This window comes from Trachypithecus francoisi, unplaced genomic scaffold, assembly GCF_009764315.1.
Source record: "Trachypithecus francoisi isolate TF-2019V2 unplaced genomic scaffold, Tfra_2.0 Lachesis_group8, whole genome shotgun sequence".
Classification (NCBI taxonomy): Eukaryota; Metazoa; Chordata; class Mammalia; order Primates; family Cercopithecidae; genus Trachypithecus; species Trachypithecus francoisi.
In genome coordinates, this window is record NW_022681473.1 from 61,735,666 (window position 1) to 61,804,244 (window position 68,579).

General features: G+C 40.8%; 4 protein-coding genes, 1 long non-coding RNA gene and 1 pseudogene across 5 annotated transcripts; 3 read left to right on the forward strand and 3 right to left on the reverse strand.

Moving 5' to 3' along the window:
• Positions 1-15,988: 15,988 nt before the first annotated feature.
• On the forward strand, positions 15,989-17,086 carry LOC117081062 (olfactory receptor 51I2-like). The gene is given in 2 exon segments (XM_033206658.1): positions 15,989-16,512; positions 16,515-17,086. Coding segments are annotated over 2 exon segments (960 nt in total). The 5' UTR covers positions 15,989-16,124.
• A 10,622-nt stretch (positions 17,087-27,708) lies between these two features.
• LOC117080646 (keratin, type I cytoskeletal 18-like) lies at positions 27,709-29,121 on the forward strand. Its single transcript, XM_033205862.1, has one exon. The coding sequence runs from the start codon at positions 27,756-27,758 to the stop codon at positions 29,046-29,048; it is 1,293 nt and encodes a 430-aa protein (XP_033061753.1). The 5' UTR covers positions 27,709-27,755; the 3' UTR covers positions 29,049-29,121.
• Positions 29,122-29,337: 216 nt separating this feature from the next.
• Positions 29,338-30,287, forward strand: LOC117080647 (annotated as a pseudogene).
• A 1,087-nt stretch (positions 30,288-31,374) lies between these two features.
• On the reverse strand, positions 31,375-32,326 carry LOC117080648. Its single transcript, XR_004435912.1, has 2 exons — positions 32,044-32,326; positions 31,375-31,485 (listed from the first exon to the last, which is right to left on the reverse strand). It is a non-coding gene; the product is annotated as an uncharacterized LOC117080648 (long non-coding RNA).
• A 5,094-nt stretch (positions 32,327-37,420) lies between these two features.
• LOC117080903 (olfactory receptor 51E1) lies at positions 37,421-47,134 on the reverse strand. Its single transcript, XM_033206312.1, has 2 exons — positions 47,036-47,134; positions 37,421-38,503 (listed from the first exon to the last, which is right to left on the reverse strand). The coding sequence occupies exon 2, from the start codon at positions 38,462-38,464 to the stop codon at positions 37,508-37,510; it is 957 nt and encodes a 318-aa protein (XP_033062203.1). The 5' UTR covers positions 38,465-38,503; positions 47,036-47,134; the 3' UTR covers positions 37,421-37,507.
• Positions 47,135-50,296: 3,162 nt separating this feature from the next.
• Positions 50,297-51,333, reverse strand: LOC117080902 (olfactory receptor 51D1). Its single transcript, XM_033206311.1, is given in 2 exon segments — positions 50,297-50,508; positions 50,511-51,333. Coding segments are annotated over 2 exon segments (1,014 nt in total). The 5' UTR covers positions 51,313-51,333.
• Between the last annotated feature and the right edge of the window lie 17,246 nt (positions 51,334-68,579).

Genomic DNA, 68,579 nt, shown 5'->3' on the forward strand with positions numbered 1-68,579 from the left:
TAGCAGTAACAAATCCCCCACCACCAGTATCAACAGAGACCAAATTTAAAAGAATAAAAGTTACACGCAATATGTTCATCAAATACAATGTAATCACAGAAAGATAACGTGGAAATTCCTAAATAATTAATGGATAACAAAAAGAAGTCTCAATGGAAATCAAAAATAATTTGACGTGAACAAAAATGAAAATAAAATATACCAAAATTTGTATAACACAGACAAAACAGTGCTGATAAGAGCATTTGTAGCTTAAATGAATATATTAAAAAGGAAGAAAAGTCTCATATCAATAATATAGGCTATGCCATCAAGAACCTAGGAAAAGAAGAGCAAAACAAAACCCAAAGCAAGTAGAAGGAAATGATAGGGATAAGAGAAGAAATCAATAAAATTAAAAACAGAAAAAAAATAAATAAAATCTTTGAAACAGAGCTGATTCTTTGGAGAGATCAATAAAATTAACAAGCTCCTAGCAAGACTAACGGAAAAAAAAAGAAAGAAGGCACGAATTAATAACAAGAATGAAACAGAGGTTATTATTACAGACTCTGTGTACATCAAAGTAATAATAAGGAAATACTACAAACAATTCTACACACATAAATATCAACCTAGAAAAGTGGACCACCTCCTAGTGAGACACAAACTACCATAACTCCCAAAATATGAATATATAATTTGTAACCCTGTAACTATTAACAATTGAATTTTTAATTTATAAAATCCCCAAAAAGAAATCCATAGGTCCAGATTGTTTCACTAGAAAATTCTAATAAACATTAAAAGAAGAATTCTACACTATCTCTTCCAATAAATGGAAAAGGAGAAAACATCTTCCGATATGTTTTGTGATGTTAGTATTACTCTGATAACAAAAACAGTTCAAAAATCACACACACACACACACACAAAAAACTACAGGTTAATATCTCTCAGATATAGACACAAACATTTTTCACAGTGTACGACACTCAGTATGGCTACTAGAATGTGGAGAAATTAGAATCCTTTAACACTGGTGATAGAAATGTAAAACAGTAAAATGTTGTCACAGTTCTTCAAAATATTAAAAATGGAATTACTGTATGTTCCAGTGATTCTACTTCTGGGTAATCTCAAAAGAATTGAAACCAGGATCTTGAAAGTATATTTGCACACTCATGTTCATAGCAGCATTATTCACAATAGTCAAAGGGTGGAGGCAGCCAAGTGTCAATGGACAGATGATGGACAAACAAATTTAGCATATACCCACAATGAAACATTAGCCTGAAAAAGGAAGAAAATGCTGACAGGTCTACAGCATGGACGGAGCTTGAGGACATTATTCTAAGTGAAATAAGAAAGTCACAAAAAGACAAATACTGTATGATGTCACTTACATGAGGTAGTCAAATTCTTAGAAACAGAAAGTGGAATGGTGGTAGCCAGGAGATGGGGAAGGGGCAAACGGGAAATTATTTGTTTAATGGGTATAGAATTTCAGTTTCACAAGATGAAAATGTTCTGGACGTTAGTTGTACAACAATGTGAATATGCTTAACACCACTGAATTGTACACTTAAAAATGGTTGGGCCGGGTGCTGTGACTCACGCCTGTAATCCCAGGACTTCAGGAGGCCAAGGTGGGTGGATCAAGAGATTAAGAGTTTGAGACCAGCCTGGCCAATATGGTGAAACCTCATCTCTACTAAAAATACAAAAAATTAGCCAGGCATAGTGTGGTGCGCGCCTGTCGTCTCAGCTACTCGGGAGGCTGAGGCAGGGGAATCGCTTGAACCCAGGAGGCGGAGGTTGCAGTGAATGGAGATCTCGCCATTACACTCCGGGTGACAGAGCAAGACTCCGTCTCTTAAAAAAAAAAAAAAGTTCAGGTGGTAAAGTTTATGTTATGTGTGCTTTTTTTTTTTTTGAGACAGAGTCTCGCTCTGTCGCCCAGGATGGAGGGCAGTGGCCGGATCTCAGCTCACTGCAAGCTCCGCCTCCCGGGTTCACACCATTCTCCTGCCTCAGCCTCCCGAGTAGCTGGGACTACAGGCACCCGCCACCTCGCCCGGCTAGTTTTTTGTATTTTTTAGTAGAGATGGGGTTTCATCTTGTTAGCCAGTATGGTCTCCATCTCCTGACCTCGTGAACCGCCCGTCTCGGCCTCCCAAAGTGCTGGGTTTACAGGCGTGAGCCACCGCGCCCAGCCTATGTGTGCTTTTTAAAATTATAACCAAGTGTGTTTTGTTTTCAGGAGGGCCAGGTGTGTTTAATATTCAAAAATCAAGTAATTTTAACAGCATTAAAAATAAATCTCACATGATATAAAATTGATACAGAAAATGCATTTGATAAAAATTCAACAAACATTTATGATGAAAACTCACAAAAATAAGAACAGAGGAGAAATTCCTCAACTTGAAAATGAGCATCTACAAAATCCTATAGTTAATATTATAAAGGTGAATGACTGAATGTCTTCCCTCTTAACGTGGGAACAAGGAAAAAATGTTGACTGTCATCATTCGCATCCAACATAGTCCATAGTCAATGCAATAAAGCAGGAAAAAAAGTAAAAGGCATACAGACAAAAATAAAGAAATAAAATATCCCCATTTGTACATTATATTATATACCTACTATTACATACATAGAAAAATATTCAAATAAACTATTTTTGAAAACCCCCTAAAGCTAAGTGAGTTCCACAAATTTATCATATTATACAAGAAAGAAATGATAAGTTAGACTTTATTAAAGTTAAAAATTTTGCTCTGTCAAAATTCCTGCTAAGAGAATGAAAAGAGGACCCAGAAAGTGGGAGAATGTATTCCCAAACCAAAGATACAACAAAGGACTAGTATCTAGAATATATAATGTCTGAAAATAACAAAATTATAGCGATATAGAACACATTTGTGGTTTTCAGGGATTAAGAAGGGGATGGCGAAGGAAGAAAGTGAGCATAAATACCAAAGGGCAACATGAGGAATCCTTGTGGTGGTGGAAATGTTCAATGCCTTGACTGTATGTATGAGTGTTAATATTCTTATTATTTTATTTTGCAAGTGACTATTTTTTCCAGATTTATTGAGGTATAATTGACAAATAAAAATTGTATATGTTTACAGCGTACAGTATGGTGTTTTTGTTTGTGTTTTTGTTTCAATTTTTATTTTAGATTCAGAGGGTACATGTGCAGGTTTATTACACGGGAAAAATGCATCTGGCTGGGTTTTGGTGTATGAATGATCCCATCACCCAGATAGTGAGCATAGTATCCAATAGGTATTTTCTCAGCCTACACCCCCTTCCCACCCTCCCTCCTCTAGTAGTCCCCAGTGTCTATTGTTGCCATCTTTATGTCCATGTTTACCCTAACAACATAATGTTTTGATATATGTATACACTGTGAAGTGATTACCACAATCAAGCAAATTTACATAACAATCACCTCACATAATTCCCTTTTGCGTCTGTGTGTGTTGAGAACTTTTAAGGTCTCTTAGCAAATTTAAAGTATACAATCAGATATAATTAATTGCAGTCACTGTGCTGTACATTAGATCAGATTTTATTCATCCCACATAACTGAAATTTTGTACCTTTTAAACACCTCCCTGTTTTTCCCACCCAGGAGCCCCAGCCATTGGAAACCATCGTTCTACTCTCTGCTTCCATGAGTCTGACTTTTTAAGATTCCACTTATAAGTGAGGTCATGTAGTATTTATCTTTCTGTACCTGACTTATTTTACTTAACATAATGTCCTCCAGGTTCATCCATGTTGTTGCAAATGACAGAGTTTCCTTCTTTTTTTTTTTTTTTTTTTTTTTTGAGACAGAGTCTTGCTCTGTCGCCCAGGCTGGAGGGCAGTGGCCAGATCTCAGCTCACTGCAAGCTCCGCCTCCCGGGTTTACGCCATTCTCCTGCCTCAGCCTCCCGAGTAGCTGGGACTATAGGCGCCGGCCACCTCGCCCGGCTAGTTTTTTGTATTTTTTAGTAGAGACGGGGTTTCACCATGTTAGCCAGGATGGTCTCGATTTCCTGACCTCGTGATCCACCCGTCTCGGCCTCCCAAAATGCTGGGATTAAAGGCTTGAGCCACTGCGCCCAGCCCAGAGTTTTCTTCTTTATTAAGGCTGAGTAGTGTGTGTGCATGTGTGTGTGTGTACATGTGTGCGTATCACCTTTACATTTTCCCTTTATCTGTTGATGGGAATTTGGGTTAATTCCATATCTTGGCTCTTGTGAATAATATTGCAAAGAACATGGGCATACAGATATCTTTTTGAGATGCTAATTTCATTTTTTGGGATATGTATCCAGAAAAGGGATTGCTGGATCATATGATAGTTCTAGTGTTCGTTTTTGGGGAACCTCCATATTATTTTCCATAATGAGCATATTGATTTACATTTTGACCAATAGTATACAAGGGTCCCCCTCTCCTTACCAACACTTACCATTTTTTTCATTTTTGATAATGACCATTCTAACAAGTACGAGCTGATAATGTGGTTTTTATTTGCATTTCACTAATGATTATTGGTGATAAACATCTTTTCAAATACCTTTTAGCCATTTGTGTGTCTTCTTTTGAGAAGAAACTATACAGGTTCCTTGCTTACTTTTTAATTGGATTATTTGGTTTTTGACACTAAATTGTATTTTCTATATGTTTTGGAGAGTAGCCCCTCACCTGATGTATGGTTTGCATTTTCTCCTATCACATGGGTTGTCCCTTCACTCAATTGATTGTTTCTGTGCATAAGCTTTTTAATTTTATGTAATCCCATTTGTCTATTTTTTACTTTTGTTGTCTATGTTCTGGGCTCATATCCAAAAATTTGTTATGCAGATCAACATCTAGAAACTTTTTCATTATATTTTCTTTTGGTAGTTTAGTTTCAGATCTCAAATTTAAGTCTTTAATCTATTTTGAGTTGATTTTGGTATATGGAGTAAAATAAGGGTCCAGTTTCATCTTTTGCATATGGATAGCCAGTTTTCCCAAAACCGTTTGTTGAAGAGACTCTCCTTGCTCCACTGTGTGTTCTTGTACCTTCGCTGAGTGTCAATTGGCCATAAATGTGTGGATTTATTTCTAGGCTTTCTACTCTGTTCCATTGGTTTATATATCGGTTTATACATTAGTTTTTATGCAAGAACTATGCTGTTTTAATTACCATAGTGTTGTGTCACGCCTCCCACCTTATTCTTTTTGCTCAAGATTGCTTTGGCTAGTAGGATTTTTGCTTTTTTTGTTTGATTGTTTTTGTTTTTAATGCCATAGGAATTTCAGGATTGTTCTATTTCTGTGAAGAATATCATTGAAATTTTGATAGAAATTTCACTGAGACTATAGATCACTTTGTATAGTATGTAAACTTTAACAACACCAATTCATTAATTCTTCTTTGAAACTGGATATTTTTCTATTTGTTTGTGCCATCTTTGATTTATTTTATCAATTTCTTTTTGTTTTTTTGGTTTTTTTTTTGAGTAACAGGTATTTCACTTCCATGGTTAAATTTATTTCTAAGTATTTTATTTTTTGTTGATGTTATTGTAAGTGCAATTGTTTTCTTTTTTGGGGTAGTTCATTCATAATGCATAGAGATGCAACCAATTTTTATGTTGATTTGGTGTCTCACAACTTTACTGATTTTGTTTATTAGTTCTAACAGTTTTTTAGTTGGGATCTTTATGGTTTTCTATATATTAAGTCATGTCATCTGCAAACAGATATAATTTTACTTCTTTCTTTTGGATTTGGATATCTTTTCTTTTTCTTACCTAATTGCTCTAAGACTTCTAGTATATATTCTGAACAGTATATATTGAATAAACGTGGTGAGAGTTCTTGTCTTATTCCTAATCTTAGAGGGAAATCTTTTAGCTTATTGTCATCGAGTATATTAGCCATGGGCTTTCCAAGTATGGTCCTTATAATATTGTTTTACGTTCCTTCTGTACCTTCAAAATCCTTATGTTGATATTGCACTGTTTTGTAAGCTGTCACCCCACTGGGGGACCTGGGTAAAATATACACAAAATTTCTCTGAATTATCTCTTAAAATTGCATGAGAATCCACAACCATCTTTAAAAGCTTTATATAAAAATAAAATAAAATAAAAAACGTTGAAGAGTCTTAGGTGTCATCCATGAAATGGCATTCAGAATTGTTTTTGCTATAAGTTATGGGCAGCCAGCAAAGAAGTAGTTAAAAGTGTGGAGAGGGAGTTAACGTGAAGCAACATGTTCCTTAGAATGGTCTCTCTGCACACCTGCAATCTCAGCACTTTGGGAGGCTGAGGCAGGTGAATAATTTGAGGTCAGGAGTTCAAGACCAGCCTGACCAATGTGGTAAAACTCTGTCTCTACCAAAAACACAAAAATTAGCCAGGCTTGGTGGCGCACACCTGTAACCCCAGCTACTTGGGAGGCTGAGGCACGAGAATCTCTTGAACCCAGGAAGCAGACATTGCAGTGAGCCGAGATCATGCCATTGCACTTCAACCTAGGCAACAGGATGAGACTCTGTCTCAAAACAAAAGAATTGTCTCTCTGGCAGAGTATGTATATAAAATGGAAACAGTTCAGATAGCAGATGCATTGGGCAGGAAGCTAAGGGAAGGCCCACTTGGTGGCTTCCATTTTCTGTGTGAAGTTAGGAGCAATACCAAATTAACTGATGAGAGGAGTGGTGGCAGTTTGGGTAAAGAGCTTGAGAAAAAATGTGACAATTTAAAAACAGAAAGAAAATAATTGTGAAGCAGTGCTAAGGTCTCAGCTCAGGTTAAAGGCCACAAATTTGTTTAGATATAAATTTTCAAGAGTCTGTGATTTCTTTCCTAAGTTTACTTATCACCTCAGGAGGAGAAAGGTAGAGACAGGCTGAGCCCAATTCAGCATGAGAGGGTGCAGGCAAAATCAAAGACAAGAAAGAGTCAAATGTGTCCATAGAAAGAAGTTGCAGGTGAATGACCATAGTCCAAATTGATTTAGGAAAGAGCTGAGGCCAGAGCTACTATGGAAACTCTCTCAGAAGTAAGAAAAGTTCAAGAGGGAGCCTCAAACCCAGGTCTGATGCCTCTGAAGTTCATGTTCTTGCCTCTGTCCAAGTTCTCCCCTTTTGAGTCTGCTTGATTCAGCAGGTCAGTCCCAGGTTAGGAATATGGGCAGAATCTGTACCACACCCCTAGCCTGGAGCTTCAAGCCCATAGTCCTGGCACCCTTCCAAGAATAAGAGCCGAGGGCTTCGGACAGGGTTTGGGGGCCTGTCAGAAGTCTCTTTTCTCTCCACTTCCTCCAGGAAGCCTTCCCTGACTCCCTCAGGCTGGGGTGGGCCACTGCTGGGCTCTCAACCACATCACTCCATATCCTGCCCCTCTACAAAGACTACGAGCTCCTGTAGGATGCATCCTGTGGCCTGGCCCAGAGGAGGCTTCAGCAGTATCATCCATCTTGGAAAGATTTCAAATTCAGATGAGCTGTGGAAGTTGATAGTTTCTGAGGATAATTTAAAGTTGGTGGGACATTGTAGAATCTATGATTCTGGTCTCTCTTTCCTTCTTATGGTTTAGTTTCTCCAAGCACCTGTCTGTTTCTGGTTCCAAAGCCAGCCCCAACTTTCCTATTCTCCAGGGACCTGAGTGGAGTGACTGATTCCTCTGTGACCCAAGCCTGGCCTTCCCTGGAGATAGGCACTTCTGCCAAGGTGTCTCTGTGTAAAACTTAGTTGCTCTGCCACAGGCATTCTGGGCTCCTGCAGGATATGAGTGGGAGGACAGCCTGGGACCACAGCTAGGGTGAGTAATCTGGGCCCCGACACATCCCCTTCTCTAATTCTCAGACGGGTGGCTTCCAGCACCTCAGCCTCAGATGGAGATACATCGGTGGGATGGAGTGGGACATAAAGCATAAAAAGAAGAAATAGTCTGGGACAATGAGAGACCGTAGTCCTATCCCCACTTGAAGAACACGGGCTGGAAGAGGCTGGTTTCCTAAGGTCCTGAAGTTTATATCTCTGAGATGAACTGGAATCCAAGACCATATTTCCAAGACTATGCTCCTTATAATTTCTTTAAAAAGGGAGCAGATGTGACAATGTATCCAGTTCTTTTCCTGTTTGGCATCCTGAGGTCATCTGAGCACTGTCTCAGTATCTCAGCTGTCCTTATCTGGACTGACATTTCTCCACAGGCTTTTCCTGCTGGGTGGACACCCAAGGTGACCATCAAGTGATGCAGAATAAGCCTGATTACCAGAACTCAGTGAATCAAGCAAGAAAAGGAGAGCTGGGCAGTCTTGCCATTCCTCATATCACTTGTTTTAAATACTGTCCAGTTTTCTTTTCTTTCAAGCATTTCTGGATCCAGAGCCTTGTTGGTAGAATGTTTTCAGAAAGTAATCTGACTTCTACCAGGGTGGAGGGGATCTCTGGGTCCAGGAGAGGGGATCTTCTTACAGCTGCTCCTCATAAACTCATCCTATTCTCAATTCCTCTCCTCACTCTTGCTTTTATCAGCTGTAACTCCCTAGTCATTTTGCAGTGGATCTGTGATGCAACCTTTCTATAAGAACTTAATCTTTTATTTCTATCAGTTTTCCACCACTCTTTCTGATTTACCCATAGACTTTAATATTTGCATCTCTTATATCCTATCCTGTGCTTTTGTCATTGTGAGTTAATAACTTCTTATTTTTACTGTCACTTAATGGGAATTTGGAGAGACTAGAGAGAGAAAGGTTTTGTATGATTTACCAAGTTTAACCAGAAAGCTATTTTCATTAATGTTGTCACTTGTTATAAAAGAAAACTATTTTCTTAATATTTTATTATAAAAAATCAAAAATACCCAAAATTAAAGGGAGAATAAGTGGATCTCTATATACTCATATGTAGCTACAACAATTATCAGCTCACATCCACATTTATTGCAATTCAGGATTACCCTGAAAAAATGTTTCTTTTTGTTAGTTTGCTCGTGTTTTACATTTGATTTGCTCAAAACAAGATACTAACAAGGTCGACGCATTTCTTTTGGTTGATAAAAGTCAAGTCGTGTGTGTGTGTGTGTGTGTAAAATAACAGTACATATTTTAGGAGTACATGCGATATTTTCATACATGTACACAATGTATAATGATCAAATCAGTGTAATGGTGTTATGCATCTTAAACATTTATCTTTTCTTTCTATTGGGAACATTTCAATTATTTTCCTCTAGTAACTGTGAAATACACAATAAATTATTGTTAATAGTAATTTAATAGTATTAATAGTCTCCCTATTGTACTATCAAATATTATAGCAGAACGTATTCAATTTACCTAACTGTATATTTGTACCCACTAACCAATCTCTCATGGCCTCCTTCCCCTTTGTACTTTCCAGCCTTTGGTAACCACCACTCTAACCCTCTGCCTTCATGAGAACCAATTTTTTTGTTCTCACATAGGAGTGAGAATATGTGATATTTTCCATTCTGTGCCTGCCTTATCACACTTAACATAATGGCCTCCATTTCCGTCCATGGTGTTGCAAATGACAGGATTTCATTCTTTTTAATGACTGAATAATACCACATTGTGTATATGTACCACATTTTCTTTATCCATTCATCCACTGATGGACACTTATGCTGACTCTGTATCTTGGCTATTGTGAATAAGGCTGCAACAAACATGGGAGTGCAGATATCTGTTTGACATACTAATAATGTTCTTTCTTCTGGGTATGTATCCAGCAGTCAGACTGCTGGATCATTGAGGAACCTCCATACTGTTTTCCATAGTGGCTGTACTAATTTATGTTCTCACCAACAGTGTAAGTACATTCCCCATTCTCCTCACCTTCTCCAGCATCTGTTACTTTGTTTTTTGTTTTTTAATAAAAGCCATTTTAACTGGGGTGAGGTGGCATCTCATTGTCAGTTGAGTGTCATTGCCCTAATGATTAGTGATGTTGAACCTTTTTTCATACATCTTCAGGTAATTTGTATATTGTCTTTTGTTAAATGCCTATTCAGGTCTTTTGCCCACTTTTTAATCAGATTTTTTTTTCACTATTGAATTGTTTGAGTTCCTTTTATATTCTGGTTATTAATACCTTGTGGGATAGTTTGCAAAAATTTTCTCCCATTATGTAGGTTGCCTCTTCGCTTTGTCAATTGTTTCCTTTACTGTATAAAAGCTTCTTAGCTTTATGTAATCCCATTTGTCTTATTTCTGCCTTTGTTGTACTTTTGATGTCTTACCCAAAAAAACTTTTGCTCAGGCCAGTGTTCTGTAGCATTTCCCCAATGTTTTCTCCTAGTCATTTCATAGTTTCAGGTCTTATGTTTATGCTTTTAATCTATCTTAAAATGATTTTTGTATATGGTAAAAAAAATAGGGATCTAGTTCCATTTTTCTGCATATGGATATCCAGTTTTTTCAGCACCATTTATTAAAGAGATTGTCCCTTTCACAAAGTATGTTACTGGCATCTTTGTGAAAAATAAGTTGGTTGTAAATGTGTGGATTTATTTCTGAGTTCTCTATTCTGTTCCATTGGTCTATGTGTCTGTTTTTATGATAGTACCATGTTGTTTTAGCTACTATAGCTTTGAGGTATAATTTGAAGTTAGATAGTGTCATGCCTCCAGTTTTGGTTTTGTTTTTTGTTTTGCTCAGGATTGCTTTAGCTATTCAGGGTTTATTGTGGGTCAATACAAATTTTAGAATTGTGTTTTACTATTTTTGTGAAGAATGTCATTGATATTTTGATAAGGGTTGCATTGCCTGTAGATTGCTTTGGGTAGTAAGACATTTTAACAATATTAATTATTCCAGTACACAAGCATAGGATATCTTTCCATTTGCGTGTGTGTGTTCTTCGATTTCTTTCATGGGTGTGTTATGGTTTTCCATATAGAGATCTTTCACTGTACAAATTTATCCTAAGGTATTTTATTTTTTGTAGCTATTATAAATGAAATTGCTTTCTTGATTTCTTTTTTAGATTAATTGCTGATAGCATATAGAAATGCTATTGATATTTGTATGTTGATTTTATGTCCTGCAACTTTATTGAATTCATTTATCTGTTCTTACATTTTTCTCTTCCTTTTTCTTTTCTTGGAATTTATTTATGGAATAAGCTAGAATGTTTTGTCAAGTTTGTTTATTTTAATATGAATATTTCTGACTTCCTTTCTTGGTATCTTAACATGCCTGCTTGACTTCTGTCTTGACTATTTTCTGTAAACTCAAGGTGGGATATGACCCAAATGTGTAATTTTGGTAAAATATACAGTGTTCTCTAATTTAGTGTGTTTTTTTTTCTTCAATTGTTAAGTTTTGTGGGTACATTGTAGGTGATACATTTATGGGGTACATGAGATTTTTTTTAAATATTTTAACTTTTAGGTCCAGGGATACATGTTTGTTATATAGGTAAACTCATGATTGGGGGGTTTGGTGTACGGATTGTTTCCTCATCCAGGTACTAAACATAGTACCCAACAATTGTTGTTGTTGTTGTTTAATTGTTCTGAACTTCTCTCTCCTCCCATCCTTTACTCTCAAGTAGGGCCCAGAGTCTGTATTTCCCATCTTCCAGTCCATGTGTCCTCATTGCTTAGCTCCCACTTGTAAATGAGAAAATGCAGTATCTGGTTTTCTGTTCTTGCAATGGTTTGCTAAGAATAATGGCCTCCAGGTCCATCCATGTTCCTGCAAAGAAATTATTTCATTCGTTTTTATGGCTGCATAGTATTTCATGCTATATATGTACCACATTTTCTTTATCCACTCTACTGTTGATGGACATTTAGGTTGATTCCATGTATTTGCTATTGTGATTAGTGCTGCAATGAACATATGCATACATGCGTCTTTATGGGAGAATGATTTATATTCCTTTGGGCATATACCCAGTAGTGGGATTGCTGGGTCAAATCGTAGTTGTTTTTTTAGTTCTTTTGAAGATTTGCTACACTGCTTTCCACAATGGTTTAACTAATTTACCCTTCCACCAACAGTGTATAAGTATTCCCTTTTCTCTGCAACCTCATCAGCATCTTTTATATTTTGACTTTTTATTAATAGTCATTCTGACTGGTATGAGATGGTATCTCATCGTGGTTTTGTTTTGCATTACTCCAATTATTAGTGATATTGCACTTTACTTCATACACTTGTTGGTCATATGTATGTCTTATTTTGAAAAGTGCTCATGTCCTTTGTTCACTTTTTAATGGGGTTGAGCTGGGAATGTTCTTTGTCTCACCTGAAGCCAGCATGTCTCAGAGTCTAACCCAAGGCCCATGACATACTACCTAGGTATTGCTGCTGGTTCTTCAGGGCCCAAGGGCCCAAGGGCTCCTTAGTCATCAGGTGATAAATCCTGCCAGGACAGGGCCATTCCCTGCAGGGCAGTAGGTCCCCTTCTGTCCCAGAGTGTGTCTAGAAATGTTGTTAAGGAGCTAGGGCCTGGACTGGGGGCCTCATGACTCCTTCTGGTACCCTATCCTACTGTGGCTGAGCTGGGCATCCAAGATGAAAGACAAAGTCCTCTTACTCTCCCTTATCCTCTTCTCAAGCAGAAGGAAGGAGTCACTTTTGTTGCTGTGAGCTGCACTGACTGGGATTGGGGGAGGAGTGGTAGCACAAGCATTCCTTAGCTGCCCCAGCTGGTATTTCACTAGGTCATGTTGCCACCCGCTTCCACTGCCTCTGAGCCCAGTACAACACTGGAACTTGCCTAGGAGCTGCCGTCCTTGTGAGCTAGACTTTCTTTCAAGTTTATTGAGGACCCCAGAGCACTTTGGCTCAGTGAGGCTTGCCAAAACTCAAGTTCTGACCGCTGGAATGTGTGATTCCTCTCTGACTAGGGCTAATCTAAATCCTCCCTCTATGGATGGGCAGTGGCTGAGTTCTGCCTGGTGTTGATTTCTACTACGACAGGGCAACTCCGAATTCAAACAGCCACCATGTTCTACATCCCCTAAATGCTCAGATTCGCTCTCCACACAATGTATCCACTGCCAGGGGATGGGGTATGGGTGGCGACAGCAATTCAAGACTGTCTTTCTACCCTGGTCAATGCCCCTTTTAGCAATATGACATTAAAACCAGGTACTGTGATTGCTCACCTGAATTTTGGTTCATATGAAGGTGCTTTTTTGTGTAAATAGTTGTCAGATTTGGTGTTCCTGCATGGACGATGACTACAGAAGCCTTATATTTGGTCATCTTACTCTGCTTCCTCTGGTATTTTGTGATACTTTCAGCCCTTGATGATTTTTCCATTATTTCACTAGGTAAAGAAAAGTTACTCTAATTCTATTATTTCCTGTTAGCTGTGATACCTTTTGCATTTTTTTGTTTGTTTTAATCATGCAAGAATTTGTAGAAGCAAAGCAGATTATGTGCAAGTTTTCAGAATACTGAGTGAGTTCCAATTAACAGCATCACTAACCAATGAGTTGTGAGTTTGTGTGTATGTATATGTACATCTCTTACACACACACACACACACACACACAATGTGTTTCCATCTTTTTCATCTACCATTCTTACTGATGTTGAATTGGCCCTATTTGGAAAGTGGGAGCCTCTTCAAGTTGACTACTTTGTCTTTTTTAAGTGATTCCTGTTGGCTTTGAATGATTCCTTGTCTTTTAGTACCAAAAGATGTCCAATATCACTAGGCATATTTCCAGCACAAGGTTTGAAATCAGCTATTTATCAAAAGATATGTGACTCATTTTAGGGGAAAATGTTACCTAAAAGCCACAGCTAAGTATTAGAGGTACTCCTTGTTACTGAGATGTTCTTGCTACTGAGTCATTTTCTGGGGATAAAGCTGAAAAATATATATTACTTAAAAGATAAATATTTCTTGAGCTTATTCTGATATTTCAAACTTAGCTCTATAATTACAACATTTTAATTAACTTGGTTGATTTTAAATATGTGTTCTTTTTCTCTTACCCTGAAAGTCTTGGCTCTCAAAGGCATTAATATAATCACTCAAAAAATGTATCCTACAATATTAGTCCATGTTATAAATAATAATAAAATTATTGACTTTAATGTATGTTATTTTTCTTTTCCACCTAGACAACATTCTAGATGCATTCAGAATGTTTATATTCCAGCTGGGCGTGGTGGCTCACGCCTGTAATCCCAACACTTCGGGAGGCCAAAGCAGACAGATCACTTGAGGTCGGGAGTTTGCGACCAGCCTGACCAACATGGTGAAACCAAGTCTCTATTAAAAATAAAATTAGCCAGGTGTGGTGGCAGATGCCTGTAATCACAGCTACTCGGGAGGCTAAGGCAGGAGAATCGCTTGAATCCGGGAGGCGGAGGTTGCTGTGAGCCGAGATCACACCATTGCATTCCAGCCTGGGCAGCAAGAGCAAAACTCTGTCTCAAAAAAAAAAAAAACATGTTTATATTCCATCCATTTTTTTACACATTTGGATGTAAAAAACGGATGTTTTTTACACATCCATTTTTTTCTGTACACACTAATCCCTTTTTTTGTGATCTATTGGTCTTAAGAGATTTCTGGGTTGCATCTGATACTTTTTCATTTTAAGATTTGTTGCCTCCATCAGGGTATTTATAGGATTTTTATCCTTGCAATGTAATAATTATACTTAAATATATCTATATTTGCCTAGTCATTAGTGTTTATTTTCTGGTAGATAAGCATGTTGATGCAAAGACTTGGATTTTTTATAATTTTTAGAAATATTTTATTATATATTTGAATATTTTTCTTTTTTTATTTTTATTTTACTCCTCTTCAGGAATACCTATTGTGTTTGAGATTACACTGTTTTATTCAGCTTATCAATTACATTTTCTCTAATGACTTTTATCATTGCTTTAATTTCATTTTGTTTGATTATTCTCAATTCTATTTTTCATATTGGTAAGTTTCTAAGCAGTATACCTTTTTCTAATAAGAATATTTTCAATTTTAGAGTAGCTTCTATTTTTTGCCCCAGGTTATTTTCTTTGGCCTATGATTTTTATTTTCTCTGTTATCAACTCATTTTCACACTCTAGTATTACAACATTTCATTTTGTTCATGTTTTCTTTAACTTTTTTAAGTATTTTTAAAAATTTATATAAAACTTTTTTCTCTTTCCTCTAGTAACTCTTTATTTCAAAGAGTATTTATTATATGTTTAACTTAGTTTATTCCTTTTAATTTTTACAAAATCTGTCTGCATAAATTCTATGTGGGAACTTCTCTGTTTTTTACTCATCTTTAAATGGAGTCAGTTCCATCAGGGCTTGATATTCACTCAAAAAGTAATGCATAACCAAGAAAGAATAGATAATAACTCAACTGACAACAACAGCAACTTTAATTTTCTATGTATTCTTTAAAATATTTCACAAAATATACACAATCTTCTGGCCAGTAGACACAATACTTCTTAACTCCCCTACCCTCCAGTTCCTGGTCATTTTTTACCTTCAGTGTGAGCTGATTACATTGACTAGATACAACTGGAGACTCAGCTATCATCATAAAATTTGCTTTAGCTCACAGAACTATTTTGGGTGGGTTTTTAAATCTCTGCTAAAGATATTTGGATGGCTGCTTTTCATCTCTTTTCTTGATCTACCTTTAAACTGTTTTCCTTTGTTTTCTTATTTGCTTGTTTGTTTGAGAATGTAGAAGCTGAATCCCAGAAAAGAAGAATAACAAGCCCATGCCTTCTACCCCTCAGGTTTCTACGGTAGATCTGCAATTTATTTCTACAGGATTACTGTTTCCTCTTTAAAATACAGCATTTTGTACTAAGTTCATCAGGATCACTTTATGTATTTTAAAAGAAAGTATCACTTTGTTAAATATAAAAAGAAACCAGTGTTACATGCTATCAACTGGAACTTTTGTCATCAATAAGCTTAATTTACAGTTATTTCCCCTTTTCATTTAGGTGGAAGTACATTTTAAAATATGATTCACATCTGTCATATTTGCTAGTGTGCATGAACCAATGGCACCTGGTATCAGAGGTGGTGTTCTTCCAATAATTTTGTATTTTCTCCTTATTTTCTACCCAGATTGAAGATCTCACATCTCTCCAGAGCCCTCGGCTGCCTCCCTAGGATGCTCCCTTCCCAGTCCTATGTCAACATCTCCTTCTTCCAACCACCTGCTTTTCTCATGATTGGCATCCCAGGGCTGGAGGCCATTCATGGCTGGCTCACCATCCCCTTCTCCTCCATGTACACTGTGGCCCTCACTGGGAACTGCCTGATTCTCCTGGCTGTGAAGAGGACCCCCAGCCTGCACCAGCCCATGTACTACTTCCTGTCCTTGCTGGCGCTCACCGATGTGGGCCTCACCTTGTCCACAATGCCCACCACCTTGGCTGTGCTCTGGTTTGACTATCGACTCATTGGCTTCAATGCCTGCCTGGTCCAGATATTCTTCCCGCACTCCTTCTCTGTGGTGGAGTCCTCAGTGCTCCTGGCCATGTCCTTTGACCACTTTGTGGCATCTCCACCCCTCTGCGCTATGCAGCTGTCCTCACAAATAATGTCATCATCAGGATTGGGCTGGCCATTGTGGTTTGAGCCACTGTGTCCCTCTTCCCCGTTCCCTTCTTGCTGAAGCGATTGAACTACTGTCCTGGAAAGATCCTCTTGTCTCATTCACTCTGTTTCCATGCAAATGTCATGAAACGGGCCTGTGCTGACATCACGGTCAACATCCTTTATGGGCTCTATGTGGTTCTGTCCACAGTGGGTGTAGACTCCTCGCTTATTGTCCTGTCCTATATACTTAATCTTTATACAGTGATGGGGCTGGCCTCTCCCAGGGAACGCATCCAGGCCCTCAACATCTGTGTGTCTCATATCTTAGCTGTCCTGGTTTTCTACATTCCAGTCATAGGTGTGTCTCTGATCCACCATTTCGGGAGGCACCTACCCCACATTGTGCATGCCCTGGTTGCCTATGTGTATCTCATAGTGCCTCCTGTGCTCAACCCCATCATCTACAGTATGAAATCCAAGCCCATCAGGGAGGCCATGCTCAAGGTACTGAGAAGGAAGGAGCAAGGCTGATGAAATAAGAAAATAACCTAAAAATCTGGAAGGAAAATATGGCCAAACAGTCATATCTTATGCCCAGAAAGCCCTTACTCAAATCTCTTGCCCAGACACATTATGAAGAGTATGACAAGCAATTGGATGCCCTCAGACTGATAGGTAAAGAACAGTCTTGATTCCTTTATACACTCACTAACCTCAGATATTTTCTTCGGTGTTTACTTGCGCAAGAATCTGTACTCATCACTAAAAATGTTAAAAGTGAACCATATCACCTTTGTCATTCACTGGGGGACAATAGTCCTTAAATGCACAATTATAGTAATGTGTAATGAGAATGTGACAGACACACACAAAGTGTTATGGGAACTCAGAAGAGAGTTTACTGGCCCTGCAAGAGGAAATAAGAAAGGATTCAGATGAGAAAGAAGCTGAAAGATAAATAGGGGGTTGTCAAACAGGGAGTGGGGAGCCAACTAATAAAGAAAAAAAATACTTTGTAAATGATTTAGAATAATTCGGTGTACTTGTGGAAAAGCAAGTAGTCAGATGTAATTCAGCATAATGTACATGCCTCTGTTGGAAGAACAACAGGAGATAAGCAATAAATGACTAGCAGTGGAGAGACCTCTTGGGACCTTTAAGACCTGATTGAGACATCTAACCTGCATTCTTTGCTTAAAAGTCTGCCATGGAAGACTATTGCACTGCAGAAGGTTGCACAGACTTAACTGCATTATGGATTAAGAAGGTGAAAGTAGAGTAGAAAAAGAAGGCTAGAAAATCACTTAGGAGGTTGTTATTACCGTCTAAGACAACAAGAATGGATGACAAATTTGTCATCCTAATGAAAAAAATATTAGTAGATGCATTTTAAATTGCATCTACTAGATTAATTAAATCTAGATTTCCAATCCCTGTCCACTGAAAGTGCCCATAGGCAATGACACTGGGAGCAGTGAGCAGAGCTAGCACCCACTCATTGATTTCTAATTATATTCCTCACTACAAATAACCTGAAATCCTTGAAGAAATGGCTAATTCCAAGCATAGAGCAGGGAAAACATTAGGTGATACTGGAATAGACTGTGCCTGAAACTAAAGAACACAAGGACAATAAGCTCATGTAACAGAAAAAAGAACCAGAAACCTATTTGAAAGAGTTACCAAATTGAATATTGGAATACTACATCACAGCACTATTCACATTACTAAAGACATGGAATCAACCTAAATGCCCAACAGAGTAGACTGGATAAAGAAAATGTAGTACATATGCACTAAGGAATACTGCACAGCCATAAAAAAGAACGAGATTATGATCTTTGTAGCAACATGGATGGAGCTGGAGGACATTATCCCAAGCAAAGTGACACAGGAACATTAAGCCAAATGTTGAATGTTCTCACTTGTAAGTGGAAGCTAAACATCGAGTATATATGGACACAAAGAAGAGAATAACAGACACTGGGGTGTACATGAGGATGGAGGGTGCGAGGAGGGTAAGGATTGGAGAACTACCTATCAGGTACTGTGCTTATTACTTGGGTGATGAAATAATCTGTACCCCAAACTCTTGTGACACACAATTTACCTAATTTACCTATATAACAAACCTGCACATGTACCCCTAAAATGGAAATAAAAGTTAAATAAAAATTAGAATACTAAAAAGTATTAATAATTTTGACAGCAATACACAGCAAACAAATTGGGGTTTTCTTTTATTTTTTATTTTTGTGTTTGAGACAGAGTCTCACTCTGTCACCCAGGCTGGAGTGCAATGGCACGATCTTGGCTCACTGCAACCTCCATCTCCCAGGTTCAAGCATTTCTCCTCCTCAGCCTCCCAAGTAGCTGGGACTATAGGTGCATGCCACCACGCCTGGCTAATTTTTTGTATTTTTAGTAGAGACGGGGTTTCATTGTATTAGCCAGGATGGTCTCGATCTCTCGTGATCCACCTGCCTCGGCTGACCAAAGTGCTGAAATTACAGGCATGAGACACCCAGCCTACAAATTGGTTTATTTAAATGTATGTGTCCATAGTGATACTCAAAACAGAGAGAGAGAAAAGAAAAAGAAAAACTCTTCTCTACAGAGGAATGTCATGTATAAATGCAAAAGTTTATAGATTTTGAAAAACGCCACTTGTAGTTTTTAACATAATTTAAGATAAATAAACAAGTGTTTAAAGGACGTTGGGAAACAGAATATTTGCATAATCTCAATGTATCACTGTACAGCTTAATTATAAATAAGAAAAATGAATGTACCTTTATAATAAATAAGATTGATAATTGTTACCCTAAGCACATGAGCAAAGTTAGCTTAATCGATGATGAGACATTGTGAAGTTACGTACCTTCTAATGTGAGCAATAAGAAAACAACATCACATATATGGAATTCCTACCAAAACTATTTTGCCTAAATCTAGCCATGAGGAAATCATCAGAAAAATCTAGAATATGGGAACATTACACATACACACACACAAACTGGCCTAGAATCTTTTTAAAATGCAGCGTTATAAAAAAGTTATCAGGCCTATAATCCCAGCACTTTGGGAGGCTGAGGAGGGTGGATCACGAGACCAGCCTGGCCAACATGGTGAAGCCCTGTCTCTACTAAAAATACAAAAATTAGCCAGGCATGGTGGCACATGCCTGTAATCCCAGCTACTCAGGAGGTTGAAGCAGGAGAATTGCTTGAACCCAGGAGATGGAGGCTGCAGTGAGCTAAGATCGTGCCACTGCACTCCAGCCTGGGCAACAGAGTGAGACTCCATCTGGGGTAGCGAGGGGGAAATATATATATATATATACACAAACATATATATATATACACACACACACATATATATACATATATATACACACATATATATTTAGAATCAATCTAAATTTTAAAAGATTAAAGGGACACGGCAACCAACTATTAACAGAAACCCATCATTATTAGAACAATTGTGACATTTTGAATATATATTATATATTGATTATATTATTAGCTTTAGTATAATTTGCTTAGTTTTGAAATATTATTGTGGTTATACAGGAGAATCTGTTATTAGAAGGTGCATATTAAATATTGATTGAGAAAGATTATAATGTCTAAAATTACATTCAAGTGAGAGAGTAAAAATAAAAACATACATGGATGTGGGCAGGTGTGTGTGTCTGTAGAGATGGAGGGAGAGAGAGAGACAAAAGGAGAAAAACTGTGAAAATATGTTATCAATCTAGTAATGAAAATACAAGTTTTTATTATGTTATTCTTTCAACTTTTTCATAGACTTGAAATGTATAAAGGCTGAAAGCTGTGAGTAGGGAAATACCTATGGGCATGTAGAAATACATGGGTGTGTATGTGTATATGTGTTTACTATAGATGTGCACTATATGTGTATATGTATGTAATTATATATCTATGTATGTGTGTATCTATATCCCTCATGCCAGAGTCCTCTATCATCCTATATTTCAAGAAAGGTGAGACAGTCTCTCAGATAATTACTAGATAAGCACCGAATGCTGGGGGAAGTCTCAAGACAAACAGGATAAGCTGATTGGCAGGTGTTAAGAATGCAGAATTAGAATGCAGAGGAAGCAAAATAATTATGTTTCTTCCTAACTAGCATGTGATTTCCATTGAGACTGGAACAGGGGGTTTGCCAAGTCAGGGGGTTTAACTGTGACCCCTGAACACCCTGTGCTTCCCTCATGCACTTAACACACTATATTGTAATTATAAATAATTGCACCATAAGACTGTGAAATCCTTGAGGCCAGGGACTATATTTTAGTTATACCTGTATGCCTAATGCTTAACTTAGGCATGGCACATAAAAGGTCACCACAAATAAAGTTTCAACAGATGAATGATAACAGAGAAAGAATGGCGTGTAGGGTCTACGGAACTGCTCCGAAATGAGTCTCTCTCTGTGCAGGGTCTAGCACTCCTCCCCCAATTGCATCCAAAGATAGGCAGCAGAGGCATGGACTCATCAATAACCCTACAGCCCTCAATACCCATCAATAACCCTACAGCCCTCAGGAGTGGGTATGTCAGTTTTTCTTACTGCTTTAGGACTCCACTACTTTCTCCATCTATCTAGAAGACCCTTGTCCTCCCAGGAGGAGATAAAAGGTTCTGTCCCCTCTTTCCTGTTCCTTGCTCTTCTCTGCTCTACATGCTTTGCAGCTTGTACACACCTCTAGTAGAGAGCTTGTCAAGTGCTATTCACACTATACTTTGCTTTGACCTCATATTCTAATTGCTCAAGGGCAGCACTGAAGCCTGACTCACAATGAATGCCTTCATTATTGGGCAGAGGGATTGTCCACAAGAGGGCTTCAGGAATGTATTCATTCATTTATTTAACACCTTCTTACTAAGTGCACACCACATACCAAGCAATTCTCTGCCAGGAGCCATATTCCAAAAGTAGCACTACACTGGGGGAGAACCAATGGGCAACCCTCGATCCAAAAAGGCACTTCCTTGCTCAGGAATGGCCTTCCTCTGGCCTCTCACTACTGCCTGAGTGTATAATATTAGGGAATTTACTTTTAATTACACATCATTCTTCTCTGCCAGGTTCTGTGGGATAGCAACAACTTTATTACACAGTCCTCCCAAAGAGACTGCTCAGGCAGGCACTTTCCTAACTGGCAGGAGCACTGGCAGAAATCTGGGAAGTGAGGAAGTTGAAACAGGATTCAGAAACCAATGTATGAAAATATAAATGTTCACTTAATTAGTTTCTGCAGTTCAGCCCCTGAGGCCTCTTCATGTTTTCAATTTAGGTCACATTATAGGAATGAAGGCAGGCCTGTAGGGATATGCAAGACAGCAAGGAAAAATTCTTAGGTTGAATGACTCTCTGCCTCTCTAAAGATAAAAAACAGAGAGCTAGAGAGCTCCCAATAAACATACCTGGTGGCTACATTCATCTCTCCCTGTTTCAGGGCCCTTTTCTCCCCATCTAGCCCCTCAGATTGCCTGATTCATATCTGCTGTTGAAGAAAATGGAGCTCCCACAGTGCCCATGAGGAGCAGACACAGGAAGTGGGGCTGCTTCACCTGGATGTCCATCCCTGGGGGCTAAGATGGAGTGGAGGGAAGACACCACTGACCCTGACGACCTAAAAGGCCATCACTGAGAGAGGCTGCAAAGTGGTCTCTGTGACTCCAAATGGAAAAGCCGATGTCACTGAGGAGCACAGTAAAGCAAGTGAATGAAGTGCCCAGTGAAGCTTCCTGCAGGTGTGGCAGAGTGGAAATGCTATACCTTGAGCACAGAGACAGACATGATGATTCTAGCTCTCTCCTCTGCTCCACAGCTCAGTTGCTCAAATGTAACTCTCCTTCCCAACACACACACCCCAGTCATTTTCTATTGCCCAAGAACAAGTTAGCGGAGAATCTCCTGGGTGGCCTGGGCCCCAGGGATCCCTGGGGAACAGCACCTCACCAGGGCATCTAGCCAAGGGTACAAAGATGGGATGTCAGCTTCAGAGCCTTTCTGGGCTCCTTCAGGATGTGGAGAGGTGAAGAAGGCTTTGACAACAAGCAGGGTGAGTAACACAGGGCCTGGACACAATGCCTTCTGCACTATTTAGAAGGGAAGGGGCCTGCTCAATGAGTCTGAGATCCCCATTCTGTTAGCTACCACCAAAAGGAGGAACCAGTGGGATGAGGGATGAGCAGGTGTCAGAAGCAGGAAAGGAATGAGGAGGCCTGGACTTCCATAGATGGCAGGAACATGCCCCTAGATGAGGGAGAGTAAGGAAGGAGGCAATGTTTCTGAACGCAGAGATTTCTCAATTCAGATCATTATTCAGAAACCTAGACTCTGTGACCAAGGGGATTGATACCCTTTGGTTTCTCTAAGTAGGGTAACTCTGTGAGGGTATCTTAAGATCCCATCTCAGGTAGCATCCTGGGGATGATCTGAATGTTTGCTTGAGACGTCACCTTTCGCCATGAGATTGTTTTTCATATTCTCCTGGATAAGAAGAGCCTTTAAGGAAAGCACTTGACTTTGAGGTAGAGGAAATAAAACATGTTGAGTCACTCCTTTTGACTCTCACAGACACGTACAGTCATGAAAGATTCTTAGAGTATTAAAATAAACGTAAGTTAAAAATCATACACATTTTTCCTCCTTCTTCGGGGAAGAGTTATGATTTTTAAATAGGTTTGACTCTTTTTTGTCCTGGATATAATAGCAGGAAACCAAACCTGGTCTAATTTCCAGAATTGAGAGATTTAACTTTAAACTCTCTGAGTCCATGGGAACTAAGAAACATGGTAATCCAAGCTGGCTACTAGAATGGGTATTCATAGAAAAGAAAGAAAACAAAAGCAAAAATTTTCATTTCAATACACAGAATTCCTCCCTTGTGTCAGGCCTCTCATATCACTGTAATATTTATAATACATGAAAGTTGATGAAAAGACCATTATCTAGAGATAAGAGAGAACTTAGTTTGATTATACAAAGTGCCACAAATTTTTGGCAACTTGTTCTAAGAGGTACTGTACAGTTATATCTTTAAGTGCTCAGCTTCTTGTACTATTGAATCAAACTTAGCATTTTGATCCTTCTACCACATCCAGGAGAAATAGATCAAATATCCAGAGTTACAGAGGACCTGCATGTCAACTAGGAGACAACAGAGAGTTCTAGGATAACGCATTTGTGAGTCACTGGAGAACAGATAAATCAATGCAGGTTAGAAGAAAGGGAAATGTCACATTAACTTCAGGAAGATTTATCCTTAGATTCCCAAAAGTTAAATGCAGAGTCTAGAATTTACCCTGTATTCTGATTTATGTTACCAACAACAAAAAAGACTATTTTCTGGATTGACCTTATGTAACTCTTAATAAGACTGACTGAAAATAACAATTAATTTAATTAATCTGAAGGAGTCATTGATCTTTTCTACAAGCAAACTATACAGTAAAAGTTGTGAACATGGGCGCTAGAGGAGGCTTTATCAAGGCTTGGGGTAAAGAAGAAAGGGATTATATAAATAAAGAAATCATTATTCAATAATGTATTCAGTTGCTCATTCATTGATTGTCCCTGAAAAAAAAAAAAAAAGAGCAAAGATTTGGAAATCACCAAAATCAGGACATTAGGATTGAATGAGGTTTCTGAAGAAATATAACTTGAATTAATAAAAAGAAAATAAAAAAATGGAGAGGCAATTAGCACAATAAAAGGCAAATAGTATGAAGAACCAAAAGGGTTATACTGAGTAAAGAGAGTTTTAAAGAAGTAGGAAAACACTGCATCTACAGAGCCCTAAATCATGTCACCATGAAATATTAGAAGAAAATAGGGACTTCCAGCTAATCTGCTCCAAGCAGCCCACATTTTACCAATCTCTAGCATCTAGTATAATGCAGACAGTTTGAGACTGCTGAAAGGTTTAACTGAAGTAGACCTGAATTTGAATTTGTACTGTCACATCTAGACTGGCCTGGAGGAACTCAAACTCTCTCTCTAGTTTCATTTGTTTTAAAATAATAATATTATTATTGTTATTGTTATTGTTATTGCCATCTTTTTAAGAAGATGATAATATCTACCTTGCATGATTGTTTTATAAGCAGAGATGTATTTTTTACAATCAAAAATGTAAAGAGTCTAATATCTGGAACATAAGAGATACTGAATGATTGATACATTAGTAAATGTATTTGCCCAGCATCAGACAATAACATTAGCAGTATTAGTAGAACAGACTCCACAGAACATTGAAACTAGCCTAAATTTATATCTTTGATTCATGTTTTTTGTTTTTTTGTGTTTTTTTATTATACTTTAAGTTCTAGGGTACATGTGCACAACGTGCAGGTTTGTTACATATGTATACATGTGCCATGTTGGTGTGCTGCACCCATTAACTCGTCATTTACATTAGGTATATCTCCTAATGCTATCCCTCCCACCTCCCCACAACAGAACAGAACCCTCAGAATTAATACCACACATCTACAGCCATCTGATCTTTAACAAACCTGACAAAAACAAGAAATGGGGAAAGGATTCACCATTTAATAAATGGTGCTGGGAAAATTGGCTAGCCATAACTAGAAATCTGAAACTGGATCCTTTCCTTACTCCTTATGCGAAAATTAATTCAAGATGGATTAAAGACTTAAATGTTAGACCTAAAACCATAAAAACCCTAGAAGAAAACCTAGGTAATACCATTCAGGACATAGGCATGATTCATGTTTTAACAGGTGTCTTTGGAAATTCTAACTTTAGGGGAGAACCTGAGGATCCTTAGGCCTGCAGCTTTGGCCCTCCCAGTTAGGAAAGACAATAGTGTTAAGTGATTTAGGGGGAGGCACATTCGAGGACAAAAGACATCAGGAAGGGTGTGCTTAGGGACTGAAGTAAATATTTGTCTGACATTCCTAAATTCTGGGAAATGTTGAGTCAATGGGGTGAAGAAATGATTCTTGTAATTTGTAGCCTGAATTGCAAGGGCATCCAGTGACCCAGTCATTATTCTCTGGGCAAGACACAGAAAGACCCCATATCTTTGACAGTTCTTAGTGAACCAGTAAGAATCAAATCATCACTTCATTTACCAAAACGTTCCTACTACCTATTTTCATTCTTACCCTGAAACTTTCTCATTGATGGGACTTGATTACTAGAGAATGTCAGGATTTTGCACTCAAATCTTATACACACACACACACACACACACACACACACACACCACAGGAGGTTTTTTTATTTGTGGTTTTTTTGAGACAGAGTTTCACTCTCATTGCCCCTATTGGCGTACAGTGGCACAATCTCGGCTCACCACTGTCATGCGCGCACGAAAATGTCATGTGCGTCCCTGTGAAGAGACCACCAAACAGGCTTTGTGTGAGCAACATGGCTGTTTATTTCACGTGGGTGCAGGCGGGCTGAGTCTGAAAAGAGAGTCAGTGAAGGGAGATAAGGGTGGGGCTGTTTTATAGGATTTGGGTAGGTAAAGGAAAATTACAGTCAAAGGGGGGTTGTTCTCTGGTGGGCAGGAGTGGGGGTCACAAGGTGCTCAGTGGGGGAGCTTTTTGAGCCAGGATGAGCCAGGAAAAGGAATTTCACAAGATATTATCATCGCTTAGGCAAGGACCGGCCATTTTCACTTCTTTTGTGGTGGAATGTCATCAGTTAAGGCAAGGCGAGGCAGGGCATTTGCACTTCTTTTGTGATTCTTCAGTTACTTCAGGCCATCTGGGCGTATATGTGCAAGTCAAGGGGATGCGATGGCTTGGTTTGGACTCAGAGGCCTGACAACCACAACCTCCACCTTCCAGATTTAAGTGATTCTCCTGCCTCAGCCTCCCAAGTAGCTGGGATTACAGGCACGCGCCACCATGCCCAGCTAATTTTGCATTTTTAGTAGAGACGGGGTTTCTCCATGTTGGTCAGGCTAGTCTTGAACTCCTGACCTCAGGTGATCCACCCGTCTGGGCCTCCCAAAGTGCTGGGATTATAGGTGTGAGCCACCATGCCTGGCCACGATGGAGTTTTAATAGCTGTTTTATGTGGAAGGCTGCGGTTTTAATCTTTCTTTGATAGATTTAAGCATTTCTTTCCACTCACGTTAGTAAAAAGGTTTTCCTTCTTTGTATACCTGGCAAAGTAATGGTGAGACACCAATGATGTAATTACTGTGAAAGCACTTAGAATACTGCAAAACATGTATTTTCAGTGGAATAACAATAAGGACCAGGACAAAAGCAACAATGATGTGATGATGATAATTATGAGCATTGACAGTGTGCTTTACATCTTAAATAAAATTAGCAAACACTTTCATTTAGTGAAGACACTGTGTGTTAAAGTGAAAGTAGTATAAACTGTATAGTTAACAACAACTAAATTCTATAATACAATATATCATCTTTTATTCTTGAAAATGCTAAGGCCAGGTATGGTGGCTCATACCTGTAATGCCAGCACTTTCAGAGGCTGGGGTGGGAGAACTGCTCAATCCCAGGAGTTCAAGACCAGACTGGACAACACTGTGATATCCTGTCTCTACAAAAATAAATAAATAATTAGCTAGGCATGGGGGCACAGACCTGTAGTCCCATCTACTCAGGAGTCTGAGGCAGGAGTATTGCTTGACCCCAGGAGTTTGAGGCTGCAGTGAGCTATGATCTTGGCACTGCACTCACTCTAGCCTGAGCAACAAAGTAAGACCCTATCTCAAAAAAGAAGGAAGAAAAGAAAAGAAAGAGAGAGAGAAAGAGAGAAAGAGAGAAAGAGGAAGAGAGGAAGGAGAGGAAAGAGATGGAGGAAGGCAGGGAGGGAGGAAGGGAAGGAGATAAAGAAAATGCTAAGACAGTGAATTTTAACTGATCTTCACCACAAAAATCATAAATGTATGAGGTAATGCTTGTGCTAAATAGCTAGATTTCACCATTCCATAGTGTACATATACTGGAAAACTTCATGTTGTACAGGATAAATACACACATTTTCATGTCAATTTAAAAAAATAAATAAACATGAGTGAAAAAAACTAAATTCTTTATCTACCATTATCATTCATGTTTTGCTAACTAGGGAAGAGTGACACTATCCCTTAAGACTTGAATTTCGGTCGGCAAAGCCTGAGTCCTGTCGTCTCGCCTTCCTCCCATACAGCATGAGCTTCACCACTCGCTCCACCTTCTCTACCAACTACCGGTCCCTGGGCTCTGTCCAGGCGCCCAGCTACGGCGCCCGGCCGGTCAGCAGCGAGGCCAGTGTCTATGCAGGCGCCGGGGGCTCTGGTTCCCGGATCTCCGTGTCCCGCTCCACCAGCTTCCGGGGCGGCATGGGGTCCGGGGGCCTGGCCTCAGGAACGGCTGGGGGTCTGGCAGGAATGGGAGGCATCCAGAACGAGAAGGAGACCATGCAAAGCCTGAACGACCGCCTGGCCTCTTACCTGGACAGAGTGAGGAGCCTGGAGACCGAGAACCGGAGGCTGGAGAGCAAAATCTGGGAGCACTTGGAGAAGAAGGGACCCCAGGTCAGAGACTGGAGCCATTACTTCAAGATCATCGAGGACCTGAGGGCTCAGATCTTCGCAAATACTGTGGACAATGCCCGCATCGTTCTGCAGATTGACAATGCCCGTCTTGCTGCTGATGACTTTAGAGTCAAGTATGAGACAGAGCTGGCCATGCGCCAGTCTGTGGAGAATGACATCCATGGGCTCCGCAAGGTCATTGATGACACCAATGTCACTCGACTGCAGCTGGAGACAGAGATCGAGGCTCTCAAGGAGGAGCTGCTCTTCATGAAGAAGAACCACGAAGAGGAAGTAAAAGGCCTACAAGCCCAGATTGCCAGCTCTGGGTTGACCGTGGAGGTAGATGCCCCCAAATCTCAGGACCTCGCCAAGATCATGGCAGACATTCGGGCCCAATATGACGAGCTGGCTCGGAAGAACCGAGAGGAGTTAGACAAGTACTGGTCTCAGCAGATTGAGGAGAGCACCACAGTGGTCACCACACAGTCCGCCGAGGTTGGAGCTGCTGAGACGACGCTCACAGAGCTGAGACGTACAGTCCAGTCCTTGGAGATCAACCTGGACTCCATGAGAAATCTGAAGGCCAGCTTGGAGAACAGCCTGAGGGAGGTGGAGGCCCGCTACGCCCTACAGATGGAGCAGCTCAATGGGATCCTGCTGCACCTGGAGTCAGAGCTGGCACAGACCCGGGCAGAGGGACAGCGACAGGCCCAGGAGTATGAGGCCCTGCTGAACATCAAGGTCAAGCTGGAAGCTGAGAGTGCCACCTACCGCCGCCTGCTGGAAGATGGCGAGGAATTCAATCTTGGTGATGCCTTGGACAGCAGCAACTCCATGCAAACCATCCAAAAGACCACCACCCGCCGGATAGTGGATGGCAAAGTGGTGTCTGAGACCAACGACACCAAAGTTCTGAGGCATTAAGCCAGCAAAAGCAGGGTACCCTTTGGGGAGCGGGAGGCCAATAAAAAGTTCAGAGTTCAAAAAAAAAAAAAAAGACTTGAATTTCATTTGAGGGCATATTAGTTAATGTCTGCATATTACTGGAAAAGTTAATAATACAGACCAAGGGCTAAGAACAATGGAAAGCAATGAAAAAGCCTACACAGCACAAATAAGTGTCTTTCTACCGACAGGTGTCCTGTCAATGTCCTTCTATCTGCTCAGATTGAAGATCTCACATCTCTCCAGAGCCCTCGGCTGCCTCCCTAGGATGCTCCCTTCCCAGTCCTATGTCAACATCTCCTTCTTCCAACCACCTGCTTTTCTCATGATTGGCATCCCAGGGCTGGAGGCCATTCATGGCTGGCTCACCATCCCCTTCTCCTCCATGTACACTGTGGCCCCCCTGGGAACTGCCTGATTCTCCTGGCTGTGAAGAGGACCCCCAGGCTGCACCAGCCCATGTACTACTTCCTGTCCATGCTGGTGCTCACTGATGTGGCCACATCTTGTCCACAATGCCCACCACCTTGGCTGTGCTCTGGTTTGACTACTGGCTCATTGGTTTCAATGCCTGCCTGGTCCAGATGCTCTTCCTGTGCTCCTTCTCTGTGGTGGAGTCCTCAGTGCTCCTGGCCATGTCCTTTGACTGCTCTGTGGTCATCTCCACCCCTCTGCGCTATGCAGCTGTCCTCACAAATAATGTCCTCATCAAGATTTGGCTGGCCATTGTGGCTCGAGCTACCTTATGCCTCTTCCCTGTGCCATTTCTGGTTAAGCGTCTAAATTTCTGCCCTGGTGGTAACATCCTACCCCACTTGTTCTGTTTCCACCCTGATGTAATGAGGTGGGCCTGTACTGACATCAGGATCAATATATGCTATGAGCTCTATGTGGTTGTATCTATAGGGGGCATAGACTCCCTGCTCATCATCCTGTCCTATACCTTCATCCTGCGCACAGTCATGGGTCTGGCCGCTCCCAGGGAGCGCATCAGGGCCCTCAGCACCTGTGTTTCCCACATTCTGGCTGTCTTTGTCTTCTTATTCCAGGTATCACCATGTCCATGATCCACCATTTTGGGAGGCACCTGCCCCACATTGTACATGCTCTTGTTGCCTATGTGTACCTAGGTTGCTCAATCCCATCATTTACAGTATGAAGCCCAAGCCCATCAGGGAGGCCATGCTCAGGGTGCTGAGGGGGAGAAGCCAAGGCTGATGAAATTACAAAATATTATAGGGCCTGGATAACATTAAAGAGACTGCTACAGCCTTACAGAAACCTGTTAGACCTAGCAAGCACTGAAAATCCCTAATCTGTGCTAAGACTGTGGGAAATCCGTAAGGTTTGTTTATGTTACAAATTTGTGTTCAGCATTTACTCTGTAAGAAAGTAGTGATGAGGATGAAAGACTGATAAATAAATGAAATGTGTTCCCTTGTCTCCGAAAGCTCACAACCTTGTGCCAGGAAAAAGGCAAGTAAAGACACAACCAGAGTATAAACCAATAAGAGCCATAATAAAGTTCCTTTCAAAAGATTACTAGAGATTACAAATTGGTCATTGACAGAACATGCCTGGGAAGGTGTGGCAAGCTTCCACAAAGAAGATAATAATTTGTATTTCACCTTGAAAAATTTAGAATTTTTCTGTGCAAAGTAGGAATTAAATAAGGAAGAGAAAAATCTAGAAAAAAAAGAGCAACATGAAAAGGACTCCACGTTTTGAACAAAGAAAAGTGTTTGTGAAAAGGTTTGCATTCCTGTACTTCTTTATGTCTCTACCGCTTATGTCTTTACAGCCATGGCTGTGGCACAGGGTAAGAAAAGGGAGTGGTGGGGGATGAAGAAGTAGGTGACCAAATTATATAGGACTGTGCGTATTATGCTAAGTTGTTTGGTTTGTATCTAGTACCTAAAAATCATTATTTTTTTACTATAAGTTAGTAGTATAAATTGCAGATTAGAAGTGCTTTGGACATATGGACAAAACTGGAGCCAGAAGACTCATCAGTTTAACCTCTTATCTGACCTCAGAGATTTCCCAGATACCTTTTATGCTGCCTGGAACATTCTCATTCCCCCCATGCCTGCATCTCATTTCAAATAAAGTATAAACCTAATTTCTCAGAAAATCCTGTCTTATTAATTCTCCTTTCCAGATTATTCAAGGTATTGTGTTTGCTTCCTGCATGTATACAATAGTCTGTCATTCAACTAGATGGTAAGCCCCAAGGGGGCCAACATATACTCAGTGCCTAGTGCTGTTGGTGGAACAGCAGATGTTCAATAATTATTTTGAATAATTATCTTGAAGATTTAATGATAAATTATTTTGGACAGGAGATAAAGCAATGGGTTGTTTAATTTAAGATGTAATCTGGAGATGTCTTCCTCTAAGGAGCTTTTGGTCCTTCCTAGAAAAGAATACATAAAAATAACTGTAAACATCGTGAGAAGGTTTTCAGCTATGTTGGGTAGATGAACTGAAGGTATGAGAGACGCAATACTACTGACTGGCTAAATTAAGTATTCTCTCTTAGTAAAGAAAAGTTCCCTAATTTCTCACCCTAGGGGGTTTCCCGGGCCTTTTTGCTGGAAGTGATGACCTTCACACCTCAGTGATATAAGTACTTTGACTCCATAAAGGGTTCTTGTTGAAAAAACGAAATGAAAAAGGGCTTTAGAGGATACAATACTAAGATTTGTTTATGTGTGTCTGCTGGAATGCACCTTCTTACAAGGTGAAGTTGTAAGGACATGTGTGTCTTTCTCTTCACCTATGCCACTACCCCTCCTACTGCTGAAGAAGGAATTCATGAATTTTACAAGTACAAATACAGCCAAGAAATTTTTACGTTTTCCTTCAAAAGCTAAGTGCAGTGTAGCCCCCGCCCCTCCCGTAGTCTAAGTTAGAGAAGAACACTAACTTCCTGTTTTTCCTTCTGTGCTCAGCAAGCCTTATCTGTACTCACCAGTTTCACTTTCCTCGAGGCTCAGCGAGTTCCTGCTTCACCTCCTCAGCGCAGCTGCAAAGTTACAAGGTTGACACAGAAACGTGGTTTCCCAAGGATGTAGAACATGTACTATAGACAAATGTAAAAAACTGATCAACTGGCTTTGTTCTCGCTTCTGTAAATATGCTTCCGGCATCAGGTAGCTCCCAGCCACTGACTGCTTAGAAGGTGGCTGCTTTCTTTGTCCAGGGCTCAGACTTTCCTGGACACTAGTCCTACTGAGCCAGGTGATCAGTAGGTATTTAATAAATACCTTTCCTGAACTCACTCTGTTCAGTCTCTCCTATCTCTGATTGTCCCACAACACTATGTGTGAGGTCGATTTCACAAGATCTCAGTATGTAGTGTCTGCATTGGGTAAGTAGGATTTTATGTTACAGTGTTTAAGAACACGAGCTTAAGAGTCAGGAAAACAAAACTTACTCAAACTCTGTCACAACTGTCTCATTCATATCAGCAATCTGACTTGGAGCATTTTATTCTTCATGTATTAACAAATAGTTCTTTTATTTTTTCTTGAGTGAGCCAGACACTCTGTTACATGATGGACAGGAACACAATGCTACCAAAACCAGACTTGATCCTTGTGGAAGGAATACACATTAATTAAATATGTTTACAAAGAAATATAAATTTGCAATAGCATTAAGCACTATCCATTTAGGCTTCTCTTCCCCCAGGGGACTGTACATTCCATAAGAGAAGTGTTTAAACCACCTTTGTTCTCCATTGCATTCTGAGTGCTGGGTTCACACTTATTTTAATAGCACTAAGAATGTATTTGGTGACTGCATTAGTTTCCTGTTGCTGCAGAGAAAAAAAAAGAAGCAGCTTAAAACAATACCCATTTATTAGTTCATATTCTGAAGGTCAGAAGTATGGGTGAGCTTCTTAGCCTTATGAGAAGTATGGCTGGGTTCTTACAAGGCTAAAATAAAAGTTTCAGCAAACTGGGTTCTAATTTGGGAGCCTTGGGGAAGAAACTGCTTCCACCTTCATTTTGGTTATTAACAGAATCTAGTTCCTTGAAGCTGTGCCACTGGGATCACTTTTCCATTGCTCTCCGTTGGCGTCCCTCAGCTCCCTAGGCTGCCCACATTCCTTCTCACGTGCTCCTCCATCATCAAGCCAGCAACAGCACATCACATCCTTGCCATGCTTTGAATATCTCTGACTTCTTCTGTCACCAGCTAGAGAAATGTCTTGTTATTAAGGTCTCATGTGATTAGATCAGGCCCACTGGGCTATAATATCCCTATAAGAAGATCCAGTTGTGCAATACAGCATATAACACAATCCCAGGAGTGACATCTCATAATATTCAAAGGTTCTGGAAACCAGAGCAGGATATTTCTGTAGGGCCATTTTAGAATTCTGCCTATGAAAATGACTAAATAAGTGAATTAAGAATAGATGGTTCTGGCCGGATGTGGTAGCTCACACCTGTAATCCCAGCACTTTGGGAAACCAAGGCGGATGGATCATGTGAGGTCAGGAGTTCAAGACTAGCCTGGCAAACATGGTGAAACCCTGTCTCTACCAAAAATAGTAAAAATTAGCTGGGCGTGGTGGCGGACGCCTGTAATCCCAGCTACTGGGGAGCCTGAGGCAGGAGAATTGCTTGAATCCAGGAGGCGGAGGTTACAGTGAGCCGAGATCACACCATTGCACTCCAGCCTGAGCGACAGAACGAGACTCCATCTCAAGCAAACAAATAAAAGAAAAAGAATAGATGGTTCTATAAACGTATAAAATAAGGGTATCTGACCTGCCCTAAGGTGTAAGGAATGATTTTTCTCAAGAAACAATAATTAAGCGGAGGTCCGAATGTTAAATAATAATAATAATAACTGGGAAAGAATGTTTAGGAGAAGGAGTATTAGGCATAAAAAACCATGTCTCCAAAGAGCTTGTGGAAGGAGGTAGTATGGTGAAACCAAGGAATGAAAGAAAAGACAGTGGGACTGGAAGTCAGTGAGCAAGGAGCCTGTGGTTGAAGAGAAGACTAAAAATAGAAATGGGTTCAACCAAAAAGATGGGAAATATTAACAGTATTTTAGACAGAGGAGAGAGTGGTTTTGACATGAGCACATTTGCCTTTGGAAAGATGGTTTTACACTGTGTTGCAGAGAATAGATTGAATTACAGCTATAATGCATGCAAATTTACTACTTACAAGGCTATTAAAATAGTCCAGATGAATTTATTGTGGCTTGAACTAGGGAAGTAGTGGTACAAATAAGAGAAATATGGGATCAAAGTTACAAAAGCAGTAGAAATTATGTAACTTTATTTGGAATTAAATATGAAGGTTAAGAGAAGAAAAAGAAAAGGCCATGATTCACTCCTAGGTTTGAGATTTGCACATCAGAATAAGTGGTGGTGAGATTAACTGATATATGAAACATGAATGATGAATATAATTGCATAAAGAATATCATGAGTTTAATTTTTGGACACTGTGAGCTGGAAGCATCCAAATGTCTGGGTTACATAGGCCATTGGACCTATGTGCCTAGAGCTCTAGACTAGCCCAATAGTCTAGTCTAAAGATACAAATTAAGTCACTGATATACAAATGGCAAAGTGAGTGATGTGTGTGTGTGTGTGTGTGTGTGTGTGTGTGTGTGTATGTGTGATTGCATACGAATTAGAGGCCACTAACTCAAATTTTATAGACCAGCAGCAAATACAAGTATTAATTGTGTAGGAATTAGAGGCCTGATTTGAGGCCTTTTTACACCATATTCTCTCACCAGGCAGAGTAGAATGTATGTGCAAAGGAAACTGAGAAGTAAGCAGAGATATAAGAAGAAAAACATGAATGTGATGCCACAAAGGGCAAAGGAAGAAAATGTATCAAAAAAGAGAGTGGTCAACTATATTAAATGTTGTTGAGAAATCAGGGAAGATAAAAACTAAAACCTCAGACACACAGAGGTTCCTGATGATGTATAGTAAAAGTTATTTGGTAGTTTCACCAAGGCCAAAACTAAACTGGAATAATGGAAGAGTTATATGAGAGATGTGTAAGTGAAAGTAAGTTATAGATAACTTCTCTGATAAATTTGACTATTAATGGAAAGAGACAGAAGGAATATGAGTTTAGACAGATTTATACTGGTTGTTATCATTGTTGCTTTTAATATGGAAAGGGACTTGAACATGATAAATGCTTGGAATGATTCATTTGAGAGAGCAAGGTTGAATATCCATCAGGGAGTAGAGACAATAATGTAAGTTTCCTAAGAAGTTGGGATGGAAGTGATCCAAAACAAATTAATAGAAACCTATATGAGACACAGCTTGATGTCATAATGATTAATAAGGACTTTGTGATACTTATGCTAGTGTGAGGAAATACTTCCTTCTTTGATAAATTTATACCTCTTATGTAGGTATAAATATACCTCTTACGTAAGCATAAAGGAAGAAGAGCAGTCTTTCCTGAGCCCTTCAGTTTTCAGTTATTATTTCCTTTAGTTTTTAATCTATTTATTCAACAACTATTAAATTTGTGTTTTATTTAAAAGGCTAGAATGCTTTAAGAACAACAAAATCATTTTCAGAGACTTGACACACTAATACTTTATTTTTCACTTATCCGACTGCCTGGAACAAATACAAGTGGGAGTTGCAAATGACAGGTTTGGCTCTGCACAGTTTTTTCAGGAATCCAGGCTTCTGGTGATTTACTCTGTGTAACACATAGCTTCCCAAGTCACATTTAATGTCAACATGAAAGGCTGCACATGGGAGGGTTTTATGATCCAGGTATAGAAGTGGCACATGTTTCTTCCATTCACATTGGAAGTAATGGCTAGAATTTAATAATACCCAACTCAAAGAAGGCTGGAAAATTGCCTGGCTATGTGTTCAGGATGGAAGGAATCAGGTTTGGTGAAAAGTAACCAGTACTGAGTATAAGCACTATTATGTTCTAGCAGTCAATGATGAACAGAGATGATATTCAATAATAAACAGTGCCCTCATGGGCTTACAGTCCATCAGCAAATACAAGTATTAAATAGGAATTTCCAAACATGGTATCCATTACAAAAGGGGATGAAAGCGTGTTATAGGAATCCATATCAGGGAACCTGAGGCTTGAAAAAGAAAATGACTCTTACCACATATATGATCACATGTTTTAGTATTGGTTATTTGAGTTTCTTGGTTAAGACTGTTGTCATATCCTGTTGAAGATGAAACCTATTAACCCTTGGTAATAGCCCCTCAGAAGCAAAAATGCCTGATTCCCATGCCTAAATCAGATTGCTTTCCTGGTCTCAAAGTCCCTGTTCCATACTACACAAAGCCCCAAATAAAGCATAGTCCTGAAGATTCCCTCACTTTCCGGCTACTAGTCACACTCAAAAGGCCAGTGTTATCTTCAACACCTGCCATTCCATACTTCCCATTGTAACTGGTGGCTCCCTAACCTCACTGCCTATCAGAATCACCTATGGAACTTTTAAAAATAAATAGCTTGCTATAAGCCCTATGGCAGACTTTCTGAATAAGAATCTCCCATAATAGGGAACCTAGAAATTACTTCTCCTTCCAAGACACAGGTAAAGTGGCAATTGGACCAGGACAATAAGCAATAGCTAGTGGGACTAAAGCCATGAGTTCTGTTACCAGGAAATTCCTAAATACAACACTGGATGAGTGAGAAGAAATTAAATACCTCCTCTAGAAAATGTAAGACTCTGTAAGACATCTCCAACCCCCTATCCTATTGGTCTCTCTAACAGTTCTTCCACATAATATGAGATTGGGCATGAAGTCTTTTTTTTTTTTTTATTTTTATACCTGTATGACCCAATTTAATTCACTGATCCCCACTGAACATCAATTTTCCCATGGCTACAATGAGGGTACTAATAATAGCTTTGCCTAATTGAAAGGTTGATAAGAAAATTAAATAGGAAAAACAGTGTCCATATGCTGTGAAAACTCTCAGAACAGAGTGTGTCAACTTTCATTAATGTAGGTAAATGTACTCTTTTCAAGGCTTTACTTCCAATCTTCCCCTTAAGTGTTAGTGTCCAGAGGAAAAATTATTTCTTCTCTATAGAAGTCATTTTGAAGACAGTCTTTTTCTGAGATCCAGTGTGGTTGGGAGTTCTGAAGAGGAAGTTACAGTTTCAAGCTAGATTATCTCATTTTATTATATTCTTGTGTTTATTTTCCTTTTGCCATGCTTAGACCTTTGGCAAATGTTCTCTAGATGTACCATTCTTACCTCAGAATGCTGTAAACCATCAGTAGAAGTAGTTTAGATTTGGACTGCATGGTAAAATGGAAAGGATCTGAGTTATATTTTTATTAAGGAAATTTTTTTTCTGAATACTGTCTTCCAAAATGTTGACATTAAAATCTGAATCAGAGGGCTTCAAATGGAAAAGAAGTTTGACACCTAGGGCTCTGAAGTATGTGTGGCCATATGAAAAAGTCGAAGGATGCGTTGTCGAATCTCCTTTGTCTTCACTCCGTAGACAATTGGGTTGAGCACAGGAGGAACCAGCAGATAGATATTGGCCAAGATGACCGGCAGGAGAGAGTCACGCCGCTTGCTAAAGCGATGCACCATAGACAATCCAATGAAAGGTACATAGAATATGAACACAGCACACACGTGAGAGACACAAGTGCCAAACGCCTTGGCCTGAGCTTCACGTGTCAAGCCCAACACAGTCTTAAGGATAAGCAGATATGAGAAGGAGATGAGAAGCGAGTCCAGGCCAATGGCAGAGATGATGACAATAAGGCCATAAATGACATTGACCCGGATATCATCACAGGCCAGCTTCATGACATCTTGGTGTAGGCAGTAGGAATGGGAAAGGATATTGGAGTGGCAGAAGGGCAGCTGCTTGATGAAGACAGGAAGGGGTGCCATCAGTGCAGCCCCCCGCACCACAGCAGCCACACCAATTTTGGTGACACGAGGCAATGTAAGTACTGTGGCATGGCGCAGTGGGTGACAGATGGCCACATAGCGGTCAAAGGCCATGGCCAGCAGCACTGTGGATTCCATGCCAGACAAGGAGTGAATGGCAAACATCTGTAGCAGACAAGCATCAAACTGGATGGTAGTGGAATTGAACCAGAAGATGGCCAGCATTTTGGGCATGGATGAGGTGGAGATGAGGATGTCAATGCCTGAAAGCATGCAAAGAAATATATACATGGGCTCATGCAGGCTGTGCTCGGCCCGCACAACGTAGATGATTGTCAAGTTACCTAGCACAGCAATAAGGTAGAGGGAGCACAATGGGAAGGCCAACCAGAACTGAGCCTCTTCCAAACCAGGGAGGCCTATTAGGATGAAGTATGTGGCACTGGATTCATTGGCATTGGGACCCACCATCATGAAGAAGCTGAACTGTGACCAGCACCAGGCAGGTAGAGGCTGGAATGCAAACATAAACCATTGTCAGATCCATAAGAATCCCAGTACCACACCTCACTCTATCCTGATGTCCTGTTCTCTAACTCAAACTCTAATTCCATTTCTTATGCAAATTCTAATCATATTCTAAATGCAGTCTCACATAATCTAACATAAGTCAAGAACCAGACACAAATTCATCCAGTCCTACTTACTAACCCCATCTGTATTGTTCATCCTGGCAGCAAGTGAAAGACTAAGACAAAAATTTTAAGCATATTCCAAATCACGTAGTTCTCCAAAGAAAGGCTACTGGCTGAATATAAAAGAACCTTAGGTGATAAAAATATCTAATCATTTCCTCTATCCTAGCTTACTTTTATGCTTCCCTATGCTTAATACTAACTGCAATTCTAAGCATATCATTAGACTATCTTTAAGAAAAAATTCCAGTCCAAGTGTAACAACACTAGTAGTAACAGGTTAATATTGAAACCTAACCCCATCATAAATCTAATGATCTCCCCAATTCTAGACTTAACCCTAACTTTAACATTAACTTAATATTTGACCTTTTAATAACCATTTCAATCTTAAAGATTGAATTGATGATATTCAACTCACAATTCATATTCTATTTTATTAGAATAAACAGTAATCCAATAAAAAACTGACACTAAATTAACCCTGAACCCTAACTCTACATTACCTTCTTGTCCAAATGACCACCCAAAGTTTTACACTTGTCCAGACTACTCAGTTTATTTCAAAAAAAGAATGATGGCTTTAGAGGATACCACTGGTGTCCCAGCCAGATCCCATTCACAAAGCCAGTGCAACCATCTCCCATCTACAATGAGCACTGAGTGCTAAGGGTTCACAGCTCCCCTTCTTTCCAGAGGATTGTCCTTGGTCAAATGGGAGGCACCTCACCCAGGAGGTTACACTGTGTCCCCATGATGCACATCTAGAGGCCAGTGGCTGCCTGACATAAGGGGTACCAAAGGCCAGCCCCATTGCCTCTGGGTGCAGCAAACACTTTGATGCAATTTGTACTTCAGAGCTTCCCAAGGAACCAGCCAGAGGCTTGTCTCCAGTTGAGACCACAGCCCTGCTTAGCTTTCTCCCCCTGCACTGCCAGGATTCCCTCCTTCTTCTTCTCATGGCAATGTACTCCCTCAATATGTCATTTGGACAAGAACCCCCACCTCAGGTTCTGCTTCTAGGAGACCCACCCAACCCAAGAGAGTGAGAGTGATACAACTAGAATACAAACCCTGAGGGGTGATGGCATTAGAAGCACTGGAGGCATAATCAATCCTATAGCAGAATTCAGTCTGCAAACTAACTGAAACTGACTATAAAAATGATTTGATATTACTGAGGTGGGAAATGTGAGACTTGGGTCATCTCAGATTGTATGTCTCTGTTAAGAGTGAACTGATTCCCTCCCTCCCTCCCTTTCTTTCCTGCATCTACCAATATTCATGTGCTCCTACTATACAGTAGCCCTTATCTGAAATGCTTGAAACCGGAAGTGTTTCTGATTTGGGATTTGTTGTTGTTGTTGTATTTTGGAATATTTGCATTATACATACCCAGATCAGCATCCCTAATGCAAAAATTGGAAATTTGAAATGCTACAGTGAGCATTCTCTTTGAATGCTCAAAAAGTTTCAGATTTTGGAGCATTTCAGATTTTGGATGTTTGCATTAGTGATATTCAACCTGTATTTATTAGATCATGCATATTGTAGTTTTTAAACTGATTTGGCCCTTGAAAGTTTGAGAGCTGGGGTAGGGTTTTCTGCATGGGTTACCAGAAAGCAGCTGAGTATAAGTCAGAGTTCATGGCCAGCATCAGGAGAGGTTCCGTGGGCTCAGGCTGTGTCACGAATCTTTGTACCAGCATCAAGCGGTCACCCAGAGGTTTCCTCAGACCAGACGGAAATTAGTGGGAAAACAATGGGAGCATGAATAGTAGAATAGAGGGTGAGAGAGTTTAATTCAATCTGCTGGGAAGGGAAGGTTTAAGGCAGACAAACCATATTTAACCTAGAACTTCAGGCAAAGAGGCCAAAGTCATCAACGTCCCTTCTCGCTACTGCAGCTTCTCTGGAGCATGTGGCACCGGGAGCAGTTTCCTCCTTCTTAGAGATTCTCCCTCTCCTTCCTGCTGCTCCTCGGCTCTCTCTAATCACTAATTATTGGTTTCGTTTCTGGATCTTCACTCTCCTCTCCAAAATTGTATCTTCAGTGCTCTTCTTCTTCCATACTCTCTTCCTGGGCCATCTCATCCCCTTCAGTAAATCCATTTTTGTTGTACAAACAATTGATCCCCAAACCTATTTAATGAATTCTGAATTCTCTTTGGTAATCCAGGTTCATAATTCTGAAGACTTACTAAAAGGGTTCACCTGATCATCTTTCAAGCACATCAAACTCTCCATGTTCAAAAAACAAACTCTCTCAGAGGCAGTATTATATAGCCATTGAGACTATGAGCTTTGAAATCAATCTTGCATTCTAAAACCAGTCTAAAACCTCTAGAGCTGTGTGATCTGGGGTAAATCATTTAACCTTTCTAAGCCTCAGCATCCTCATCATTAAAATGATTGTAAGAGTCCCTGCCTAATAGGGGGTCAATGTGAACATTAAATGAGATGATAAATGTAAAGCACTTAACACAATACCTCACACATAGTAAGTATGCAAAAAATAATATCTGTTGCTGTTAACCATTTTCCTCCAGTGTTTCTTTTTTTCTGTTATGGGGGCCTGAACCATCATACAAACCAGGTTCTCTGATCCTGACTGCCACACCTCTAGGGTAACCTTCCTCATCCACAAAATCCCAACAATCTAACCAGATGAAACCAGTTCACTCCCTATTATTTTTAAAAATATCCTTGAAACTCCAAGTTGATTCTAGAATAAAGACTAAACTTCTTATGACATGGCTAAAGGTCTGTCTTTCATCACCCGGTCCTGGGTTCCTCCCTCACCACTCCTCACCATGATCCCTATGATCCAGCCACACTGGAGTTCATGCTATTTCACAAACACAGGGCCTTGATTCCCATGACTCTGTGTCTTTCTGTCTTTTTTACTTCTCATCCCCTTGTCAAGAAAAACTGTTCCTCACAGATCTTCCTCCTTGACTTCCCGCACTCATTTTTCACATCCTGGCTTACTGTCTCTCTCCTATGCTACTTTTCCTAAGCCTCTTTTACCTAGGCATAATTAAATGTTTACTGTTCTGTGCTCAAAAAGAACATTATTTAGGTCTTTTTAAATACATACATGGGCTCTTGATTTACCTTCCTCATAATAGTAACTATAATTATTGCTATATTTTCCCCTGAATTATGAGCTCCTGAACACCAGGAACCTTATTATATTTATTAATTGTTTAGTTAATGTTTGTGGAAGATGAAAATGAGGTTTATCAACAGGAGAGTCTCTTAGTATACATCTAGTGAGGGTAACACAGCCAAAGGCATAGATAAGACTGCCTGTTGTCTGTACTAGAGAGACTTTTGAGAAGGATGAGATAATGTTTGGAAGGTCAGTGCAGAGTAATTTTAATTTTATAAAAATAATCTTTAGGGTCAAACAGAAAAGTCCTTTCTTACCCAAGGAGCCAGATGGCCAGAGAAATATATATATATATTTATAATATATAATATAATAAATGTTTTATATATATATGTATGTGTATACACACACACACACACACACACACACACACACAAAAGAGCAGCTGCAAGGTCTTGGTCCTAATAAATGCAAAGTGGACATGCAGCACAATTTGTCCTAAGAGCAGGATAGACCTAAGATCCCTCACCTGGAGACATTGGCAAGAAGGCTCTGGTACTCCAGAGGGTCAGATATCAATACCATCCACCAGTTTCACATCAACAGACATGGCAGAGCAGGTTGATACTCAGGATTTTTAAAATGTGCTGTCTTAGGAAATACACTGGGAAAGCATTCTGGCTGGGCATATGCAACACTATTGCCTCTGAAGGTAGAGTGATGTGGTGAGCACAATCCTGGGGCTTAGAACACAAGTCTTGGAGCTAAATGTAGTGAATAATAATAACTGCACAGTGCTGCCATGAAATTGTATGAGATAAGGCATGTCTAAAGGAATTGTAAAAACTAAATCAGAGTACACGTAGTGTATTGTTTTCCACAAAAATGAGTAACAAGGTCTCTGAAAATGTATGAAATTTCATATACTTCTTAATTCCCCAAATTTGTCCCTTAATCACTACTCAGCCTCTATGTACACACTCATACACACACATATTTACTAGCAGTCAATTTCTCACAATAGCAAGACTGGGTACTGATATAAAGATACCAGAAATCAAAAAAAGGAAGATTCAGCTGGCCTGGGAGGGAGGTGCCTAGGCAGTATAAAATGGGCAGCTATCGCTGGGGCTGAAATATCAGGCTGGACCCCAGAAGACTACAGCAGGAGAGAAATGAAGTGATGGAGAAGGAGTCAGCCAGAGAGCTCAAGTGCCACCCTTCAGACTGACCAGCCCTGAAGCGTCCCAATGTTCAACAGTCCCTCCATGAGACAGGCAGAGGGACCAGATGACTTCTAGATGGCCTTCCACCTTGAGCAGCTGTTAGTAATTAAAACTCACGAAATGGTTTTGAGCTCTGGGGGAAGTTGAAACTAAATTTTTTGAAAATAAGGCACAATCAAGAAAAAATAAACTAACAAAGCACTTTTTTTTTTTTTTAGAAAGCCCACACACTGCTCTAATCCCCAAGGAATAGCCCTGTGCTGAGATTTTCTGTGAATAAGTTGAACTATTTTAGTAAGTTCCAGGAATGTTTCTTGGGGAACTATGAAGGACATCTTAGCCTTTTCTCAGGAATAGGGGAACAGGAGCTCCCAGCTGTAAAGACTGGAAATCCACATGGAGGCCTTCAGTCCTCTTCCTTCCTTCCCCCAGGGCTTCAGAACTCTGTCTCCTAATGCCAGCCCAGCACCCCCTCACCAGCCCATCCTCACATTCTTCCCTAGAACTCCTTCTCATAGACCCATGGAAAAGCAGTCAGAGTGGTAGACCAGACAGCAGGAGAGAAATGAAGAGATGGAGAGGGAGCCAGCCAGAGAGCCCAAGTGCCACCCTTCAGACTGGCCAGCCCTGAAGCGGCCCAATGTTCCACAGTCCCTCCACAAGACAGGCAGAGGGACCAGATGACTTCCAGATGGCCTTCCAGCTTGAGCAGCTGTTAGTAGTCAGAACTCAGTGAGGGGTACCATTAGCCTATTAGCCCTATCTCTTCTGACCCAAGAGAACAATGAAGTCACCTTTAAACCTGATTTTTTTGTTTCTATAATATGAACATGGATTATTGGAACCTACAAAATGACAGAAATCATACAGTGTCATCTGTATAAATATTATCTGTAATCTTGGGACAGCTCTGCAGAAGGTGAGGGTATTTAATTCAATCTGCTGGGAAGGGAAGGTTTAAGGCAGAGAAACCATGATTAACCTAGAACTTCAGGCAAAGGGGCCAAAGTCATTAACATCCCTTCTCGCTGCACCATGGATCCTCTCTGTATTATGGGTGAGTACTGTGGATCCTTTCTATATTATGGGTGAGAAAACTGAGGCTCCAAGACATTAAATAACATAACCAAAGTTTAACAGGTGACTGGCAATGCAGAAACTTAACCTAGATAGTCTTATACCAAGGCCTATCCACTTTCCCTCATTCTAGGCTGCCTTTAATTTTGCTGCACCTTCTGAAAGCTAATAAAATCCACCCAAAGGGCGAGACATAAGAAGGGCTTGGTAAGTAGCACAGCTGCCCTTGGTATACTCTTAGAAGGGAAACCAAGAGGGCTGCAAAGAGGACTCTTCTGCACTGGAACTTGGGGCACTCACCTCCTCTTTCAGCCCTAACTCCAAAGGCTGTAACATGGGTAGGCCCCACAATGGAGATTAAAAGGCTTGTCCTCTACCAAGTATTTCCTTATTGTCTAATTAGAGCCTCTCATCAACCTGTCAAGCAGGTATCATTAATCCCATTTGACAGATAAGGATGTTGAGGGTTAGTTAGAGCCCTTAGTGCTAAATCTATTGCTTTACAATATGCCAAGCTACTGCCCTACCCCTCTCCATGTCTCCTTAAGAAGGGACTTTGCTTTGTAAGCACTATTTCAATATTAATCTCCCAGGAATCCAACACCGAGGACCCATGAGTCCAGGGGCCCCTCTTGGACTCAGGACACATGACCAGCTCTCCCCACTAAGGTTCAGTGTGGAAGGAGAACAAGGAGGAGATTCATTGTCACTGTCATTATCTGAGCTAAACACACAGAATGTTTCATGCCCAGAGCAATGGAATGGGGGCCTCTGGTGCTGCTGTCTGCCTCTGGGAATATTTAGAAAAGAATGTTCTTGGAGAGAAGCCCAGACATACCTGGGAGCCTCTGGCTCCTATTCCCAGGCACAGAGAGGGAAGGCAGACCTCAGGGGCAATGCTGTGGCTGGCAAGGACTGGAGGAGCTTGTCAATTGATACTTAAATAGAGTTCCTTCCCTAACATTTTGTGAAGGTAGTAGCCCCAAAATTACTTCCACTCAAATTATCTGCATCCACTGTGCCCCACACCTTGCTTGTATTTAATAAAGCAGATGAACTCTTGCAAGATGTTGGCTACTCTTCTTAAAATGGCCAAGATGAAAATGGAAAGATGAGAGAGAGCAATTTCTAACTCCCAGAAAGCAAAGTGAGCCCTTACCCCACTCTGCTCACTCAAGTCAGCCTGACCACCTAAAATCACCTCTAGGCAGAGTTCCTAGGGTTCAGGTCTCTGCTCCTCCACTTCCTGAGTAGGACCAGATAAGTGTTCTAAAGATCTGCAAAGCTACGCCTAGTTACCAGTTCCCTTTAGAGCTACTCTGGCTGCAAGCAAATGTAAGGCAAGGGAAATGCCCAAAGTGGGATTTTGATCAGTGCACTCATTTTTTCAACAATCACTGACGGACTTCTGTGCCAGACTCCGCTGAGTACTAGAGATATAGTTCCAGCCTTCCAAGGGTGGGGAGAAATGGAGACAAACATGCAGCCATCACAGCACATTATGATAAATTCTGGGAAAAGGGTGAGCAAAAGGGCTTCAGAAGCAAAGACAACAATAGCTCAGCGAGCTTTTTAGCCTCCAAGGGCTTCCCTGAGGAGGTGACATCTGATCCATGACTGCAGGACCTGCTGCAGGCAGGTAATGGGGCAACGGCACAGGCAGTTAATGGGGTGGGGGCACAGCAGCATTCAGTTAGACAACAAAAACATATTGAGTGTCAAAAACTGGAGAGAAACAGTAGATAAATCAGACAAGATGATGGCTTTTATGGAGCTCATATAACAAGAGGCCAATAATGAGAAGTAAGTAAACAAAATTTCAGATGAAGATATGGGCACGAAAGAAGACAGACTGATAGGACAGAGAAAGATGGGTGCAGGACACTTATACTGGAGACAGGAGTCAGAAAAAACCTCTCTTAAGGATGTGACATGTGATGAGAAAACACCAGCCATTCTAAGATCCAGGGAAAGTGCATTCCAACCGGGGGAGACAGCAAGAGAAAAGGGTCCCACAGTAAGAATGATATTGGGGAATTCATGGAATGAAAAGAAGGTCAAGGTGGCCAGAGCATCAAGAGCACAAGAGAGTTTGAGAAGGTGAGGTGAGAGGAGGGCAAGGACCTCATCAGGTAACAGGGTCTTGCAGGATATGGCAAGGAGCTTTGGTTTAATTCTGAGTGACGGGGGGAAATTTCAGCAACAGACCTGATCTAGTTTGTTTTTAAAAGTACATGCTGGCTAATACAAACAGCCAGAGAGAAAGAGAACAGATCTTGTTTGGAAAGGTGAAAGTGACTTAGTGTAGCTGGGGTAAAGAGTACAAGGCAAGGGGTGCTGCCGTGTGGACACTAATCTACTTTTTAAATGGGCTGAAGACTGAATCCTGATCCTAGACACAGACCAAGCTGAGATCGGAGCCCCAGGAAGATTACTAAGTCCCAGTCTCAGCCACAGCCTGACTCCTGATGTACAGCATAGAATGAGCCCAGCCTCACTCAGAGCCCCACCTCCACCCCAGCTGCAGCCTGATCCCCAGTCATAGACTGAGCTTCAATCACGTTCACCTGTTCACACACCAAACCCCAACCCAACCCCAATGCAGCCCCAGTCTAACCCCAGCCCAGCCTGTCCTCTGTCCTCATTCACATCAGTCCCTGCCAGCCTCTAGATGGGCATACTAGTAAACTAATTGCTGAAAAACTGTTTGAAAACTACCCTTAGGCTACCTCCAACACCCACATGCTTCTGTTCATCGCACAAACATAGAGATCACTAAGGCTGCCCGTTCTTTGAGTCAGGGGCTTCCTACACATCTCCCACTTCTGGTTCTTCACAGCCTGGCTTCTCATGCACTCAGCAAGTCTAACAGGAGACCCCTAGCTGCAAGTAACCCATGCACCTGGACATGCCCCTGGCCTCCTGTACTCACCTCAACTGTATGGAAGGAACGTGGGACCCCCTTTGTCCAGTCTTCCTCCAGAAGAGGTCTGGCAGGCTGCACTGAAATACAGCCTCTCTGTCTCCGCCTACTTCCTTGGACCTCCCTTGTCAGGGTTATTTATTCTCTGCCTTACCCCCTCCCTCCTTCTGCTTCTTCCTGCAAGGCAGGACAGAATGCTGTCCAAACGGTACATCAGCAGGTACCCCTCACTAGCCCACTGTGGTTCTGGACTGCTTCTCAGCTTCCGTGCCCTGGGAGGATATGCCTGGGGGTATGGGGAGGAGGGGCAATGGGGAAAGGGGTCTCTAGAGTCCTCCCCGATGGGCCGCTGGGATCCTCATGCCAACTCCCAATGTGAAGTTAGATAGGGAAAGTGAGTAGAAAAAAGCTAGAAGAAACTCATTAGTAGCCAGCGTCTTCATGAGGGTCTTTCTCCAAGTCTCTTCTCAGATTTATCAAACTCAAACAGGAGAATGGCAAAGGAAGTTTGCAGAGACACTCCATGGTTAAGTGTCAGTCCGTTTCCATCCTGAAGTGTTCTTTCTGTCCTGCCTTCCCTCCTTTGGTGGACCCTGTTTAGGTTCTTGCTGAGCGTGGAATCCACTGGGTCTATCCTCCTTTCCCCAAAGCCCTGGGGCCACATCTTTTTTTGTCTCCCAGGCTCTGATCCCTGGGTCTGGCTAACTTATAACCAAGGCCCCCAGGGACAGTACCTCTGCCATCCACTCTCTGGCCTTAGATTACTGAACTTCTGGCTGAGGACAGAAGACATGGTTTCTTTAACCCTCCCTACCCCCAACACCAGGCATGTAAGACCAATGACATCTGGTTTGTCTCTTAAGGGCAAAAATAGTCAGAGAACATTTTAGAGAGTTAGAGAACAATTTGAATGTAAAACTAAATACTTCATATTTTGAAATGAGTAAAAACTACATCTATAAGTAGAACAACATGATTTTTAGTTGCTCTCTCCTTATTTTTTACTGATCAGTTTCACAACTGTAAGTTTCAAATTCAGAACACAGGACATGCTAACTCAAGCTATGCTAAAACAGATAATGGCAAACCAGACCATTCTAACTCAGACCACATCAAAATTACTGGTGACAAGAGCTTCTGGTGCCTACAGAGCCTGTAGCCTGACACTTGCTATCAGAACCCCGGAGCCATCTCTGCTGCCTCCATTAACCTCATTAACTTAGACATGGCAAAGACTTTAAAAAATACCAAAGGGACTTCTACTTCCATTCAATATGGAGTAACAGTGAGATATGTGGAAGGGCAGTGAGACATGAGACAAGATGAATAATGAGGTGAATGCTACAGTTTTTCAGCTTCCTGCCTTAAGGGAGTTTCCATGTGGCAACAGAAGGGAGACTGACTGGCTTCCCCTCCACCCTTGCTTTCCCAGAGGGATTAGGAGAAACTCCCTCAACCAAGGCTTTTTTTTTTTTTTTTTTTTCTGAGACAGAGTCTCGCTCTGTCACCAGGCTGGAGTGCAGTGGCACTATCTCAGCTCACTGCAACCTCCGCCTCCCGGGTTCAAGTGATTCTCCTGCCTCAGCCTCCCAACTAGCCGGGACTACAGGCACACGCCACCACACCCAGCTAATTGTTGTATTTTTAGTACAGATGGGGAACCGAGGCCTTTTATACATGCTTGGCAGACCAGCCAAAACGGGAAGGGAGAAGTGAGCATACTACGACCTGCTATTGAGGCAGGAGGGCAGGGTTTAGGGAGGCCATTGCCTCAGATAGCAGAGGCAGGAAAGGTGGAAAGAGGTAACAAAAGCCCTTGAAATCTTTGTGTTCAGGATGAAGAAGGTGTGGTCTGGCCTGTGAAAATGTGGAGCGAGGAAGCACCATGTTTCCTTTCATTCCCACAGACTGAGCTATCACCCAGGCTGACCCCAGGCAGAGAAAATGGGCATCTTAGAGTCATATCTCTCAACTTTGGAAATTATTTCTGCTGCTCACAGCCAGACTTCTTCAGTCTCCCTCTTCCATTCCAAGATACATACAGACACCACACATCAATCAATGCTCAGAAATACAGATGCTGTTCCCACTCTTGTATCACACAATACACACCCAACACACAAAGAAAGTTTACCTTAAAACATATATACCAGACATATGCACTAAAATGCCATCAGTACCAACAATATGCACACAGAATTCAGACATACATTTCACCAACTTACAACTAATAACACAGATACTGCACAAAATGGTTTTACATCACAAATATTATGCACAGTAGACATATGCCCAAACACGCTGAAAGATACAGGCATCACAATACTACACATTCCACACACTCATGCACCACATTCATGTATTACAAACATGAAGAAAAGGTAGTGGCAGCATTTTTACCAGATACACATAAAGGTACTGCCCACCATACAGATACAGACACCAGCATTCTCACATAGACACATATATATACCAACTAACAGATACCACAGAAATACAAATGTTCAATCAGAGACACGACTCATGAAACATACATGTGCCAGGACATAGCTACCACACTCACCAGGATGCAACCGGTATGCATTCCATGTGTACACTCTCTCACATACACACACACTGAAAAGCACATGTATCCACAGAACACACCCACACATTCACACCCACAACCAGAATACGTAGCACCCTTATGGACAAATAGTCGTATAGAGTCACACAGATGCAAATTGCCAGATTTCTCAAATCTGCCAACACACCCTCCTGCATACAGAAACTTAAACATTGCATGTGAGCTGCCTCTTGTCTTGTTGCTGTCTCTCCAGTTACTATTCCCCAAATGCCTGCATTAACCCCTGATTATGGCTGGGTAACCACTTTAGGGTATTTGCAATAACTTTTATAGTCCATGCAAATTCACCAACATGGGCACATGGGGGCAAGAACATTAAAATCATACTTCAAGACTGGAATGAATCATGAGGTGTGATCTTTATAGCCTCCCCATGTCAAAACTAGATGTATTTTCTAGCTGAGAGAGAAGGAGAAGGCAAGACCACCATAGCAGAGGGACTAGGGCGATCATTCTCCAGGATGTCCGGACAGGGTCATAAGTTCAGTACTGACACATTCCTGGAGACAGAATACATGACCTACTTAAATTGCTGGAAGAAGACAGCACAATAGGTTTGATGCTTTATCACCAAGGCATTCAACAGGATCGTAATATTCCCATCTTCCATAGTAGTAATAGTAGAAGTGAAACACTAGGGTGTCTCACTTGCCACCTTGTGAGAACATACAGAGGACCCTTGAACAGATCTCTTTGGTCCTGGCTCCATAGACAAGGGGGTTGACTATGGGTGGTAGCAGCAAGTAGGTGTTAGCCGTAACTACATGGAGCAGGGAGGTGGGACCACCCAGCCTATGCACCACTAAGAGTACAATCAGGGGTACATAGAAGACCAGAACAGCACAGAGGTGGGAATGCAGGTGTTGAAAGCCTTGAATGCCACCCCCCGAGGGGACAGCTCCAAAACAGCCCACAGGATGAGGATGTATGAGAAGCCAATGAAGCGGGAGTCCACACCCATGACTGAAAGGATGATGAAGAGTCCACAAACTACATTGACCTTGGTGTCAGTACAGTACAGCTTTATAATATCTTGGTGCAGACAGAAGGAGCGTGTGACAGTATGTGTTCGGCAGTAGGGCAACCGCTTCAGGATGAAGGGCAGAGGGAAGAAGAATACAAACCCCCTGGTCAGGGCCGCTAGTCCAATCTTGGCCACAGTACAACCCGTCAGCACAGAAGCATGGTGCAGTGGCTGGCAAACGGCCACAAAGCGGTCAAAAGCCATGGCCAGCAGGACAGCTGACTCCATGGCTAACAGAGCATGGATAAGGAACATCTGGGCCAGGCAAATGTTGAACTCGATCTCCTGGATGCCCATCAGGAAAAGGCTGGCCATCTTGGGCATGGTGATAGAGGAGAGGACTAGGTCAATGGTGGAAAGCATGGCCAGGAAGAGGTACATGGGCTCATGCAGACGCTTCTCCACGCGAATGATGAGGACAATGGTCAGGTTACCCAAGGTGACTAAGGCATACATAAAACATAGTGGGAAAGCCAGCCAAAAGTGTATGGTAGGCCCCAGGCCAGGGATACCCACCAGAAGGAAGTATGCAGGGTGGACCAGAGTTCCATTTGAAGTGGCTATGACAGGGACCAAGAGCTGGGGCTTCTGCATCCCAAATCCAGGGTCTAGGAAAAGGTAAAGTAGAAATATCATCCAATTGTGGCTCAGAGGAGAGAAAGGACTGATGAGGAAAAGGCACTGGAGTGGTGACAGTAGCAAACAGGACTAAGTCATCCCAGTAATTCTGAACCCTAGTCTCTCTCTGCTCTGATTCTCCTTATGTACAACTTCCTCGACACCTTGAGCCTTACCCTGACCCTCCAAGGCCCCAGTGCTGCACAAGCAGATTCTATTACTGTCCAATGAATCTCAGTGTGTAAAATATATAAGACAGTCCTGCATCTTCAGAGCTGATGTTGCTGCCCAGGCCACTGCTGTTAGCCTCTTCTCATCAGAGTAAACTTGTAGGATTGCTTAGAACAGTCCACACTGACCAGCTCTTCTGATGTATGCTGGGGTTAGGGTGGGTCTGGGTTCAGATTTAGAGGCTCGTCTATAGCTGCCTTTAAGACCTATTATAATCTAATTTAAGACAGGGAGCAGGGGCTCAGTCTGGGATGAGATTTCAAGAGAGGTTTGTGTTTAGGCCTGAATACCATTTCTCAAACTTTCCTGATAGAATCATCTAAAGTAATTGAAAACATCATCCCTCCAGGGCCTGCTCCAGGCCCAGAAAACCAGAATTGCCAGGGCAGGGTTTTGGAAATCTTTTTAAAAAACAATAAGCCCCGCTGGATACAGTGGCTCACACCTGTAATCCCAGTACTTTGGGAGGTCGAGGCGGGCGGATCACGAGGTCAGGGGTTCGAGACCAGCCAGGCCAACATGGTGAAATCCCGCCTCTACTAAAAACACAAAAGTTAGCTGGGCATGGTGGAGCGCACCTGTAATCCCAGCTACTCAGGAGGCTGAGGGAGGAGAATCGTTTGAACCTGGGCAGCAGAGGTTGCAGTGAGCCGAGACCACCCCACTGCATTCCAGCCTGGGTGACAGAGCGAGACTCCGAGTGACAGAGCGAGACTCAGACTCAAAAAAACAAAACAAATCAAACAAACAAAAAACAATAAGCCCTTTCCCCTAGGAAATTTGTGCTTTAAATCAGAGAATTTTGGGGAAAGTTGTTCTGGTGTTCTTGGGGACAGGGAGGTGAATGAAGAGGGACTATCATTTCCATTTCCAGCTCCCAAACGAACAATAAACAGCATCTACCATCAGGATCTCTCAAGCCCCAGGTGAGAGTCAGTCCCAACTTGTGCTCAGCAAGAAGAGCATGTCATGGAAATCAGATGCAGCTGAGATATGAAAAGAAAATCAGCCAGTGCTGCTACTGTTACTCCACAGTGTTCACAGATACACCCCTCCCTCCACCTACTCTCCCTGGTGATCACACAACGTCCCAGGCTCAACTTCTTTCTCTCCACAGACCACCCTGTTCTAAGCCTGTGTCCTGAGATTCAGCCATATAACCTACCGCCTCCTTGATATTTCCACCTGGATAGCCTATGGGCCTCCCACTCTTCTTGCCTCTAACAGGGACCCCTTTCAAACCTGTTCCTGATCTTAGAGAATACTACTGCCCAGGACCCAGGTCACCCAAGTCAGGGCAGCTGGTCTCATCTTGACCCCTCTCCTCTTTTGCCCCACATGCAATTCAGCTTTTCCAATTAATCTATTAGGGCCATTCTTCTTACTTAATACACCTCCTCCCAACTTCATTATATTATCCACTCTGCCCTGATTATAAAAAGAGCCTTCCAACTTACCTCCCTGCCTCAAAACCTAGTCTATTCCAAACCACCTTCCACACCACTGCCATCTAAACAGTAAAACTGGACACATCAGGCTCCTGCTGAGCAAGTTATAAGTGATTCCCATAGCCTTCCAGAAAAGTGAGAACTAGAACTCCACAGTGTGCAGACAAGGCCCTTCACAGTGTTCCTCTAACTCAACTCTCCAGCCCAGCTTCAGTTTCCTTCTTCATTATCAATCACCACCAACACGCCCACCACCACACATACGTGCACATACACACACAAATACACATTCACACACATTTTTTTTTCCTGGTAAAGTAATTCCCCTTGCCTTGCTTAAATGAAGAGTAGGAGGTAGGAACTGAGGAGTCCTGTCCTGGGACAAAGGATAGGCAAAGCTTGGAATGGGTCTCACAGGCTTGAAGAAATTCCTCTGTGTAAGAACAAGGTCCAAAACCCGGCTATTGTAAGCTGGAAAAGGTGTACGCTGGAAGTCCTCGCCAAACAGCCAAGCTGACTGATCAAGGCCCGGCTTCCTTAGGCAATGAGCCCTCTGTGCCTGTCTCTGCGGACCTTCCCGTTGCCTCCACTCCCTGGGCTGAGCCTGGCGCACTCACCATCAGTGCTTCCCCAGCGCATGGAGGCCGCCCAAACATAGCTTCTCTGGGGCCCCTCGGGAGTGTGAGGAGTGATGGAGAGTGAACGAGTAGTGTCTCCCTGGCACTGACGCTCCGCTCAGACGCCCAAGGAAAGCTGAGCCTTGACTCCTGCCCAAAGGGACTGAGCTCCGTCACAGCTCAGGAGACTAGAGGGAGGCTGTGTCGCGGGGCGGAAAGGAGAAGAGGAATAACGGGGCTGGAAGAGAGTTGCTGCTGGAATGGAGGGGTGGGCACTCAGCAGAAAGCTCGCAGACAGGGTTACCAGCCCTCTGAACACACTAACTACCCCCGGGGATCGGAGCTGTGTCAGGGACTCGCTTCTTCATGCTGCCACCTTGTGATCGCATAGGGGATCTGCAGCCTCGTGGCCGTCCCTGGGCAATGGCTCTGAGGATCATGCCTTTAAGGACCAAGGACCCAACTGACTCTAGCATCTGAGCTCCTTCCACTCACTACTTGACGCTGCCTCTTAGCTCTCCCTCTCACCCTCTCAAGCCCACCCTTTCTTCCTTGGGTCACTAATCATAGATGTCCCTCCAGAAATGAGTCTGTGTGGCATATTTGTTTGAATATGGGGCTCTAGAAGGAAATAGACTTGGGTCCACCCATTTATTACTAGTATGACTACTATAACCATTTAACATGAAAGCATTTAATGTGAAAAGCAAAATGAGATACTAGCAAGTCTCCAGTGAATGTTTGTGTTCATTATTATTAGTCAAAACAAATGGAAGAGCCAATGATGTAGGAAATCAAGCGCCACAAAAGACAGAGGAAAAATATATTGAGAAGGAAGATTGGTCAGCAGTTCAGAAAGCTGCTGAGAGATCAAGTAGTGAAAAGACTGAAATCAAAGGTCACTGGCTACCTGGATAACAGGGTAGAGGGTGGAATCTTGAATGCAGCAGTGTGAGGAATGTGTTAGGAAGATATGAAGAGAGTAGATGTAGACAACCCTTTTAAGATATTTGTATGTGAACAGAGGAGTGAAATGGACAATACTAGGAGGATTTATAGCTCCATAGAGATTTTAAAATGTGTATTTTGGAACTAGAAGAGACTAAATGTCAACAGGATGGAGTTGATAGAGAGGCTCCTTGCCCTTTACTCCTCACATTACTGGTAGCTATGGCACAGGAAGACAATCTGTCTTCCTCCTCTATATAGTAACCATGAGTAATCTTACTTTGTCCAATAGCTTTCATCACCCAAGCAGGCCGGACCAATCTCCTAAACTCCAAATATGGTGAAGTCTATTGGACATAGGTGTCCTTCAGACACCTCAAACTCAGCACCTAACTCATTATTTCTAAGCTCATTGATTTCATTATCAACTAAGCTCATCATCTCTGGTCTTCAGTCTGGACCCCGCTCACTGTCTGTTTTATGTTCCCTGTCATATAAATCACTCCGTTGGCCATGTTAAAAATTTAGAAGTCATCATCCCTGCCTTCTCCCCATCTCTCTCTCACCTTCCTCCCCAATCACATCCAGTCACCAAGTTCTCTTTATTTTATCTACTAGATATCTATTTTGTGAATCTGATTATCTTTCTCCATCTTTTTCGCCTTTTCTTCATTCCAAGCCAAGACGATCTTTTGCCTAGATTCTGGTCAGACTCACTGAAGAACTTTCCTATCAATCCGTTGTCTGTGCTGTGGCCAGTGTGATCTTCCAAACACAAGTCAGTTCATGGCGATTCTCCATTGCCTTTAGAATGAACAGTTGAATTCCCCATTGCCTGTAGAATGAACACACTCCTGAACCCAGCTCATAGGAACTCCATAAACCATCTCAGTGCAATTCTCCATCCCCATCTCCAACCATTTTACCTCCCTTTTTGCATACATAAGTCCTATTGGACCCAAAATATTTCCACATCTTCAATGTGCCATGCTCTCTCTCACCCTTCAGCCTTCACATATATTTTTCCCCTGGTAAAAACATTCATCCCATTCCCAGTTTTAATTCTTAGCCTTTTCTGTTTAAACATCCTTGCTTAGAAAGACTTTTCTCTTTGTTTTACTGATAGCATTTAATGTTGTGATATTATTTTTCATACTTATGAACGTATCTTCATATCTTTGTAGGGATGGTGGACAGTAATGTGTATGTATAAAAGGAAACATGTACAGAGTCCTCTTCTATCCACTCTTAAGGCAAAAATTATTGGTCTCGTTGATCTGCACTCATACCTCACAAGTCTATTACTTCAATTGAGGCATTCTTAATGGGCAGTCCTCTTAAATTATTAGTAATATTAATAACATTATGTACCTAGTTGGCACAATTTCCACAGGCACTTTTCAAGCATTCATTTTTTTTCTCTTTTCATGATATTAAGAATGGATCTTATTAGGGTGGCCCACAATACGACTTTAAAAATAATAGTTTTCCCTGCACCTATGTTTCAATATTTTTTGAAGGAAAGAAGGGAGGAAAAATCACTCAATGTAAATGGAATGCTAAAAGGGCCAATGGATAATGGAGAGCTTTGGCCAAACATATACTCACAGCTTAGGAGATCCTAAAAGGTATGAACTTGCCTAATTCGACAGCCCCATATCATGACACCTCAACTCTCCCTCAATATGGCCCCATGTTGGCATCCTCCTAGTTCCTTAAATAAAGTTCTATATCTGTACACCTCCTTCCAGGCATTTGCTCAAATGCTTGTTTTATCTGGAATGGTCAACCTCTTTGTTTCCCTCCTCTGAAACCTAACATTTCTTTAGTTTCTGTTTTAGGTGCTATTTCTATAAGAAAGTCTTTCCTGTAAGAAGATGTTTTCTTGTTTCTGTAGTATCCAAATTTCATTTTCAGATGACCAATGCCATTGTTTTTTGTTAGAGATAATGATATGTGTGTCACACACAAAGCCTTACAACCTCCCATGAAAAAAAGAGTGTAATTGTACCTAAAGATAAAAATGATTCCTTGTGTTAATAACCTGTTATAAGGGAAAAAAAAGAAACATGGTATGAGAGTTAGAAAATGAAATTAGTCGTTATTTGTAGATTAGTGATTGTATATGTAGAAAATCCAAAAGACTCTATTGATAAGTTATTATAAATGAGTATGTAAAGATTGCTGATTACGTCAACTTACAAAATTCCACCATATTTGTTTATAAAATTTTTTAAGCATTTACAATAACAGAAAAATCAGATGTCTAAGAGTAAATCTAACAAAGAATGTAGAGGAATCTCTGCACAGAAAACCACAAAGCATCCTTAAAAGAAACTGAAGAAGACCTAAATAAATGGAAGAAAACACTATTCTTTTTAATTGGAAAACTCGATAATGTGAAGAACTTAATTAGACCCCAAATTTTTCTATAGAATCAATACAATCCCAATAATATCCTAATTGGTGATTGTGTAAAATCTGGTAAGCTTGATTAAAATATACGTAAAAATGTAAATTGCCAAAATTAGCCACAAAACTCTAGAAGAATGGGACAAAGGGAGATTTTATATACCAAATATCAAAAATTTAAAAACTATAGTAATTATGCATATGTGATATTTGTTCAGGGATAGATAATTGAGCCAATGAATGGAAATAAAATTTCAGAAGCATACCTACTCATACACAGCCAGTTGTTAAATGACAAAGGTAATTCTGTGAGGCAATCAGAAAAGGAGAATTTTTTTATTAAATGATACTACAATAACTGAATATCCATATGGAAAAAATATAATTTGAACCCTAAATTCACACTACTTATAAGAATTAATTCTTCATGGTTTGCATATATCAGTACAAAAGGCAAACCAAGTAGCCTTCCTGAAGTAATGTAAAAGAATATTTTCATGACCTCAATGAAAGATTGACTTCTCAATGCCGTTAATTCATCCATGAATATTTATTGAGTGCCTAACATATGACACGTACTCTTCTAAGTGATGGAAACACTTTAATGAACAGAACAGGAAAAAACTCCTGCTTTTGTAGAGCTTACATGCCAGCCAGTATGATTTAGTTTCCTGTGTAGGTATATCTGTCTAGATGCATGCCAGATAGTTTTTTTTTTTTTTACTTGCAGTTTATAAATTTCACCAGGAATTATCTAGAAATAGATATTTTATTTTATAAATAAGTAAGCATGGCATATCTTAACTCTTAAGACTTGGGTCTTTAGCTTATTAACCTTTTCTCTCCCTTTTTTTCTTTTTTTTTTTTTTTTTTGAGACAGGGTCTCCCTCTGTCCCCCAGGCTGGGGTGCAGTAGCGTGATCATAATCCACTGCAGCCTCAAACTCCTGGACTCAAACTTATGGACCTTTTCTACCAGTTATTTTCTTGACTGTTGATTTTACTCCATCTTCCCCATCCCCGCTTTCCTTCCTTCTAGAATATGTGTATTTGCCCTCCGTGTCTTTTATCTATTCTCTCCTTTCTATATATTTGTTGAAAAACGAAGAACTAAGCATGATCAATTTCAGAGATTCTTTCAGAATGTTGTACAGAAAGACAATGCCCACTTGGCTTCTATTCAGCTTCTATTCCGTTTTTTGTTTTTTTGTTTTTTTAACATACACATTGAAGTTTTAGATATTCAAGAAGATATTTTACCTCTTCCCTCTTTTGGCCCAGAATCAATTGACACAGGAGTCAGACAGATAAAGATAAAAATGTAGGTGTGATAACTGAAAAAAATACTGATTTGGAGGGTTAGAGTTTTCATATGTGACCCATTTACTTTCAGTTCTTCATATCCAAATTAACCTACCCAGCTAGTCATAATCAGAGTACAACATCACAAGGATTCCCCCACCCTCACAGAGGTGAGTTCCTCCTGAAATGGCAGGGAACAGACCTGAATGTATACCGTCTATAACCAGGTAGATTCAACAGAAGGACCTGGACGGGGCTGAGCCACAATGGCTACTTCCTTCTCCAAAACTCACTTATATATGTCACTCAGTGCCAGAGGGAATGGAAAGAAGCCAAGAGCTCTACTCTAATGGAAATTCTTCTACATGGGAAAGAGGCCAGGGAGAAAGTTTTCCCCATATAATTTGCATACTCTGTTTTATTGTTATCGTTACATTTGCCACCCTCCATCCCATATCCACGGGTTTCATATCAGCAGATTCAACTGATTGCAGATCAAAAACATTTCTAAAAAATAAGAAAAATGACTTCCATCAATTTACTTCCCAATTTATTATAATTCATATGTATTAGCATGAATTATGAAACTTATATCTCCTAAAATTTTGCCTAATCTTTCTTTTTCTCTGTATCTTTCCCTCTTCCCCTGCTTAGTCCTCCCTCTCACATTCTTTTTCAAACACATACTCATTGACAGCAGCACTGTGCTAGTTCATGCCAAACTTAAACCATCCCTGTCTTAGTGGTGTTGGTATTCCATGGAAATTGAATTCAAAAGAAATGGCAATTCAGTGAAGGAAAGACAGTCCATTCCTCCATTGAATTGCCATTTCCATTGAATTTCCCATGGACTTTGGAACAGAAATGGGAAATTTCAGCTAATAGTGCTGGAGGATTGGGCATTTTAGACAAAACAAACAAAAACAAGCTCCACCTGAATCTCACACGTTAAGTAAGAATTAACTCAAATGGATTACGATTTAAATATAAAATGTAAAAGTGTGTAATTGTTACAAGAAAACAGAAAATCTTTGAGATATAAGACTAGGTGAAGAGTTTCTTAGACTTAACACCAAAAATATAATCCAGAAAAGAAAAAAACTGATGAATTTTACTTCCTCAAAATTAAACACTTTTGTTCTGTGACAGACCCTGTTAATAGGATGAAAAGATAAGCCACATACTGGGAGAAAGAGTTTGCAAATTTTATAGCTGGCAAAGAACTTGTACCTAGAATAAAAAATTCTCAAAAATCAACAATGAAAAATTGCAATTAGAAAATAGACGAAAGACATAAAGAGATTTTTTTTATCAAAGAGGATATATGGATGGCATATAAACATATGAAAAGGCCGGGTTTGGTGGCTCAGTGCTGTAATCTCAGCACTTTGGGAGGCTGAGGTGGGTGGATCATTTGAGGTCAGGAGTTCAAGACCAGCCTGGCCAACATGGTGAAACCCCGTCTCTACTAAAAATACAAAAATTAGCCAGGCATGGTGGCGGGCGCATGTAATCACAGCTATTTGGGAGACTGAGGCAGGAGAATCGTTTGAAACTGGGAGGTGGATGTTGCAGTGAGCCAAGATCACACCACTGCCCTCCAACCTGGGTGACACAGCAAAGTTCCATCACAAAAAAAAAAAAGAAGAAGAAGAAAAAACAGGCAGCATTTCTAGCCATTAGATAAATGCAAATTAAGACCATGATAACTGGCCGGATGCGGTGGCTCACACCTGTAATCCCAGCACTTTGGCAGACTGAGGCGGGCGGATCACCTGAGGTCCAGAGTTTGAGACCAGCCTGACTAACATGGTGAAATCCCGTCTCTACTAAAAATTCAAAATTAGGCCGGGCGCGGTGGCTCAAGCCTGTAATCCCAGCACTTTGGGAGGCCGAGACGGGCGGATCACGAAGTCAGGAGATCGAGACCATCCTGGCTAATACGGTGAAACCCCGTCTCTACTAAAAAATACAAAAAACTAGCCAGGTGAGGTGGCAGGCACCTGTAGTCCCAGCTACTCGGGAGGCTGAGGCAGGAGAATGGCGTAAACCCGGGGGGCGGAGCTTGTAGTGAGCTGAGATCTGGCCACTGCACTCCAGCCTGGGCGACAGAGCGAGACTCCGACTCAAAAAAAAAAAAAAATTAGCTGGGCATGGTGGCACATGCCTGTAATCCCAGCTACGCTACTCCGGAGGCTGAGGCAGGAGAATGGCTTGAACCAGGGAGGTACAGGTTGCTGTGAGCCGAGATCGCGCCATTGCACTCCAGCCTGGGCAACAAGAGTGAAACTCGGTCTCAGAACAATAAAAGACTATAGCTATGCACCAATTAGTACAGCTGAAGTAAGAAATAGAGACACCTCCAAATGCTAGTGAAGATACAGATAAACAACCTCTAATGTATTGCTGGCAAGATTGTAAAATGGCACAACTATTCTGGAAAATAGTTTGGTAGTTTTTTTTTTTTATTAAACTTTAAGTTCTGGGATCCATGTGCAGAACATGCAGGTTTGTTACATAGGTATACATGTGCCATGGTGGCTTGCTGCTTCCATCAACCATCATCTAGATTTTAAGCTCCACATGTATTAGGTATTACTAATGTTTTCCTTCCCCTTGCCCCGCGCCCACTGACACACCCATGTGAGTGATGTTCTACTCCCTGTGTCCACGTGTTCCCGTTGTTCAACTCCCACTTATGAGTGAGAATATGCAGTGTTTGGTTTTCTGTTCCTGTGCAAGTTTAATGAGAATGATGGTTTCCACCTTCATCCATGTCCCTGCAAAGGACATGAACTCATTCTTTCTTAGGGCTGCATAGTATTCCATGGTGTACATGTGCCACATTTTCTTTATCCAGTCTATCATTGATGGGCATTTGGGTTGGTTCCAAGTGTTTGCTATTGTGAACAGCACTGCAATAAACATACATGTGCATGTGTCTTTATAGTAGAATGATGTATAATCCTTTGGGTATATACCCAGTAATAAGATTGCTGGGTCAAATAGTATTTCTGGTTCTAGATCCCTAAGGAATTGCCACACTGTCTTCCACAATGGTTAAACTAATTTTCCACAATGGTTAAACCATTACACAATGGTTAAACTACCATCAACAATGTAAAAGTGTTCCACATCCTCTCCAGCATCTGTTGTTTCCTGACTTTTTAATGATCACCCTTCTAACTGGTGTGAGATGGTATCTCATTGTGGTTTTGATTTGCATTTCTCTAAAGACCAGAGATGATGAGCTTTTTTCCATGTGTTTATTGGCCACATAAATGCCTTCTTTTGAAAAGTGTCTGTTCATATCCTTTGACCACTTTGTGATGGGGTTGTTGTTTTCTTGTAAATTTGTTTAAGTTCCTTGTAGATTCCGGATATTAGACTTTGTCAAATGGATAAATTGCAAAACTTTTCTCTTATTCTGCAGGTTGCCTGTTCACTCTAATAATAGTTTCTTTTGCTGTGCAGAAGTTCTTTAGTTTAATTAGATCCCATTTGTCAATTTTGGCTTTTGTTGCAATTGCCTTTGGTGTTTTAGTCATGAAGTCTTTGCCCATGCCTATGTCTGGAATGGTATTGCCTAGGTTTTCTTCTAGGGTTTTTATGGTTTGGGGCTTTACATTTAAGTCTTTAATCCATCTTGAGTTAATGTTTGTATAAGGTGTAAGGAAGTGGTACAGTTTCAGTTTTCTGCATATGGCTAGCCAATTTTCCCAGCACCGTTTATTAAGTAGGGAATCATTTCCCCATTGCTTGTTTTCGTCAGGTTTGTCAACAATCAGTTGGTTGTAGATGTGTGGTGTTATTTCTATGGCCTCTGTTCAGTTCCATTGGTCTAAATACCTGTTTTGGTACCAGTGCCACGCTGTTTTGGTTACTGTAGCCTTATAATATAGTTTGAAGTCAGGTAGCATGATGCCTCCAGCTTTGTTCTTTTTGCTTAGGATTACCTTGGCTCTCCAGGCTCTTTTTTGGTTCCATATGAAATTTAAAGTCGTTTTTCTAGTTCTGTGAAGAAAGCCAAGGGTAGCTTGATGGGAATAGCATTGAATCTATAAATTACTTTGTTCTTTTTGCTTAGGATTGCCTTGGCTCTCCAGGCTCTTTTTTGGTTCCATATGAAATTTAAAGTCGTTTTTCTAGTTCTGTGAAGAAAGCCAAAGGTAGCTTGATGGGAATAGCATTGAATCTATAAATTACTTTGGGCAGTATGACCATTTTCATGATATTGATTCTTCCTATCCATGAGCCTAGAATTTTTTTCCATTTGTTTCTATCCTCTCGTATTTCCTTGAGCAGTGGTTTGTAGCTCTCCTTGAATCAGTCCTTCAGGTTCCTTGTAAGTTGTATTCCTAGGTATTTTATTCTCCTTGTAGCAATCGTGAATGGGAGTTCACTCATGATTTGGCTCTCTGTTTGTCTATTATTGGTGCATAGGAATGCTAGTGATTTTTGCACATTGATTTTGTATCCTGAGACTTTGCTGAAGTTGCTTATTAGCGTAAGGAGTTTTGGGGCTGAGACGATGGGGTTTTCTAAATATACAATCATGTCATCTGCAAACAGAGACAATTTGACTTCTTCTCTTCCTATTTGTATATCTTTTATTTCTTTTTCTTGCCTGATTGCCCCAGCCAGAACTTCCAATATTATGTTGAATATGAGTGGCGAGAAAGGGTATCCTTCTCGTGTACCAGTTTTCAAAGGGAATGCTTCCACCATTTGCCCATTCCGTATGATATTGGCTATTGGTTTGTCATAAATAGCTCTTACTATTTTGAGATATGTCCCATCAATACCTAGTTTATTGAGAGTTTTTAGCATGAAGGGATGTTGAATTTTATCAAAGGCCTTTTCTGCATCTATTGAGATAATCATGTTGTTTTTGTCACTGATTCTGTTTATGTGCTGGATTACATTTATCGATTTGTCTATGTTGAGTCAGCCATTCTTTTGCATTTGCTGAGGAGTGTTTTACTTCCACTTAAGTGGTCGATTTTAGAATAAGTGCTATGTGGTGCTGAGAAGAATGTATATTCTGTTGATTTGGGGTGGAGAGTTGTGTAGATGTCTATTAGGTCTGCTTGGTCCAGAGCTGAGTTAAAGTCCTGAATATCCTTGTTAATTTTCTGTCTCATTGATTTGTCTAATATTGACAGTGGGGTATTAAAGTTTCCCACTATTATTGTGCGGGAGTCTAAGTCTCTTTGTAGGTCTCTAAGAATTTGCTTTATGAATCTGGGGGCTCCTGTATTGGGTTCATATACATTTAGGATAGTTAGCTCTTCTTGTTGCATTGATCCCTTCACCATTATGTAATTCCCTTCTTTTTTTTTTTTTTTGATCTTTGTTGGTTTAAAGTCTGTTTTATCAGAGAGTAGGATTGCACTCCCTGCTTTTTTTGTTTGTTTGTTTTTCTTTTCCTTTGCTTGGTAAATATTCCTCCATCTCTTTATTTTGAACCTATGTGTGTCTTTGCACAGGAGACAGGTCTCCTGAATACAGCACACTGATGGGTTTATCCAATTTGCCAGTCTGTGTCTTTTAATTGGGGCTTTTAGCCCATTTACATTTAAGGTTCATATTGTTATGTGTGAATTTGATCCTGGCATCATGATGCTAGCTGCTTATTTTGCACATTAGTTGATGCAGTTTCTTCATAGTGTCATTGGTCTTTACATTTTGGTATATTTTTGCAGTGGCTGGTACCAGTTTTTCCTTTCCATATTTGGTGCTTCCTTCAGAAACTCTTAAGGCAGGCCAGGTTGTGACAAAAATCCCTCAGCATTTGGTTGTCTGTAAAGAACAATGGAACAGAATAGAGATTCCAGAAATAAAACTGTAAAGCTACAACCATCAGATCTTTGACAAATCTGACAAAAACAAGCAATACAGAAATGATTCCCTATTTAATAAATGGTGCTGGGACAACTAGCTAGCCATATGCAGAAAATTGAAACTGGACCCCTTTGTTATTACCATATACAAAAATCAACTCAAGGTGAATTAAAGACTTAAATGTGAAACCCAAAACTATAAAAACCTCAGAAGAAAACCAACGTAATACTGTTCATGCGACAGGCATGGGCAACGATTTCATGCAAATGCCAAAACAATTGCAACAACAGCAAAAATTGACAAATGGGATCTAATTAAACTAAAGAGCTTCTGCATAGCAAAACAAATCATCAACAGAGTAAACAAATGACTTACAGAATGGGAGAAAACTTTTACAAGCTATCCGTCTGACAAAGGTCTAATACTGAGCATCCATAAGAAACTTAAACAAATTTACAAGAAAAAAACAAACAACCCCATCAAAAAGTGGGCAAAGGACATGAACAGATACTTCTCAAAAGAAAACATACATGTGGCCAACAACATATAAAAAAAGCTCAACATCACTGATCATTAGAGAAATGCAAATCAAAACCACAATGAGATACTATCTCACACCAGTCAGAATGGCTATCAATAAAATATTAAAAAAACAACAGATGCTGGCGAGGTTGTGAAGAAAAGGAACACTTTTATGCTGTCAGTGGGAGTGTAAATTAGTTCAACTATTGTGGAAGACAGTATGGCAATTCCTCAAAGACCTACAAGCAGAAATGTCATTCAACCCAGCAATCTCATTACTGGGCATATACCCAAAGGAATAGAAATCATTCTATTATAAAGACACATGCATGCATATGTTCATTGCAGCACATGGAATCAACCTAAATGTCCATCAACAGTGGGCTGGATAAAGTAAATGTGGTACATAGACACCATGGAATATGATGTAGCCATAAAAAGGAATGAGATCATGTCCTTTGGTGGGACATGGATGGAACTGGAGGCCACTATCCTTAGCAAACTAATGCAGGGGTAGAAAATCAAATACCACATATTCTATCTTATAAGTAGGAGCTAAACGATGAGAACACATGGATATATGGGGGAAACGACACACATTGGGGCCTATTGGAGGGTTTGGGGTGTGAGAAGGGAGAGGATCAGCATAAGCCTATCTGACTAGTAAACCTAAGCCAAGTTGTCTCAATTACTTTTTTTTTTTTTTTTTTTTTTTTTTTTTGAGACGGAGTCTCGCTCTCGCCCGGGCTGGAGTGCAGTGGCCGGATCTCAGCTCACTGCAAGCTCTGCCTCCCGGGTTTACGCCATTCTCCTGCCTCAGCCTCCGGAGTAGCTGGGACTACAGGCGCCCGCCACCTCGCCCGGCTAGTTTTTTTTTTTTGTATTTTTTTCTTAGTAGAGACGGGGTTTCACCGTGTTAGCCAGGATGGTCTCGATCTCCTGACCTCGTGATCCGCCCGTCTCGGCCTCCCAAAGTGCTGGGATTACAGGCTTGAGCCACCGCGCCCGGCTCAATTACTTTTAATACTGACAATTCTGAAGACATTCCTAAATAGGAATTTTAACAAAATTTTAGCAATAATTTTAAAACTAGCTTTATTTACTGTATGGTATCTTAAATCACATAGAAATATCATATAAACAGACAGAGGCACATCTTATAGCTTTCATTAAGATTTTTCATTTGTCAACTTCCAAACAGTTTTTATTTTCCCCATTCAGACTATCAGTCTTCCAATGGCCTGTTTCGTTGCCCTAAGCAACTGTTACCTAGGCAGTCCTAAATTTGCACTTCTAAAGGGATAACTTCTAGGTGAAACAAGGTGGAAAATTTGTATCTTAAAAGTATGGAGCTGAGACTTCAGACCTAAATATCCTACCATCATTTCCTCAAACCAAAGGAAAAGCATGTAGGTAAAAGTCCACTTAAGACAAGATGGCCAGGAAAAGCACCTTAAACAAAAGTAAGACTTGTTATGTAAATGAAGAATAATGGTAAGAATTTCTAGTGACTCAGTCCTTCCTCTCTTTGGTGTACAGAGGCAGACACCCTCACAAATGGACAGTTCCTTTAGAGATGTAAATTTCTTTTCAAAAGCATTTCAAAATAGCCACCCAAATGCCATAAAGGTACATTTTGGAGACTGATTTTGTTCCATAGGTGGTCATTTTAACTTAGCTTCTGTTTTTTACCTATAATCACTGCATTTAGGGTGACGCCCATTAAGGAAGCGAGAAAACAAAGCCTTCTCTATGTGTAGACTCAAGGATAGCTCTGAAAAGAAAAACAGGAAGCCTACTTTACCAGAGGGTCTACCTTTTACAAACACTTTATCCAGTTTTCTCTTCACCTTCAGGGCAGGGTAGTAACTAGACTAAAAGGTTAGAAAACTTAATTTTTCTTATCAATTAGTTGCTTAAGCTTTTTGTCTTTTATAAAGAGCTTTCTTAGATAATAAAAATAATGAAATTTTTTAGAAGCATCAGCACATCAATAGGCATCCCTATACTATAGGTAGGTGTTGCTAGAAGATGGAGTACTCCCTTCTTCAGTAATTAAGCATCCCATTTTCACATTTAATCTTGGCTTAATTCTCAGATCCCCTTGATCAACTTAGCCAATGATTTTTCCCTACCTAAGAGCACAAAAGAAACTGAAGATACAAATCCCTGCAAATTTTAGAAAGCCAGAGTTCACATCCCCTGCAGTACTGATGCAGGAGTTACGAAGTAATTACTTAGGCAGATAGCAACGGCACCCCCAAATCATTTTTCTAACAAAGAACAGCCTGCAAGCTGGGAGCTTGCATGGGTGAATACCGCAGAAGCTGAGGACTAGACATTTTCAAACTGGTGGCTCCACTTTCCCTTCTCTGCCAGCCACGTGTATTGTACGGAGCAGACAAGATGAGGCCAATTAACTGAAAAGTCCATTTGCATAAGATTAGGGTAAGGCAACCAGCCTTCCCCATGTGCCATGTAAATGTCATACCTAACTGAACCAATCTGTGAGCCCTACAAAAATCAGACACCTCTTCCTCATACGAGACTAAAACAATGGATGCGTTCGCTGCCAGCCAGTGTTTTTTTCTGCGCATCCTTTCCGCATGTTCTTTTCTGCTGGGAGAACCTTTCCTCTATGGAGGAAGCTGTTTCTCTTTCTCTTCTCTTCTACTTATTAAGCCTCTGCTCTTAAACTCCACGTGTGTGTGTGTCCTAAATTTTCTTGGCCTGGGACAAGGAACCACGGGCATTATTTAAAGGCTTCTGGACTGAACCTAGGCTCTGACAGTCCGTCCAGGTGTTGGTAAAGGATCTCCAGCTATCCCATCACAAAATTTTCCTTTCTTTTCTATCCATGGTCGTTATGTCTCCTATCCTCTCTGTATATGCAATGTGCAGGAATTTTTATAATTCAGGGAAACAGTTCTGTTAGGAAAGATCTGCAAACATGCAGTAACTCAATAAACGTCTTTGCCCGTTGTCTGCTGAGTACATGGTATTTCTAGGCCAACAGCGCCACCTAGTGGAAATAGAAATCCTCTTCATGAGGCACATTGTGAGTCCTTTGCCCATCAACTGCGGTTTCCCAATTCTTGCTTTTCGCACTGCTAGAAAAGTTTCATCTGTGAATGGGAAAGCTCTACCCTCAACGATTAGGAGTAAAATGTCCTCTGTAGCCAAATTTTAGTCTCAATACTGTCCCATCGGCAGACAAATGGCCATTCAGTCCCTATGTTCTCTTACGGCACCTATTCTGCCTCCAGAGTGGTACCTTACTAGTAAGGGGATTTTAAGTTCGGAAGTTAGCCAAAACCATTCCATAAAGGTAAATGCTTCAGCACTTGCCATAATAGCAAGATACAGACTTTAATCTAGCATGCCCCTCACCCCCCCCCCCACCTCCATTAACGGTGCCTTGCCCAACTATTACGTAGTTTTTCTTGAGATCCATTTTTCAGGGAGCCAGGTAGGTCACACAAGTCTAGGAAGTCAAAAGGAAATCGAAGGCAGAGGACTAGAGCCACTTGGGTGAGCGTGACTAGCCCCAATCACTTAGTTCCTCTGGAGTGCATTCTGAAGCACAAGGACTCCTGTGACTGAAACTTTAACAAAAATGTGACTCATTTTATTTTGCCCAAGGGCATGGCCTTTTTACTAGACCTCTGCAAGCATTGCAAAATCAACCCAGCTCTTTTAGCAATCATATCAGGCAGGCCCAAGGAGAATAATTCCCCAAAATTAGAGAAGCAACTTTCAGGGGAACTATCTGAGGATCCCCTTTATTTGGGGCCACTTCAAGTTCCCTTCTCATTACAAGATCTTAGACAAATAAAGGGAGACTTAGGTCAATTTTCTAACAACGCTGACAGGTACATAGAATCTTTCCAAAATTTCACTTAGGTATTTGACCTCTCATGGAGGGACATTATGCTGCTCCTAAGCCAAACCCTAACCACAGC

Bases quoted from the DNA above. Each gene is read 5' to 3' on its own strand.
- LOC117080646 (XM_033205862.1), top strand. From the start codon at position 27,756: ATGAGCTTCACCACTCGCTCCACCTTCTCTACCAACTACCGGTCCCTG.
- LOC117080903 (XM_033206312.1), bottom strand. From the start codon at position 38,464: ATGATGGTGGGTCCCAATGCCAATGAATCCAGTGCCACATACTTCATC.